Here is a 60,948-nt window from a genome sequence, read left to right as displayed (position 1 = left end):
AAGACCCCTTATCTGCTCTTCGCCTGCAGTGGTTCTGGTCATCTCTGAGATTTCTAATATCTGAATTGAGGGTGTTGCTGTAATTAACCTGTGGTCCTTCTTCTTCTCTTAATCTTGTCACATTCACATGAGGACAGGAACCTTTGAGCAGGTTGCTGCTCAGTGTTCTGCCGAGTGACCAGTAACCCTTGGTGGTATTGCTTCCAAACCAAACTCGGGTCCACTCACCTGTGTGCAGTAAAGCCAATCTACTGACCCTGGGTTGTGGTACAGCTTTCGTTGCAGGCGCCAAGCAAGGAGTCCAGGGCAGCTTATGCTTAAAAGGCCCAAACTCCCCTAAGGCTTTCTGCGAAAGGTTGTTAAAGACAGGGTGAGGGAGGGGGGTTGTGGGGTGTGTGGTCAGCTGATGGACACCCTTCTGATTGGCTGGTGGTGACTCAGCATCATCCACCTTCTGGTTCCGGCTGGTCTGGGGTCTACGTGCTTGTGGGCAGCATGCAGTTAACTTCTCCCACCTGGTGGGGGCTTCAGTATCTGCAAAACAGCTCGAAGGCCGTGGCTCAGAATATTATCTACAGCCCTTGAGGAGGAACTAGAGGTTCTTGGCTTTGTTTAATGGCTGAAGTATTATTATGTTGTCTTGTTTGGCTGTTTTCCCTCCTGCATTTTCTCATTTCTCTGACTAAATGTAGTCTTTGGAACTTGCGGAAGCCTGGGAGACTAAAGTTTTTCTACAGACAAGAGGCAGGCAGAGGACATGGGGGCAGGGGGCACTGTTCTGGGAAGGCTCCATAGGGTCCTGCTTGGTTACAGAATCATATTAATATCATAGCATACCATGTATCTAATCCATGGGGGTCACCACTGCCTGGGTCCCCCTGGACAAAGCTCAGGTGAGCACAGACTAGCTCCCCCTAAGAATGGTCCCCCATGTGCTCTGTGCGGGTACCATGATGGTCCCTAAGGTGGGGGACTATGTTTGGGCCTCCGACATTTGTGATGAAGGGGAGTCGAAATGGAATCTCAATTAACAAGAAATCATTTTTAAAATTTATTTTAAGCAGAATAACACACGTCACATACCCTTCACCATTTTAAGTGCACGTTTCTGAGGCATCAGATTTATTCACCTTCTTGTGGAGCCATCACCACCATCCCTAGAACTTTTCATCTTGCCAAACCAAATTCCACAACGTTCCACTCCCCACCCCTTCCGACAGCCCCGGCACCGACGTCCACTTTGGTCCATGAGTTGTCGACACCAGGGGCCCCATCTGAGTGGAATCCTGCAGTGTTCGCTGATGGGTCATTTTGGAAGAGCTGACTTTCAGTCTGAAGCTCTGCCTCTTTGCATCTGAAGAATCTGTATTTCGGGAGGCTGTATGAGGAAGGGGGTGTACGAGGGACAAGGGTGTCCGGGGTGCAGATGAGCCGGGACCTGACCAGCTGCCTGTTGGGCCCTCTGGTCCCATTTCTTGGGCTCTGCCTCATCTGCGTCATTGCTGTCCTGGGCTCCTGGGAGGGGCCTGCTTGCTGGGTGGTCGCTGCTCCTGTGGCAGGGAAGATCCTACAGGGCTGACCCACAGAGTGTGGGGTGTGGTCCCAAGAGCTTGGGGCCCACATAGGTCACAGCATTGGGGCCGTGACAGGTGCTCAGGCCGCCTCATCACTGACAGGGAATGTTGCCAAGATCCTGCTCGGGAGGGCACGCCGGGTGGCCTGGGACCCCCGAGGCCCCATTCCCATCTTGGAGCTTGGAGAGTACATCCCCCATGGGCTCCAGACTCACCCCATATCTCATCCATATCCCTCTGTCCTGTCTTTGAACACAGGAAAACGAACTCTCTTGTCCACAACATAGGCCTGGTCCTGTCGGTATTAGGATTCTTTAATTTAGGCGTCCTGGGATAGCAGCTCTTTTTAGGCCTAAAGGAGAAACAGCTCAGCAGTGTAAAACATTTTCAGATGAAACTAATATTCAACGACTATCTCTATACTACGTGGTTGTTGACTTCTATTAGTCATTATTCTCCTGGTTTTAGCGCTTATGTGGGGATTACAGAGGAGTCAACATTTAAATCTTCATAATCTGTGTATTTGTAGCTTCAGTATCATTACTGACCCATAGTTGTTTTTTTGTTTTGTTTTGTTTTGTTTTTGCGGTACGCGGGCCTCTCACTGTTGTGGCCTCTCCCATTGCGGACGCGCAGGCTCAGCGGTCATGGCTCAGGGGCCCAGCCGCTCCGCGGCATGTGGGATCTTCCTGGTCCGGGGCACGAACCCGTGTCCCCTGCATCGGCAGGCGGACTCTCAACCACTGCGCCACAAGGGAAGCCCTGACCCATAGTTTTTTATGGTTTGGGAAGAGTTATTGATTTCATGTATCATGTAAAGGATTCACAGTGATGATAGGGCAATTAAGATTACAATGATGGCTGGTAAATTGTGCAGCTTTTCTCTACCTGTGCATCTGTTGTACGTATATGGGTCAGTTTAGTTGTCAATATTAGTGAAATAATAGAGGACTAGAGAACTTATCCAAGAAAATGATTATTAATGCATAATCATGAAAATGTAAAAGTTCTTCCATAATCGGTGATGTTGCATCTTGAGACCCTAGATGAAATGGATATGCCTTAGTGATATATAAGATTTTAGCCTATGATTTAACTTTGACAAACTTACATCACTTTTTACTTTTATCTCCTTTATTGAGAAAGACGTAACGGTTATGGTGTTGGATTGAAACTGCTTGAAAAGGATTTGAGTCCATCCTTATTTTACATTTACATAGGTAGGATCTTCAAACAGGATATGGTGGAGGGCATCCGTGTAACCATGCTAGGTTAGGACTAGCAGTTTTCACTGCTGAGACTTCTTGTTTAGATGCAAATGCTTTTCAAAGTATGAAGATTACTAAGCACTACTGCTGTTACTGAGATGAATGAGCCTAAAGACAAAATATTTCATGTTGTGTGTGCAACAGGGTACTTGGAGTAACGTAGTGACATCCCTGAGAGGCCAAGAAAGTGCTGCAGGAAGTCATATTTACTACTACAAATATACTTGTGAATTTTTGCTCATGTTAAGTGTATAACCTGAGAATAGTGGAAATCAGTGTAGAAGCCGCCTGTAATAGTGAAGATGGCTCCCATGGACATTACGCCATGGAAGTGTGCTACTACATAGTATGTATCCTGGAAGACAGTGTCTGGGGATGAGTTGGCTGAGATGATTCCTGTCAAACCACCTACTGTAAAAAGAAAACTAAAGCTGAAAGCTCATAATATTAGTGAGAGGTCATGTAATATTACCTCCGTGAGGAGTTGCTAATCACCTACTTTTGCTCCTGCAGGGATGGAAGTAATTACGGTAGCTGATGCAAAGTATGCTCATGGGTCGACAGCTATCCCTATGGTAAACATATGATGGGCCCATAAGATAAATCCTAAAAAGCCAGTGGACATGACTCAAGCCATTCCCGAATAGCTGAAAGGCACTTTTTGTCCTAAATAGTATGTAATGATATGTGAGATTATAACAAACCCTGGTAGGCCATGAATACAGACTTGAGGGTGACCAAAGAACCAAAATAGGTGTTGGTATAGGATTCGATCTCCTCCTGCAGGGTCAAAGAAAGTAGTGTTTAAATTTCTATCTCTTAACAGTATGGCAATTCTGGCTGCTCGGACTGAGAGTGGTAATTATAGTAATATGGCTATAGTTGGGGAAGATTAAACAAATAATGGTGTTTGGTATTGGGATGTGACTGCTGATTTTGTATTAAAGGCTATAGTAATAAAAGTAATAGCACCAAGAATTGAAGAGACCCTGCTCGATGTAAAGGAGAAAATGGTTAGGTCGACAGAGGCTCCTGCGTGGGCCACACTGCTGGCTAGAGCTGAATGTACGGTTCCACTGGTACCAGAACCAGCTTCTACTACTGGTGATATGAGTAGGAGTAAGAATGATGGGGGGGAAGTAGTCAAAAGTTTACATGATTTATTCGGGGAAATGCTCTATCAGGTGCCCCAGTTATTAGTGGCACAAGTCAGCTTTTTTTTTTCATAGATCTTTATTGGAGTATAACTGCTTCACAATACTGTGTTAGATTCTGTTGTACACCAAAGTGAATCAGCCATATGCATACATATGTCTCCATATCCCCTCCCTCTTGAGCCTCCTTCCCATCCTCCCTATCCCACCCCTCTAGGTCATTGCAAAGCACCGAGCTGATCTCCCTGTGCTATGCAGCTGCTTCCCACTAGCTATCTATTTTACATTCGGTAGTGTATATATGTTGATGCTACTCTCACTTCACCCCAGCTTCGCCTTCCAACCCATGTCCTCAAGTCCATTTTCTATGTCTACCTCTTTATTCCTGCCCTGCAACTAGGTTCATCAGTACCATTTTTTTTTTAGATTAGCATATGGTATTTGTTTTTCTCTCTCTGACTTACTTCACTCTGTAGGGCAGACTCTTGGTCCATCCACCTCACTGCAAATAACTCAATTTTGTTTCTTTTTATGTCTAATATTCCATTGTATATATGTGCCACATCTTCTTTATCCATTCATCTGTCAGTGGACACTTAGGTTGCTTCCATGTCCTGGCTATTGTAAATAGTGCTGCAATGAACATTGTGGTACATGTCTCTTTTTGAGTTATGGTTTTCTCAGGGTATATGCCCAGTAGTGGGATTGCTGGGTCATATGGTAGTTCTCTTTTTAGTTTTTTAAGGAACCTCCATACTGTTTTCCATAGTGGTTGTATCACCTTACATTCCTACCAACAGTGCAGGAAGGTTCCCTTTTTACCACACCCTCTCCAGCATTTATTGTTTCTAAATTTTTTGATAATCGCCATTCTGACCAGTGTGAGGTGATATACCTCATTGTAGTTTTGATTTGCATTTCTCTAATAATTACTGACGTTGAGCATCTTTTCATATGCCTCTTTGCCATCTGTATGTCTTCCTTGGTGAAATGTCTATTTAGGTCTTCTGCCCCCCTTTTTTTTTTTTTCGCGGTACGCGGGCCTCCCACTGTTGTAGCCTCTCCCATTGTGGAGCACAGGCTCCAGATGCACAGGCTCAGCGGCCATGGCTCAGGGGCCTAGCTGCTCTGCGGCATGTGGGATCTTCCCGGACCAGGGCACGAACCCGTGTCCTCTGCATCGGCAGGCGGACTCTCAACCACTGCACCACCAGGGAAGCCCCCCATTTTTTAACTGGATTTTTGTTTTTTTGATATTGAGCTCCATGAGCTATTTGTGTATTTTGGAGATTAATCCTTTGTTGTTTCATTTGCAAATATTTTCTCCCATTCTGAGGGTTGTCTTTTTGTCTTCCTTATGTTTTCCTTTGCTGTGCAAAAGCTTTTAAGTTTAATTAAGTCCCATTTGTTTATTTTTGTTTTTATTTCTTTTACTCTAGAGGTGCGTCAAAAAAAGATCTTGCTGTGGTTTATGTCAAAGAGTGTTTTTCCTATGTTTTCCTCTAAGAGTTTTATAGTGTCTTGTCTTACATTTAAGTCTTTAATCCATCTGGAGTTTTTGTGTATGGTGTTAGGTAGTGTTCTAATTTCATTCTTTTACATGTAGCTGTCCAGTTTTCCCAGCACCACTTACTGAAGAGGCTGTCTTTTCTCCATTGTATATTCTTGCCTCCTTTGTCATAAATTAGTTGCCCATATATGTGTGGGTTTATCTCTGGGCTTTCTATCCTGTTCCATTGATCTATATTTCTGTTTTTGTGCCAGTACCATACTGTCTTGATTACTGCAGGTCTGTAGTGTAATTTGAAGTCGGGGAGCCTGATTCCTCCAGCTCCGTTTTTCTTTCTCAAGGTTGCTTTGGCTATTCGGGGTCTTCTCTTTCCATACGAATTGTAAAATTTTTTGTTCTCATTCTGTGAAGAATGCCATTGGTGGTTTGATAGGGTTTGCACTGAATCTGTAGATTGCTTTGGGTACTATAGTCATTTTCACAATATTGATTCTTCCAATCCAAGAACATGGTATATTTCTCCATCTGTTTATGTCATCTTTGATTTCTTTCATCAGTGTTTTATAGTTTTCTGACTACAACTCTTTCGCCTCCTTAGGCAGGTTTATTTCTAGATATTTTATTCTTTTTGTTGCAATGTTAAATGGGAGTGTTTTCTTAATTTCTTTCTGATTTTTCATTGTTGGTGTATAGGAATGCCAGAGATTTCTGTGCATTAATTTTGTATCCTGCAACTGTACCAAATTCATTGATTAGTTCTAGTAGTCTTCTGGTGGCATCTTTAGGATTTTCTATGTACAGTATCATGTCATCTGCAAGGAGTGACAGTTTTACTTCTTCTTTTCCAATTTGTATTCCTTTTCTTTTTTTTCTTTGATTGCCATGACTAGGACTTCCATAACTATGTTGAATAAGAGTGGCGAGACTGGACACCCTTGTCTTGTTCCTGATCTTAATGGAAATGCTTTCAGTTTTTCACCATTGAGTATGATGCTTGCTGTGGGTCACAAGTCATTTTTCAAACCCTGCAATCATAATGGGTACAACTATAAAGAAAATTATTACACGTGCAGGGACTGTATGACTACATTACAGATTTGGTCATCTCCAAGTAGCGCTCCAGATTAGCATAACTCAGACTGGATTAACAGATTGGAGGTGGTGCCTGCTACTCCAGCTCCAGCACCAAACAGTAAATATAAAGTGCCGACATCTTTGTGATTTGTAGCAGATAATCAGTTTATGAACAGAGGTAAAATGACTGAGCTAGCATTAGACTGCAAGTCTAAAGACAGAGATTGCGTCCTCTTTTTGGCAAACCCTGTGATAAATGAACACACTGAATTGCAAATTCAAAAAAGCAGTTCAACTCTGCTGATGCTTTTCCTGCCTTTTTTTTTTCCTTGAGGGCGGGAGTAGTAGATTGAAGCCAATTGACTAGAGGATTTACCTGTGAACTAACATTTCCTGGGGTGGAAGCTCATCAATCTCGTAAGGATTTGGCTTAATTAAAATCTTTGATTTGCATTCAGCTGATATAGGATGGAGTCCTGCAATCCTTATTTTTAGAAACTGGGGCTTCCCTGGTGGTGCAGTGGTTGAGAGTCCGCCTGCCAATGCAGGGGACACGGGTTCGTGCCCCGGTCCGGGAAGATCCCCCATGCTGCAGAGTGGCTGGGCCCGTAAGCCATGGCCGCTGAGCCTGCGCGTCCGGAGCCTGTGCTCCACAACGGGAGAGGCCACAACAGTGAGAGGCCCGCGCACCGCAAGAAAAAAAAAAAAAAAAAGAAATTAAGTTGTACTTGTTTAGGGTTTTGAAAGCTGTTGGTCTGAACTACCCTAAATTCCTAATGCAGCATGGATAGAATGGGTATTAAGGGTAGTAACTGAGTGGATATTACAATTAGTAATGATAGGAAGGTTATCTGTTTTGTATGTTCAAATTGTGTATTTTTGTGTTGTTTATTGAAGGGAATATAGTTAGTGATGTGGAGTACGTTAGCTGCAAGTAGAAATATATGCTGAGGACTGCTATGATGGCTATTAGTGTTGGTAGAATGATGTTATCATTTTTGTTATTTCTTGGATAATTATTCATCTGGGTAAAAACCCTGATAGTGGTGGGCTACCTCCTAACGATACTATAATGGTGAGGAAAAGGATTGTGATGGGAGGTGTTTTATCTCATGTGTGTGATAATGATACTGTTGTCGTACATCACCTGGGCATAAATAGTAAGAAGATAGTGTTGTTATGATATAAATTAGTATGTTTAGGATTGTTATAATTGGAATATACATTATAATAGCTGTTATGCATCCTATATGGGCAATTGATGAGGAAGCTATAATTTTTTCTAGGTGAGTATGGCTAAGTCTGCCTCAGCCTCCAATTATGATTCATAATATCACTATGATTAATAGTATGTTTAGGGTGATGGATGGTGACATGTGGTATAAAACCGAGAGGGGTGCAATTTTGTCACATTAATAGCATCAGGCCTGCTGTTCATGGAATGCCTTGTGTTACTTCAGGCACTCAGAAGTGAAACGGGCAAAGTCCTACTTTTGTTACAAGGGCTATTGTTATGATGGTGGATACTGCTGAATTAAAGATTTTTGTAATTCACTGTGTTCCTTGACCAGAGTATATTAGATTAATGATAACAGCCATTATAAGTAGTATTGACATGGTGGATTGTTTTAGAGAATAATTGTTGGATGCTTCTATAGCTTATGGGTTCATGTTTTTTATTAGAATGGGGATACCATTAACCAGCATGAGCTTGTTACTACAATTATGTTTCCTGAGATAATGGGCAGCAGAATGACAGTAAAAGCCATAGAGTTTATCAGTACAGGAAGGATATACGACAGTATTTTGGGGGTATGGGCCTGACAGCTTACTTAGAGAACCTTCCTGTATAGCATGTGGTGTAACGTGGTGGCACGGGGAACATAAAATTCTTAGGAGTAAGTTCACTTCCAGGAATAAGAGCATTTAAACCTCTGTCATTTTCTCTATCAAAGTAACTCTTTTGTCAGACATATTTCTTAAGTGTGTGGTGGGTTGCCTGGTATGATGACAAGTAGTGAAACCTCTCATATACATAGGACTAATGTTAGTAGTAAAAAAATTTTTATAAGAGGTGTAAGTTGATCATATCAAAATTATGCATAGGATGCTCGAATTCATAGAAAGTAGATTGTTAGATGTGTTTTAATGATGACTTGGGCTGTATATACTCCTGGCACATAGGCGTTGTGAAGTACTCCTAAAAACAGATTGGTGTGGAAATGTTTTTTATAATGAAATTGACATATTCTCTAGGAAGGACGGGGTGACTGGGCCTGCTGCGTTTTCTACGTTGGAGCCAAACACAGGTTTTGACTCTACTTCTGTTAAATCGCGTGGGGCTCCATTGGATTTCTGCTAGTACAGAGATAATCAAATTGAGGGTAGGGGTCAGGAGAAAATTAGTCATACTTGTTCTTGTGTAATAATTACTGTTGAAAGTGTAAATGATCCATTTATCAGTAGGACTGAGAAGAGAATAACTGCTAACGTTACTTTGTACTGCCTGTAGAGCTCCAATGAGTATTTTGAATCTGAAGCTCATCCAGATCAGAGGATGGAATAAATGGCTAGGCCTTATATGGCTAATGTAAATAGTATGCCTACATTTATATTAATTAGTGGATAAGATATGGGAAGAGGAATTCACGTTGTGAGAGCCAGGGTTATGGCTAGCATTGGGGCAATAATAGGTAAATTGATGACGCTGATGGTCATAGTGGTTCTTTAATAAATAATTTGACTGCCTCAGCAATAGTTTGTAATAATCCATAGTGGGTGGTGATTTTTGGCCCTTTCTGGATTTGTATATAGCCTAGGATTTTCCATTCAGTTAATGTAAGGAATGCTATAGCGAGCAAAATTGGGTAATTAGTGAAAGAATGTTGATGATAAACATATTCTTAGGGAGAGGGCTTACCTCTGCGGATAAAGTTTAAGTTCTATGCAGTTGCTGGGCTCTGCAAACCCTAACAAACCCTGACTACAGTAGGGTATGATAAATTAGTTCAATTGAGATTTTACTATCAATTAGTTTGAAGTCATCTTGTAAAATAGGTCTTATTTCCCTTGTCCATTCATACTGGGAGAAATTTATAATAGACAGAAACCAACCAGGATGACTCCAGTCTGAGCTCCGATCAGATAGGACTTTAATCGTTGAACAAACAGACCATTAATAGCAGTTATACCACTGAAATGTCCTGATCCATCAAGGTCATAAACCCTATTGTCTAGAACTCTAGAATACGATCACACTGTTATCCCTAGTATAACTTGTTCCGTTGATCAGTGTTTTAGAACAGGTGATAAAGCATTTTGACTAGTGGTTCTAAATTTTAATCACTGAGAGGTGGTTTTATTCTCCAGGGTCACCCCAACCAAAATTGTTAATCTATTAACAGCTATGTTATCCCTTAAGGTTCAGGCTTTTTTTTTTTTTTCTGGATTAATTAATTAATGCTCCATAGGATTTTCTCCTGTTACTCCCACCTCTTCCCGGAAAGGTCAGTTTCACTGATTAAAAGACACGGTAAAACTCACATGTGGCCATTCTTGCAAGTCTAAGTCCTTATTTAGAGAACAAATGACTATGCTACCTTTCCACACTCAGGATCCCATAGCAGTTAAAGCGATGTCACTGGGCAGCCAGTGTCTCTAATACTAGAAGTACTAGAGGTAATGTTTTTGGTAAACAGGCAGGAATTGTGATTGCCGAGTTCCATTTACTTTTTTAATCTTAAATGCATGCCTGTGCTGGGTTAACAATTGTTTTAATAAGTAAGTAGGTATTGGTTTAGTTTTACTTTACTGTTAACTGTCAGTGGGTTATAAATTCTGATATAAGCTTATGCAAGGAGAAATATTTCTTGTTACTCACATGAACAGTATTGCTTCTATTAATTGATTAGTCCAGTATTAAATTAGCAGTTGATTTATTATTGGTATTAAGGTGACTGTGTGGTTGACCTTGAATGCTTAATGCTTTCTTAACTGGTGGCTGCTTTTAAGCCAACCATGGTATTGTATATGCTAGTCTCTAGGGAAGGTTTTATTCTGTATCTAAAAAGCTGGACCATTTTTGAATAACATTTTAAATTACGTTAAAATCATGTGGGGTTTTTTGTTTTTTGGGTTTTTTTTTTTTTTGCAGTACGCGGGCCTCTCACTGTTGTGGCCTCTCCCGTTGCGGAGCACAGGCTCCGGACGCGCAGGCTCAGCGGCCATGGCTTACGGGCCCAGCTGCACCATGGCATGTGGGATCTTCCCGGACCGGGGCATGAACCCGTGTCCCCTGCATTGGCAGGCGGACTCTCAACCACTGCGCCACCAGGGAAGCCCAAAATTATGTTTCTTAATATTTAAAATTGAACTGAAGTTCTTTTCTGAACAATCATCACCAGGCTTATAAGGCTTATTAGCTCTACTCATAAATCTCCCTATTTTGCCATATGGATGGGTTTTTCTTATAAACTTTTCATAAGTAGCTCCTCTGGTTTCAGGGTATTTAACTTCTTTCATCATTCCCTTATAGAACTTTATCTATAGCACCAGATTTAAATTTCTACCTTCTTATACAGAGATGCTAAATGAGTCTTTACTTATGATAGCTGAATTTGCTGGGAGGTTTGGGCTAGTTGTAGTACGAAGTGTTCATGAGGTATAAAATCTCCTGGGTATAAACTAGGTGCTTTCCTTTAAGCTACACTTTGATTCATCCAAGCGCACTTTCCAGTATGCTCATCTTGTTAGGACTTGTCTCCTCTTATATATTTAGAACTTATTAATGGGTTATGAAGTTATTGATATTGGAGGGGATGACAGTGTGCATGCTTCATGGCCTGATTCAATTAAGTTCTCTATTCTTAATTTACTATCAAATTCTCCTTTGGTTTTTCATTTCATAAAAACTTTCATATAAATTATTTTATGTTCCTGAGGTACAAAATGTAGCCCACTTCTCCTCCTCCCATAGGCTACACCTTGGCCTAACGTTTTTATGTCTGCTAATTTTGCTTACTATTGTTCCTTACCAGGGTTTCCTGAGGATGGCGGTATATAGGGCTGGTGAGGTTTATCAGTTTGTTGATTATAGAACAGGCTACTCTAGAGGAGTATGAATCACCGTCAAGTTCTTTGACTTTTAGGCTGATGATAGTCATATTCTGGTGAATAACTTTTTTGTAATTATTTGAATTTAGGGATAAGCATAGTGGGACATCTTAGCTATCATGTACTCAGAAATGGTAGTCACTTTCACAGTTTATTTTTATTTTCGCTATGGCTTTTTACAGCTTAGCTAGGACTTTTAGGGTAATCTTTAACATACTTCACACTGGATTTCTATTAATATGGGTTAATCTTATAAGCAAGGTGGCTGACATGAAATGTACCAACCCTAAGTAGGTTAATATAACTTACTCAGACTTCCTTTTATGGCTCAACTTTTATCACTGCCGTTTCCCATGGCGATGGAGTTAAGCAAGGCATTGTGAGCTACTTTTTAGTGTGCTTGGTGCCTGCTCCTTTTAATATTTTATGATTTAGAGGGCATTCTCACTGGGGTGCAGATACTTGCATGTGTAATTTTATTAGAAATTAAAAGGCCAGGGCCACACCTATGTTTATGGGGTTAGTAAATTCATCTGGGCATTTACAGTGCTTCACCTTAATTAAGCTACAGCAACAGGCTGAGTAGGACTTCGTACATATAGGATTTATGTATTTAAGTGACATATTGGTATTAGGTGTAGTAGTTTGGGTTGTGTTAAAATTGGTATTGAAATATTTAATATTTTTTCTTTTGGACTGGGATTGACATATATACACTAGTGATACTATGTATAAAATAGATAACTAATGAGAACTACTGTATAGCTCAGGGAACTCTACTCAATGCGCTGTGGTGACCTAAATGGGAAGGAAGTCCAAAAGAGGGGATATATGTATATGTATAACTGATTCACATTGCTATAGAGTAGAAACTAACACAACATTGTAAAGCAGCTATACTCCAATGAAATTCTTTTTTATAAATTTTAAAAATGTACTTTATTTTTTATTTTGTTTGAGGTGCATGGCAGATCTAGGGTGTACATGGCAATCAATCTAAGTAATTGATTGGTATTACGAGGAGGCTAGTTTGTAGTTATACTAACTTTGGGTTTTTCAGGTAAGGGCAATATGTTTGTTAAATGAGTTCGTTGACTCACGCAGTTATACGCTTTGCCTTGTTTGGGGGGTCTGTCAGGGCGATCATAGTGTACAAAGTATGAGATTTAGTGGGAGGTGGGAGGGTTTGATTAAGGAAGCTGTTTACCTGAAATGCACGTGTGTATGTACGTGTGTAATTGCTCTATGTCCTGTGACCGTTGACTCAGGAACACATTACGGTTGATGATGTTGGCAAATAACATTCAATTTAAGCTCAGCTACAAGTTGCTTGACTGTGTTAAGGCCTCTGATGGCCACAGCTGAGTCACAGCAGCCCCCAGAATTAAAAAATACCAGATGTGGGCTTCCCTGGTGGCGCAGTGGTTGAGAGTCCGCCTGCCAATGCAGGGGACACGGGTTCGTGCCCCGGTCCGGGAAGATCCCACATGCCGCAGAGCGGCTGGGCCCGTGAGCCATGGCCGCTGAGCCTGCGCGTCCGGAGCCTGTGCTCTGCAACGGGAGAGGCCACAACAGTGAGAGGCCCGCGTACCGTGGGGAAAAAAAAAAAAATGCATAAAACCCGTTATGTGTGAGCATAAGCTGATTTGATAGTCCATCAAGATGTCTTTTCTTTCATCTTTTTATTGAAGTATAGTTGACTTACAGTGCTGTGCCAATCTCTGCTGTACAGGAGTGACTCAGTTATACAAATATAGATATCTATATCTATCTATATAGATATCTATATCTATCTATAGATATGTATAGATACACATTCTAAAATTTCCTGGGGTGGAAGCTCATCAGTCTAGTAAGGATTGGGCTTAAAATCTTTAATTTGCATTCAACTGATGTAGCACAGTCTTGCAATCCTTATTTTTAAGAATTACATAAATTACACTTGCTTACAGTTTTGAAAGCTCTTGGTGTAAACTACCCTAAGTTCCTAGTCCAGCACTGATAGAATGGGTGTTAAGGGTAGTAATTGTGTGGCTATTACGATTAGTAATGATAGGAGGGCTATTTGTTTTGTATGTTCCAACTGTCATTTTGTTTTTATGTTTTTTATTGATGGAAATATACTTAGTGATGTATGTTAGCTGCTAGTAGACATATATGCTGAGTAACTGCTATTAGTGTTTGTTGGTAGAATAATGTTATCATTTTTGTTACCTCTTGGATAATTATTCATTTGGGTAAAACCCCTGATAGTGGCGGGAGACCTCCCCATGATACTATGATGGTGAGGATAAGGGTTTTGATGAAAGGTGTTTTATGTCATGTGTGTGATAATGATAGTGTTGTGGTAGCTAGGCTGGGCATAAATAGGAAGAAGATAGTGTTATTATGATGTTGATAAAAGAAATTTTCACATGTTGAGGGACGGGGACATTCTGGCTTATGTATGACTTAAATCGGATGCTCACTAAAACAGCCCATTTGTAGCCTATCAAACATACATTGTACACTTGCTGTAAAAAGGAAAGGGCACACTGACCAGAAGTGAAGCATGACAATGATAAAAAAATAAAGGTTAAATGCCTCCTTTCCTGGGCTGCCAAAGCCGGTCCTCCTTCTATGGCACTCCCTTCCCAGATGCCCAGGCCACACTGACTAGCTGTATACATGTGTTTTTGGTTTTGTTCTTTTTTCTTGAAGTCTTGAAGGAATGTATCCCTGACCTGTTTAATGCTCTTTGTTCTGACAAGATATACAACTGTACTGAAAACCGTGCTTCTCTGGAGCAGTGTTTCAGAGCCGTCAGAGAGGCTGTCTCCCTGGCTTTGGTCCTCCGTCTGGCTCTACGAAAACTCTTTTCTGTTTCTATTCTAGATTGATGATCGTCACTGACAAAACTTGGCGCAGGGCTTCCCTGGTGGCGCAGTGGTTGGGAGTCCGCCTGCCGATGCAGGGGACGCGGGTTCATGCCCCGGTCCAGGAGGATCCCACATGCCGCGGAGCGGCTGGGCCCATGAGCCATGGCCGCTGAGCCTGCGTGTCCAGAGTCTGCGCTCCGCGACAGGAGAGGCCACAGCGGTGAGAGGCCCGCGTACCGCAAAAAAAAAAAAAAAAAAAACTTGGCGCAGCTGGCAGGATAGCAGATGAACCCACCTGAGGTCACCTGGAGTCTACTGTGGACCAGCGCTCGGGACCAAGCATGGGCCCTTGAGCCCTTCTGGCTTCGGGGCATCCTTCAGGTGATTCGGTGAGTTCTTCCTCATAATCAGATCTCCTTGTATTAAGTGATGCTCCACGCCTTTTATTTGAGCTGTTATCTTAAAGACTTGGAGTCTTAAAGGGTACCAGTACATTTCCTAGGTGAAGAGGTTCCTAGGCAGAGGATCCAGGGAATTTCTAAGCAGGAAGGCCTGGAAGGAATTTGAGTGAACTGGGTTGGCTGACTTTAAAATATATATATATATATATATATGGCTTAAAATTGGAAAATTAAATTTGTAATTTATAATAAAATGAAGCTAAAAGAGCAGGAAATTAGGGCTCCTAGAGCCTACCAGCTCCCACTGGCACTCGGCGGGCTTCTACAAATGGTATGGAGCTAGTACTTGCAAACACTTATCCAACACTGAAAGAGCCAGGATGGAACTTTTTTTGACATTAAAGCTGAAGTTTACATGCACAATTAAAGAAAGCTGGCTTAGTAAAACATCTTTTCAAAATTCTGACAGACACGGAGAGAAAAAAAGTACTCCTAGGAGAAAATTTGAAGCTGTACTCTTATCATGTCCTTGAAATGCAAACACAGCCCACATGGCCTGAGACTGCAGCCTTGGCTCAATTACTGGAATGTAAAACTGAAGGGGTAAAAAAGGCATTTTAAAACTCAAGCAGGAAAACTATGAGATCTCTTTGTCTATCTGGATGTAAGTATGCCTATGTGTATGTTATAATATGTTTCTTCCTCCAGATGATATTATCAAAATGAATTTGTGAAAGAGCTCTATTTTACTGAGTTAAGTATAAGCACTTAAAAATCAAATATTTCTAAATATAACAAAAAACCCAAATTTTAAAAGGATCATGTGATCTAGGATTAATCTTCAATAAATGAAAAGTTGTTGGTGACTAATGCAGACATGTCTTTAGAGTCATCAACATTAGGTATAATATTTTATTTGGTACCTAGGTTTACTAAATGTCAGTGAGTTCATGTTATCTCTGTTAGAAAATCTGTCAAGAAAATTAACTTGGTATGATGATATATTCATAACTGATGAAATAGAGATAAATACGATAAAAGTTCTCAGGTGAAGTCTTTAAAGATGATTGTTTTATGGTACCACTACCTAAAAATACCTAAAAATAGTTTCTCCAGATTTTTGGTAACTTGAAACTTTAGAGTTTTGCTAAATTAAATGATGGGAACTCACTGACTATCCAGATCATTTCCAATTAAGATAAAAATACACATTCATTGCTAAGCATGTCTAAATTTACCTAATTTGCATTATTGGAGAAAAACTAAAGATGTTTAGGTTTATTGGACACATGTCTTATACCACATTTAGAAAAGAAATCATGCTGTGAGAAAATGTATGCTTCTAGAGGTTGTGGAATATGTTTGTAAGCCTGCCAATCAGGAAATGCGAATGTGACAGACAGTTCACAATTGCTTGTTTCTTGGTTTTCATTATGGATTAAGGTTTTTAAGGGTTAAAACTTATAACATATACATAATTACATTTGTAGAAATAACTAGGTAAACATTTCATTCAAGGAAAATAAGAGGTGTGTTTTCAGTAAAAGGATTGAATAAAGGAAAAGTGATTGATACTGTACTGAAGTGTCTCAAAGAGAGAGATTTAATTATGCTTATTTGGTTTATTATTAAGTTTCAAGGAAAACACTGTCAAATAAATGTTCTAGAAATTATATGAAATTCCTGGAAATCTTATATGTCCTGACATAAAATGTTCTCTGACATCAAAATTGAGGCTCCCAGTAAAGGGACTGGACCCAAGTTTTAGGGAAATGCCCCTTCATGCCAAGGCAACAACAACAGGAAGATTATGGCACAAGTAGATAAAGGCCATTCTGCTTCTACAAAATATCAACCCCTCCTTGTCAGACTTTTGCCATCCTGATATCCCTGTAACATGGCGACAGTCTGCTCCTAAATCAGAAAAATTAAGATGGGTTAATAATAGCTGTGAATTAAACAGTCAGGGTTACGGGAAACCCAAGACAGCCGCTCAGTTCTTCCCGGCCCCCTGGCAAACCCCATTTTTATTCGCTGGGTTAAAGCCTTCCATTGCTGCCTCACAATAAAAAAGAAATGGTTATAAAATGTGCTTTCCACCTGCGTATACTTTCCACAATCTCCAGTAATCAAAGCACCCACTTCACTGCGCAAATCCTACAAGACTTTAACTTAATCTCTCAAACTTCTTAAAAGTATCACTGTCACCATCACCCTCAATCATCAGGCAAGGTCAACAAAACTAAAGGAAAAACTAGACTCAAGCAGAACAAAAATTAATTACATGGGATTCATGGGATTGAGTGAACTGATAAACATGATTATGGTTTTTATGCCTTTTAGTCTGAAATATTACTGGCTTTTAATCTTTGCTTTCCAGATAAAAGGGAACCTTTTCCCTTAAGCTAATTTTTTGGTAAATTATAACCTTTGTAAGGTTATAATTATAACCTTTGTAAATTATAACCTTTGTAAGAATCGAAGCATTTATCTTTTCTCCCTACCTGATTCCTCCTTAATTTGGAATCTCTTAGGTTCCTAGCAGACTTTCCAGGTGAATAAGGAAGGCCACTTTCTGTAAGAACCTCAAGATACTTTGGAAATTGAGAAGAGAGGAATCCACCTAAATCTGCAGGTATTGCAGGTTGAACCTAATGTCACGGCTTTCCTGGCCTTGAGAGGCCTTTTAAAAGTTCAAACTGAGATCCCTTAGGAAAAGTTCCAATAAATATAAATTTAGAAGAGCCTATACGATCAGTTACACCTATGCAAATAATGAGGCCAACTGTATTGAAACCAGACTTCTTTTGCAGAAAAATTAGTCTTGACTATGTTTGGTCAAAATGAGGATAATTTAGAGAGAAAAATTAAGTTTCAATAGTATACCTTTGCAGATATTGAGGTTTTATATATCCTGAGGTCTTGTGTTTACAACCTACATTCAAGGTGATGCTTTGTTATGTTATGTTATTGTAAAGTTTAATAAAATTATTAAAAGGATATTTGAAGCTTGTTTCTGAATCTGATTACTGTGATTTATCTTTGGATGAAGACCAGATGCTCCATGACCTGCACCTTGGAGATTGTGCAGACTGGTAAAAGACATCATCTGAAGGACTATTTCCAACCTAAATGGATGGACCCACCTTTATCAGGTACTCTTAACTAGCTCATGCACAGTGAAACTGAAGGGAATGAACTCTTGAACTCATTTCCCACCTAACAAGGGTCTCTGCATTGGACTGGTCTACAGAGGGGACTGCTCACCTCAAACTTACCTTAAAACAAACAACCATCGAGCCAGGACGAGAAGAGGAAGACAACAGTGATGATAGACAGTTGACCCAAGAATCGGTACCAGGCCTGTAAGATCCATCCTACTAGTTCAATTAAACTGTCTACCAAATGTTTGTCTCCCTATCCAAATTGAAAGTTACTGTTTTACTTCTAGCTATACTTTTGCCCCAATATTCAGGATGGAAAGAAAATTCTTTAGTAAAGCTGTCACAAAGCACAGCTACTGGGCTAGGCCCTCAAAATACCTATCCCTGACTTTTCAGATGTTGCTAATGTGACCACTCACCCAGACCAACCTCCCTCTGACCTAAACTTTCAAGTTTAAACTCTTCAACATATTAATATGTCCATCCCTTGTCTGATACTATCTTCGGTCCTTAGGGACTGAGCACAACTTACCCAAGGACCCCCTCCCTCTGTCCCTTAATTGACAAATAGCAGGTTTATGTTTAGTAGGACATTATGATACCCCATTGTCTATACCTCAGGAAATAGATGAACCTCCTTTCTCTCTTCTTTATGGAGTCAAGCAATCTATGTTAGCAAGATACCAAGATACCCCTGGCAAAATCTTTGGGGAATCTTGGTTCCTAATGCAGGAGTGTATGTGAACAAAGAGATGATCAGAAATTTACCAGCCACCGTTGGTCAAATAGCCAAAGAGATGGCAGCACTACAGACATCCCTAAATCTCTTAGTCCAATTAGTATCAGATAACCAGGTCGCCTTAGATTCTCTACTGGCTAAACAAGCAGGTGTTTGTGCTATTGCTCTTACTGCTTGTTGCGCTTTCATCAACACCTCTGGAGAAGTTGAGACACGCCTAGAAAGAATTTCCCAAGAGGCAAAATGGTTACAAGATGTAAGAAAAACTGACCCTTTAGATTACCTGTTTAAATTGGGAGATTGGGATTGACATATATACACTAATATGTATAAAATCGATAACTAATGAGAACCTGCTGTATAGCACAGGGAACTCCACTGTACAGTAGAAACTAACACAACATTGTAAAACAACTATACCCCAATAATAAAATAAATAAATAAAAACAATAAATAAATTACCTGTTTAGCTGGTACCCCTCAGAAAGAGACAGTTTTTTTCACTCTGCTTCACAGATGATTACTACTTCATAATATGTATTATCATTTCTTTCCTATCAAGCTACTCATGACATATGTCACTGCTTGCTTTAAGTCTAATGCTACCAGCATACGGACACTGTTTGTGTGACAATTCAATACGATTGATAATACATGTAGCCTACAGCATTCCTCCCTGTCAGCACATACCCATGTGTTTGTCCACTATATTTAATTCATTAACACCCAATGTGGACCGTTGTTCCTCAGAAGGATATTTAGCCCCAAGGTAAGACATAATCTATAAATGCTGTGGCTATTACCTTAAATAGGAGGATGATTCCAATGTTTCATATTTCTAGGAAGGTGTAAGATCCATAATGCAGGCCTTGACCTACATGGATAAACAAGCAAATAAAGAATATGGAAGTTCTGTTTGCATATAAACATCAGATAGTCAATCTGTAGTTTACATATTGATAGATATGTATTGCTAGGAATGAACCTGTTAAGATTTGTAAAATTTAACAGATGTCAAGCAGGGAACGAAAATTTCATCATGATGAGATATGTGATGGGGCTGGTAGATCAATAAATGCGTTACCAATTTTTAATAATGGGTGGGACTTTTGAATGTTGGTCATTACAGTGTTCCTACAGTTGAAATACAATAATTTTTCATGGCACTGGCTATGGTTACATTTTATGTGAGAATAATAATGACATACATTGCATTCATTTTAAGTACTATTTTTGTAGTTAGATTTGTTGTTAGCTTTTCTTCAAAACCTTCACAAATTTATGGTGGGCTTGGGTTGTGAGTGGTAGTGGTATAGTAATAAATTTTGGTGGATTGTTGTGCTTAATGGTTTTTAACATTTATTTAAGGGGAATGTTACTACTTTTCAGTTATATAACAACTATTTCTACTGAGCAGTATCCTGACGTTTGAGATTCTAATAAGATCCTCTTAGGTATATTTCTTTCATAGTATGACGGAAATGCAAATTAAAGCCACAATGTGACATTCATTCACATACAATAAACGGTTATAATCAAGAACAAACCAATAAAAATCATGGCAACAATGTAGAGAAGTTGGAACCCTTACACACTGCTTGTGGAAATGTAAAATGGTGCAGACCATATGTTAAATAGTGTGGCATTTCCTCAAAAAGATGAAAACACAACGAGATTTGGGTTTAAGACCTGCACTCCTAGATATATCCCACAAAGAACTGAAACAGGTGTTCAAACAAAAACTTGTACATGAATATTCATGGCGGCATTGTTGACACTGGCCCAATGGTAGAAACAATCTGAATAGCCATCAGTGGATGAATGGATAAGCAAAAGAGGGCAGATCTGCAAACTTCCATATTATTCTGCCATCTACAGAAATAGAGTAAAATGGTGCAGCAGCTGTGGAAAACAGTATGGCAGTCTGTCAAAATCTCAAACATAAATTAATGCACGATCCGTGAGTTCCACTTCAGGGAATATACATAAGAGGTTTGAAAGCAGGGGGTGAAACAGATACTTGTACACCCATATTCATAGCAGCATTACTCACACTGGCCAGAAGGTGGAAGCAACCCAAGTGTCCATGGATAGATGAATTATATTATTCAACCTTAAAAACTAAGGAAAATCAGACACATGCTACAACAAAAATAAGCTTTAAAGTCATTCTGCTAAGTGAAATAACCTGGTCACAAAAGAATAGATATATGATCCACTTCTATGAGGTATCCAGAGAAGTGAAATTTCAGAGACAGAAAGCAGAATGGGGTTGACAAGGGTTGAAGAGAGTTGGTGTTTAATGGATGCAGTTTCACTTGGAAAAATGAAAATATACAGGAGATAGATGGTGAGGATACTTGTACAACAATGTGAATGTGGTTAATGTCATAGAACTGTATGCTTAAAATCGTTTAGTCAGTATTATGTTCAATAGGTTTAATCACAATGGAAAATGTGAATGAAGTACTGATACATGTTACAACATGCATGAACACTGAAAACATCCCAAGGCAACAGAACCATACACAAAAGGCCACCCAGATCATACTTACCTTGTGTGCTTTAAATCCATCAAGGTTGTGAAAGTGAGGCAACTTCTTTAAGAACATTTTCATGCTTTGGGCCAGATGGTGAAAGTTGAACTGAGCCTGTGGATTGGATTAGAAGATGAAAACCGTAATGATTTTCATTTGGGGGCTATGTGGGTGTTCCCTGGAAGAGTGTCCCTTTTGGGATAAAACACACTGGAAGTTGTCATTTAAATTGGCATATGTGGAATATCAGTGATGCCTGGAGAATCTGAATTTACAGATTAAGAGTACATTTACTGCTACTACAAGTTTTCTGTATGTTTGAAATTACTGGAAGGTAAATAACTTTTCAAAACAACCATGTCAATACCATGCCAGAAAAGCAGAGAGGACATCAAATTTCATTATAGGGGACAAGCCCTACCCAGATCCAGTTCACCCAAAGTGGTGAAGCTAATTGCTGTTGTAAGAGTCCTCCTGTTATTAAGAGGCACCACAGGAAGATTATATTCAGAGCCACTATGTTTTGGGTGCTGCATATGACCTGGGATATAGTAGAAACAATGGGATCTTTGAATTACAATTTTCCACAACAAACCACCAAAAAAACTGTTACAGGTAATAAATGAATTTAGTAAAGTTGCATGACACAAAAGCAATCAGTTGAGTTTCTATACACTAATAAAAAAGTATCAGAAAGAAAAATTACGAAAATAATTCCATTTACAATTGCATCAAAAAGAACAAAATACCTAGATATAAATTTAACCAAAGACATGAAAGGCCTGCATGCTGACACTATAAGACACTGATACAGAAATTGAAGAAGAAACAAATAGAAAAATATTCCGTGGTCCAGCACTGGAAGAATATTGTTAAAACGTTACCTAGCCAAAGCAGTGTACACATTCAATTCAATCTCTAACAAAATTAAAGTGGCATTTTCCACAGAAACAGAACAATCCTATCATTTGTGTGGAACCAAAACAGACCCCAAGCAGCCAAAGTGATCCTAAGAAAGGAGAACAGGCTGGAGTCGTGTGGCTCCCTGACTTCAAACTACACGGCAAAGCTACAGGAACCAAAAACAGTGTGGAATTGGCACAGAAACAGGCAGATGCACCAATGAACAGGACAGAGAGCCCAGAAATAACCCACACATATGTGGTCAGTTAATTTACGACAGAGTTGCCGAGGACACACAGCGGGGAAAGTCTCCTCAATAAATGATGCCGAGAAAACTTGATACTGTCTGCACCGCACACAAAAACTACCTAAAACCCACACTTTACCACATCAAGCCCTTCCTCTGCTGGGTCCTCTGAAAATGGAACCCCCTCAGCAGTCAGCCACAAACAGGAAGCTTCTCCCCACTTTTTTTTTCACCTTCTACCCCCATGGTGGTACCTCCCAGACACTGGGTTCCTGTTGCGTGGATGAGGTCCAGTGTCTTCCAGAAGGTGAAGGTCCAGTATGTCCTGAGGAGATGGAACTTCTGTCTGTGTCGACTCAGCCAGGCATTGTCCACAAGCCAAAGCCCTGGCAAGACCTGAGAGGACCAGGCTCCTGTCAGCAGCAGCAGGAGCCACGTCTGAGCATGGAATCAAGTCCCCCAGCTGAGCACGCAGGAGCCTCAAAAGTGAGAGGCGAACTTGGCTCTGCCAGCTGGTATATGCAGGCCTTGTCACTTACAGTCCACTGGAGGCTCTGCTCCCAGCTGGCAGGCCTGATGAATCCACTAAATTTGAACATTCAAACTGAAATGGAGGCAAAAATCCCATGACAAGCCACAAACGGAAAGAAAAATATTTGCAAACTACTTATCTGATAAAGGATTTGTACTCAAATTATACCAAGAACTCTAGAACAAACAACCCCATTAAAAATGGGTGAATGTCTGAATGGAGACCTGGCCAAAGAAGAGGTACAGATAGTAAATAGGCATACAAAAATGTGCTCAACAACTTATACCCTTAGGGAATGACAACTTAAAACAACAATGAGATAGCATTAACCTGCTGACCTCCAAAGAAATGACACCACCGACTGATGGAGGATGAGGCGCAATGGAAACTGCCCTTCACTGCTGCTGAAATGACTGTACAGCAAAGCTAAACAAATCTCACCTGAGGAGCCCTCAGCCTGCCTCCAGCATTTAAGACAGCTGCTCTCAACAACTAGGTCCAAACAAAACAAGGATGCAATTAAGCACAGCACCTCTATTCATAATGGCTAACAACTTAAAGACATCACAGTATGTGTCCTTCAGTACATGAACGCATAAGCAAACTGCGGTACATCCACGTCAGGGGAGCAAACGATGCCACCCCAAAAATCTATCTGTTTGGCGTAAGGCTTACTTTGGCCTGATTGTTTAAAAAAAGAAGACACAATTTCTGAAAACCAAGTCAAGTTTTCCCTTTTGTGAGGGAAATTTACATTCATAAGGGAAATCTCCATTTAAAAGGCTGTCTCCCCTCTCTGTACCAGGAATAGAAGGATGACTAAATCTCAAGAAACTTATCAAAGGAGAAGGCCTGACTTAAGTCTGCAGAACAAATAAACACTTGTTTTCTTCTGTTTCTAAACGAAGATGTTACTTAAGGTGATGGCTTGGGCCATTTCAGGGACTTAACTTTCCCATGCATGTAGGAGGTATGAATGCTATTAAACTTCTCTGTTTTTCTCCTGATAATCTTTTATTACAAGGGGTAGGGGCTGTTTTCAACCAAGAACCTAGGAGAGTAGAGGGAAAATTATTTTTCCTCCTATACACGTGTTTCAGAATACTACTCAGAAATAGGAAGGAGTAAACAAACCATCAACCCATACAAAAAACATGGGTGAATCATACACATATATTGCTAAGTGAAAAAATCGAATCTGAGGAGGCTACGCACTGTATGACCCCATTTCCATGACATTCTGGAACTCGTAAAATAAACATGGGAAAAAGTTATGGGTGGGGGTTGAAATGTCCCATGTGATATTTTAGTGATGGAGACCTGCCCCTGTGTGTTTGTCTAAATACATAGATATTTACAACCCAACAAATACATCATAACATACTCAAATCTAGTTATTCAGGATGTGAGAGTGTCACAGGATGAATACAGAATGTGACAAAGAATCTGATTTAGAAATGTATGAAAAAAACTCACTGTTGGTGGTGGGACAAAATGGGATGGCCTAAGTAACTATGGAAAAGAACAGAACTGGAGAGCAAAGGCAAAATGTATCATCTGTAAATACTGGACTCTATTATAAGTTCTTTCCCATGGGGGTAGGAGCTAACAATACTGAAACTACCACATCTGTAATCTGGAATGGAGCAAGCAATGAATTCAGTATATGACAGAAGTGGAAGCCAGGTATCTTACATTTGGGGTCGGAAGGTACATATAAACAAAGGCAGAAGGTTACAATTTGCATGTAACAATGGATAGAGTAGACTTCCTCAATTTGAAAAACTTTTGTGCATCAAAAGGTGATATCCAGAGAGAGAAAACACAACCCACAGAATGGAAGAAGACATTTGCACATAACATATCTGACAAAAGCCTGTTTTTCAGAATACATCAAGAATGTTTACAAATCAGCATAAAGATAACCCAAATTTTAAAAAGGAAAAGGACTTGAATAGACCCTTCTCCAGACAACAAATACAAATAGTCAACAAACACGTGAAAATTTGGCAAACATCAGTATTCGTGATGGAAATGCAAATTAATACCATAATCCAGTACTCCTCACACACAATGGAATGGTTATAATCAAAAAACAGAAAATACCAAATGTTGGCAATGATGTAGAGAAACTGGAACCCTTAAACTTTGCTTGGGGAAATGGAAAATGGTGCAGCCTATGTTTACAATATTTTGGCATTTCCTCAAAAAGATAAAAAATACAATTATATGATTTGACAACTCCACTCCTGTTTGAACAGGTGTTCAAACAGAACACCACTCTGTTTGAACAGGTGTTCAAAGAGAAACTTGCATATGAATACTCACAGCAACACTACTCACATTGGCCAAAAGGTAGAAACAATTGAAACGGCCATCAAAGGGTGAATGGATAAACAAAATGGGTAGATCCATAAACTGTCCTGTTATCCTGCCATATACAGGAATAAAGTAATATGTTGGTGCTACTGTAGAAAAGCATAATGGTAATTCCTCAAAAATTTAAACAGAGTTAATGTATGATCTTCCAGTTCCACTTCAGTGTATGTACAGATATTTGTACAAACATATTCATAGCAACATTATTCACAATGCTGCCAAGAGGTAGAAGCAACCCACGTGTCCATTTGACAGATGAGTGAATAAATACAATGGATATGATTCAGCCTTTAAAGCTAAAGTAATTCTCACACATGCTACAATGTGGATGAACCTTGACATCACCATGCTAAGTGAAATAAGTCAATCACAGAAGGACGAATATTGTACGATTCCACTTACATAAGGTATCCACAGAAGTCAAATTCAGAGACAAAAAGAATGTCGTCGCCAGGAGCTGAGAGCAGTTAGTTAATGCATACAGTTTCCCTTGAGAAAAATGACAAGCTCTGGAGACGGACTGTGAGGATATTTGTACAACAATGTGAGGTAGTTAATGCCACAGAATTTTACACTTAAAATGTCTAAATGGTAAATGTCATGTTACATATTTTTAATCACAATGGAGAGAAATGAATGAAGTACTGATGTATGTTACAACATGGATGAATATTGACAGCATCCTTGGTGAAAAAAGCCATACAGAGGGCTTCCCTGGTGGCGCAGTGGTTGAGAGTCCGCCTGCCGATACAGGGGACACGGGTTCGTGCCCCAGTCCGGGAAGATCCCACATGCCGCGGGGCGGCTGGGCCTGTGAGCCATGGCCGCTGAGCCTGCACGTCCGGAGCCTGTGCTCCGCAACGGGAGAGGCCACAACAGTGAGAGGCCCGCGTACCGCAAAAAAAAAAAAAAAAAAAAAGCCATACAGAAAAGGCCACCCAGATCACATGCTCATCTTGTGCACCTTAAATCCATTAAGACTGTCAAAATAAGGGAAAATCTCAGTAATAGTTTCAGAAAAAGAAAGCTGGATCACAATGGAAAAAGTCCATTTCAAACAGCTGGGATAGCTGGTGAAAGCTGAAATGGGCTTGTGGATTAAATTGTAATGTGGGAACCATATAATTTCTTCATGTTGGGGGTTATGTGATGGTTCTCAGGGAGAGTATCCCTGTTTGGGGTAAAACACACTGAAGTATTTTGTGGGAAGTGGCAAATGTGAATACTTTTTACTGTTATGGAAAGTTTTCTGTAACTATGTCTATACCATGCCAGAAAAGCAGAAAAGACATCAAACTTTGTTATAAACGCCAAGACTTAGGCAGATCCAGTTCAACCAAAGCTGTGATGGTAACTGGCCTCTCAGGAGTCCACATGGTATTAAGAGACACAGGGAGAAGATTACATTAGGAGCCACCATGTCTTGGGTGCTGTGTATGACCTGGGATACAGCAGAAACAGAGGGATCTTAGAATTACAATTTCTTCACATCACACACACAAAAATTTGTCACAGTAAAATTCAGTAAAGTTGCAGAATAAAATATCAATATACAAAAATCAGCTGAGTTTCTATACACTAATATCAAACCACCAAAAGGGGAAATAAAACAATCCCATTTATAATTGCATCAAAAAGAACAAAATACCAAGGAACAAATTTAACCAAGGACATGAAAGACTTGTACTGGGAAAACTATAATGCACTGATAGAAAATCTGAAGACACAAATAAATGGAAAACTGTTCCATACTTACAGATTGGAAGAAGTACTATTATTAAAATGCCCATTCTACCCAAAGCCGTTTACAGATTCGATGCAATCCCAATCAAATTTCCAATGGCATTTTTCATAGAAACAGAAATAAAATTCCTAACATTTGTATGGAACCACAAAGGACCTTGAACAGCCAAAGCGATCCTGAGAAAGAAGAACATAGCTGGAGGCTTCTCCTCCCTGACTCCAGACTCTTATCACGGAGCTGTAGTGACCACAGCAGTGTGGAAACTGGCACAAACCCAGACACACAGACCAGAGCAACAGAACAGAGCCCACAAATAAACCCATGTGTGTATGGTTAGTTAATTCATGACAGTGGTGTTGCAGGAAGGGGGACCCCTACCAGGGCCCAAGAGTGGGCTCTTGTCTAACACTCAGAAATGAACTGTCCGAGGAGACACACGTGCTGACAAAGCAAGAGACGTTATTGGGAAGGGGCGCCCGGGCAGAGAGCAGCAGGGTAAGGGAACCCAGGAGGACTGCTCTCCACGTGGCTCACAGTCTCGAGTTTTATGGTCATGGGGTTAGTTTCCAAGTTGTCTCTGGCCAATCAGCTTGCCTGGCTCAATTTGGTCCAACTCAGGGTCCTTCCTGGTGGCACACTCATCTCAGCCAAGATGGATTCCAGCAAGGAGGATTCTGGGAGGTTGGCAGGATATATTATGGGCTGGTGTCCCCTCCCTCCTTTTGGCCCTCCCAAATTCTCCCAGTTAGTTTTCGATGGCAGCATCATGTTCCTTGTCAGGACCTTCTGTCGTGAGACAATCCATGCAAGTGGTTATCATGGTGTGTGGCCAAGGTGGGAGGTTTCGGTCAATGATTCCCTTTACAATGGGGCCAAGAACAGTCAACAGAGAAAGGACAGTCCCATCAGTTAAAGGTGCTGAGTAAACTAGACACCACCCTCCAAGTAATTAATTAGAAACCATATGGAGTGAAATGAATATAGACACAAACTTGACAACTTACACAAAAACTCACTCAGAATTGTCCATAGACAAACTTAAATTACAAACTATAAAAATTCTGGAAGAAAAACAAAACAAAATCTCTCAACACATGACCTTGGGCCTGGTGATGAATTTTAACACAACACCAAAAGCCAATCTATGAAAGAAAAAAAACAGTAATGTGGACTTCATAAAATTAAAAATTTCTACTCTGTGAAAGACCTTATTCAGAAAACCAAAAGACAAACGACAAATTGGGAGAAAAATATTTGCAAATCACATATGTAATAAAGCATCTGTACTCAAATTGTACCAAAAACTCTAGAACAAAAAACACCATTAAAAATGGGTAAAGATCGGAACAGACTCCTAGCCAAAGAAGACATACAGAGTGTAAATATGCATACAAAAAAATACTCAACATCATATACCATTAGGGGAACACAAATTAAAACAATGGGATAGCCCTGAACACCTATTCGAACTGCTAAACTACAAACAATGACAATATCAATTGTTGGAGGGGGAAGAACAGGAAGGTCTCCTTGGCTGGTAGAGTACAGGTACAGTCACTTTAGAAGACAGTTGGCAGGTTTTTTTTTCAAAAACTAAACAAGTCTCCCCATAGGATCCAACAATCAGACCTCAGTATTTAGCCAACTGCTCTGAAAAACTGTGCTCAGACAAAAACTAGCATAAAATTACGTACATCAGCTCTATTCGTAATGGCTAAAAGCTTAAAGATATTAGGATGTCCTGCAGATGAATGCATAAGTAAATTGAGGCACCCACATGTCAGGGGAGCAGAATATGGACCCTAAAATATGTTTGACATAAGGATTATTTGGGGCCAATTAATTTTTAAAACTTGCAAACACCAGAGAATACCTGTAAACCCATAAGAAGTTGCCTTTTCATTGTGTCCAAACAGGATCCACAGGAGTCAGACTCTGAATGTGGAGAAGCTTCAAGAAAATTTAACCCAATTTTTTGTTTTCATTTTTTAGGTATGTACAAAGAGATATACAATTTTACAAACTGTCACAAATGACTTAAAAAGCTCTGTCAATAAAAAATAAAATGCAAAGTGGTATAAAAAAAAAGAAGTTGCCTTTTTATGAGGGAAATTTACATTTATTAGGGAAATCTCCACTTGTAAGGGTGTCTCCTTCTCTGTACCAGTAACTGAAGGCTAAATAAATCTCAAGAAATTCTTGTCAGTGAAAAAGGCCTGACCTAAATCTGCACACCAGCCATAACCATGTTTACTGTGCTTTGCCTGATAACCCCCATTACTGGGCTACTTTCCTCCCTTGACATTTTCCTTTTGTTTTTAGCTGAAGAGGACATTTGAGGTGATGGCTTGGACCACTTCAGGGAGTTACTCAGTTTTCCTGGGTTTCTACTGTATATACCAGAGATATACAAGTTATTAAATTTCTGATTTTTTCTCCTGTTAATCTTCCTTTTATTACAGGGGGGACTCTCAACCAAGAACAAAGAAGAATAGAGGGAAAATTATTTTTCCTCTGATACAATTTGGCAATAGAAAGAAAGAAACCATTAACCCATGCTAAGACAAGAACATGTATATTGCTAAGCCTGTAAAATAAAATACGTGTCCTTAAAGAATCACAGGTTGTTTTAGGGTAGAGGTAAAATAAGTAGACAGACCGTCATGAATTAATTTATGGTAAGGTTCCATTTAGTAAATAGGTTGTCATGAGTTTCTGGAAGATGTTCTGTGTGACTTGATTCAACTAAAAAACATACAAACACAATGAACTCTAAACTAACGGAAATACAAGCAGGCCAATTAACATCCCAGGTCCCCTTCTCCCTGCTAATTGTCCTCATGCTGTTCTGGGCTTTCCCTCTCCCGGGACATAGAAGGAACAGGCACAGAGTCATTTGGCAGCTCCCCTTAGATCTGACCCCACCCGCTGTCTTCATCTCCCCCACACGCCCACCCAGTGAGGACACTGTACCAGAGGGAGTCTCAGGAATCATTGGTCCTGATGTGTCAGGACTTTTTTGATTACAAGGAACTAGACACACTTACTCAAGTAAAATAAATTAATATTTTAAATGGTGGAAATAAATTAATACTGGCAAGAGGCAAGTTTAAGGATGGGTTTGGACCTAACAGATCCAGGGACTCACACTCTTCCGATCTGACCTGGTCCCCTCTTCAACCCTCCATCCTACTGAGTGCCTTGGGATATGGCCCCAATTCACAGGCACAGTCTCTGTCACTATGCCCGGGGCTTCCAGCAACTCCATACTGACACCCACCCAATGTCCATTCTATCAATACCTGGAAGGGTTTCTCCCTCCCTAGGGCTCCATGAAAACCCATGGCTTGGGGTGCCTTTGGCTTAGCTTGGGTCACATTCCCATCCTTGAACCCATCACAGCAAGCCGAGGACAGAAAATGGGACTAGCTAGATGTGGATCATACAACCCATCTTTGAGGTGGGTGGAACGTGGGGTCAGCCTTCTGAAACTGTTTGGACTGGAAGCAAGTGAGAGGTAGTTCCCAAAGGGGAGCTGAGGTGCTGCACTTGGACATAAGGACAGATGCTGGCTCGGTGAAAGCACGAGATTCCACGTCACTGAGAGCCCGCGGCACAGCACAGAATCTGAAGCCCAAGGAAGGGATTCACGTAGGGTCAGCGGCTGCAGCCACCCATCCAGTGTTCTTGCTGTCCTCCTGGGACACCAAGCAGCTCTTCCACTTGCTGAAAAGCAAGATTGGTGGTGACGGTGGTAAACACCAGGCTCCTGCCTTGGGCACTGGGTCCTGGAATATCAGAGACCACCCAGAATAGCCTGTGTGCCCTCAGAAAACACACAGACCTCATTTGTGTCTCTGGGAAGTGGGAGCCCAGGAGTCACACCTGCCCCCTGGCCACATGAATCACCCATACTTGATGAACAAATGTGCTCATTTTCCAGTCTCTTCTCTCTCCTTCACGAAGAGCAGAACCAGATGCTAGGTTGGTAAGGAAATTCTTGCTCAATTAATTATCAGGAAGCTCAAGGATTATTCCATAGCATGGAATCCATAGTTGGCAGGCTTCCTCCAAAGGCCCCACAGATGCATGTGGCTCTCCAAGACCATGCAGCCTTGGTGTGAAACCGCCTATTGGGAGGCCCAGTTGCTTCCATATCATTGACTCTTAATAAGTATGAATGTCAAAACTTTGGTTACAACTGTGAGGCCAGAGGATTGCAGGGCCACGGTATGCTATCTGGTTTTCTGGTCAGGGCCATATGCAACATTTGGTGGGTTACTACCTCACTTGGCAGGTTAAGAGGCTGGAGCTGGAGGCCCTTTCCTCAACCACATGGATGTAGAGAACTGAAACATCCCAGGGGGCTGTCTGTGCTGCCCAGGTAGCTGTTCAACTGCCCAGCAGCAAGGTCACCTCAGTAATTGGTCATGGGGGCTTAACAGAGCCCAGGCTGGCCTGGGCTAGAGGAACAGAGATGCCTGACATATGGTCAGAGGTCATGGTCTGCACAATGTTCACTGCAGCTCTACTTACAACAGCCAAGACATGGAAGCAACCTAAGTGTCCATCGACAGATGAATGGATAAAGAAGATGTGGCACATATATACAATGGAATATTACTCAGCCATAAAAAGAAACGAAATTGAGTTATTTGTAGTGAGGTGGATGGACCTAGAATTTGTCACACAGAGTGAAGTCAGAAAGAGAAAAACAAATACCGTATGCTAACACATATATTTGGAATCTAAAAAAAAAAAAAAATGGTCATAAAGAACCTAGGGGCAAGACGGGAATAAAGACGCAGACCTACTAGAGAATGGACTTGATACGGGGAAGGGGAAGGGTGAGCTGGGACGAAGTGAGAGAGTGGCACGGACAAATATACACTACCAAACGTAAAATAGATAGCTAGTGGGAAGCAGCCACATAGCCCAGGGAGATCAGCTCGGTCCTTTGCGACCACCCAGAGGGTGGCATAGGGAGGGTGGGAGGGAGGGAGATGCAAGAGGGAAAAGACATGGGGACATATGTATAACTGATTCACTTTGTTATAAAGCAGAAACTAACACACCATTGTAAAGCAATTATACTCCAATAAAGATGTAAAAAAAAAAAAGTCAAGGTCTGTGCTGTCTGAGACTTGATTGTCTACTGATACCCACTCAGATGGGACAAATGATTCCTCCAGTCCCAGGAGGGTCCCACCAGCCCTCAAGAAGGTAGCCCCTGAGGGCTGGTTAGTTGCTGCATCCAGTCCTGTATAAGTCCACACATGTCTTCTGAGTGCCCTCCTGTCTGGGCTCTGCTGGATCCTGGGGCTGCCCAGGCAGAGTGGGACAGCACCATCCTTCCCAGGTGGGAAGGAGGGCAGAGAGAAACCCCCGTGACTTCTGACCGTCTCCACACCCTTGACTGAGGTTGAATTGGATTTGAAACAGTCTAAGACAGTACAGACATTTTATTCTTCTCTCAGAGCCCAGGACTGGTGGACAAAAAAAGTGGCCCAGCAAACACCCTGACTCACATGTGACCCTGGGAGAATCCTGTCCGTCTGGGAGCCTCAGAGAGATGGAGAGGGAGAAGGGGGATGAGGGAACGTTACCCTTAAACTAACTCTAAGCCTAACATGGTAACTTATAACCCTAACCTCTAACCCTAAACCTAACAACCCTAATCTGAGACACGGGACCCTCAACCCTGGCACCTTACCTCTAATCCCTGATCCTGACCCTTTAACCATGACCCTCTACCCTGACCCTCCAACCCCGACCATAACCCTAAACTGTGACCCTAAACCAACTCTGACCACAGATCTAAAACGTAGTGAATTGTATACCAAGGGATGACTGTATAAATTCTGAATAAACCTAGGGAATAAATCTTCATAACCTTGCATTTAGCAATGGTTTCTTAAATCTGACACCAAAGTAAAAGAAATGAAAGAAAAAAGAAATAAATTGGATTTCCTCAAATTTAAAAAACATTTGTACATTAAAAGATGCTATCTAGAAAGTTAAAGACAGCCCTCAGAATGGAAGAAAATATTTGCACATTATATATCTGATAAGAGTCTATTCCTCAGAAGGTATAAGAAATTTTACAGTTTATCCAAACAAGATAAAGAACCCAATTTTCAAAATGGACAAAGGACTTGCACAGACCATTCTCCAAACAAGACAAAAAAAACGGTCAACAATAAAAAATGAATAAAATAAAATTCAGAACAACAAAAAAGGGCTTCCCTGGTGGCACAGTGGTTGAGAACCCGCCTGCTGATGCAGGGGACACGGGTTCATGCCCCGGTCCGGGAAGATCCCACGTGCCGCGGAGCGGCTGGGCCCGTGAGCCATGGCCGCTGAGGCTGTGCGTCCGGAGCCTGTGCTCCGCAACGGGAGAGGCCACAACAGTGAGAGGCCCGCGTACCGCAAAAAAACAAAAACAAAACAACAACAACAACAAAAAATGGTCAACAAGCACATGAAAAGATGTCAAACATCAGCAGTCAGGATGGAAATGCAAATTAATACCATGATATGATAGCCCTTCAAACATACAAGAATGGTTATAATTTTTTAAAAAACAACTAAAAAACAACAGATACTGGCAAAAATACAGAGAAAAGGGAGCTTTTAAACAGGGCTTATGTAAACATAAAGTGGTGCATCCTATGTGTACAATACTTTGACATTTCCTCAAAAAATTAAATGTACAATACAATGTGGTTCAACAACTTCCTTCCTAGTTATAGACACGAAAGAACTGAAAACAGGTGTTCAAACAAAAGCTCGTATATGAATATTCATTGCAGCATTGTTCACAATAGCCAAAAGGTAGAAATAATTGAAATGTCCCATCAACAGGTGAGTAGACAAACAAAATGGGGTATATCCATAAAGTAAGATATTATTCTGCCATATAAACGAACAAAGTAAAATGGTGCAGCCACTGTGGAAAACAATATGGCAGCTCCTCAAAGAGTTAAGCATAGAGTTGACATGTGATCCATCGATTCCACTTCAGGGTATTTACTCAAAATATTTGAAAGCAGGGACTGAAACAAGTATTTGTACACTCCTATTGATAGCAGCATCATTAACAATAACAAAATGTGGAAGCAACCCAAGTGTCCATTGACAGATCAATGGATCAATAAAATGTGGTATATAATACACAAGGAATATTATTCAGCCTTGGAAACTAAGGAAATTCTGACACAAGCTATAATGTGGATGAACCTTGAAGTCACTATGCTAAGCGAAATAAGTCAGAGTAGGACAAATTATCTGATTCCACTTCCATAAGGTATCCAGAGAAGTCAAATTCAGAGACAGAAAGGATGTGGTTGTGAAGAGCTGAGAGGATTTATTGTGTAATGGATACAGTTTCACTTGGGGAAAAAGAAAAAGTTCTGGAGATGGAAGGTAGAAATGTAGAAACGGAAATGTAGTTAACACCCCTGAACTATATGCTTAAAGTGATTTAAATGGTAAAGGCTATGCTATGTATTATATTTTGATCACAATGAAAAATATGAAGTGCTGATATGTGTTACAACAAGGATGAACACTGACAACATATTAAGTGAAAGAAGCCATGCAGGAAAGGCCACCCAGATCATAAACTCATCTTGTGCACTTTAAACCCATCAATGTTTTGAATATGAGGAAAAATCTCAGTAATGCTTCCTGAAAAAGAAAACTGGATCAGAATGGAAAAAGACATTTCCGTAGTGTCAGGGCAGATGGTGAAAGTTGAAGTGGGCCTGTGGATTGGATTAGTATGTGGAAACTGTAATGATCCTCATTTGGGGGTTATGTGCTGGTTCCCTGGGAGAGTGTCGCTGTTCAGGGTAAAACACACGGGAGTATTTTGTGTGAAGTGCCAAATGTGTGTACTCTGTACTGCTATTTCAAGTTTTCTATACATTTGAAATTATTGGAAAATAAATTACTTTTCAAAACAACTGTGTCAATGACAGGACAGAAAAGTAGAAAAGACATCAAACTTTGTTACAGAGGCCACCCTACCCAGATCCTGCTAATCAAAAGTGATGATGCTAACCGCCCTTGCAGGATTTCACATGTTTCAAGGGGAACTGTGGGAAGATTGTAATAGTAGCCAGTATGTCCTGGGTGTTGTGCATGACCTGCTGTGGTAGAAACAGTGGGGTTTCTAATTCCAGTTTTCCGCATCAAACCACAAAAAAACTGTTAGAATTAATAAATGAATTCAGTAAAGCTGCAGGATACAAAATCAATACACTAAGATCACTTGTGTCTCCATACAATAAGGAACCATCTGAAAGAGAAATTGAGAAAACAATCCCATTTACAATAACATCAGAAAAACCAAATACCTAGGAATGAATTTAGCCCGAGACATGAAAGCCCTGCACACTGAAAATGTGAAGACATTGATGAAGAAATTGAAGACACAAATAAATGGAAAGACAGCCTGTGCTCATGGATGGAAAACATAAGCGGTGTTAAAATGTCCATTCTACCCAAAACAATATACACATTGAACGCAACTCCTACCAAAATTCCAGCAGCATTGTTCACAGAAACTGAACAAAGAATTCTAACATTTCTGTGGTCCACAAAGGACCCCGAACAGCCAAGGGGATCCTGAGAAAGGAGAGCAGCAGCTGGAGGAAACTCACTGCCTGACTTCAAACCATATTACAAAGATACATTAAGCAAACAGTGTAGAAATAGCACAGAGAGAGGCCCACGGACCAGAGGGGCAGAACAGAGCCCAGAAATAAGCCCACACACGTGGCCAGTTAACTGATGCCAAAGCTGCCAAGGACATACATCAGGGAAAGGACACTCCCCTCAATAAACTGCCTGGAAAATGGAACATCACAAGCCCAAGAGGGACACTGGACACCGTCTGCACCACACACAAAACTCACTGAAACCCACAATTTTCCATGCCAAGCCCTTCCTCCGCTGGGTCCTCTGAAGACTAACCAGCTCCACTCCAGCCCCCAGCAGTCAGCCACACACATGAAGCTTCTCCCTCATGTTTCCTCACCTCTTCTCCCCACAGCGGCACCTCCCAGCCGGGCCTGAGGAAACCGAGCTCGTCTCAATGTGGATGCAGGCCCGCAATGTCCTGAAGCCAAACCCCTGGCAGGTCCGGAGGAGACCAGGCTCCGGTCAGCTGTGCAGGGAGCCAAGTCTGATGAAAGAACAGGCAGGGGCTGCACTAGTAAGAGGGGCGGGCTTGTCGCCTTCTGCTGGCAACCTAGCAAATGCAGGCCTCACCCTCTCCAGTTCAGTGGAGGCAAGTCCTGAGCTGGCCATCCTGCTGCAGCCACTAAATTTTGAAAATTCAAAATGAAGGAGGCAAATATCCCATGACATCTCAATAGAGAGTTACAGAACAATAAGAAACCATATGCAATGAAATGAATGTAGACACAAACTTTACAACTTACACCAAATGTCATTCAAAATTGTCCACAGACAAGTTTAAAACAGAAAACTATAAATATTACAGAAAAAATATAGAAGAAAACCTACATGGCCATGAGTTTGGTCAGGTAGATCATGAGCTTTGACTTCTAACACACAACAGGAAAAGCCCACAAATAAAAGGAAAAATAATAACGTACTTTATAAAATTAAAAATTTCTACTCGGTGAACTACTGTATTCAGAAAACCAAAAGAGAAGCAACAACCTAGGAGAAAAAATATTTGCAAAACATATATCTGATAAAGAATTTGTACGCACATTATTACAACTATAAAGCAAACACTTTCATTACAAATGGGTAAAGATCTGAACAGACACCTGGCCAGAGAAGATAAACAGATAATAAGTGGACAAAAATATGATCAACATTGTACATCATTAGAGAATTACCAATTAAAACATAAAACAGCAAGACAGCTCTACACCCCATTAGAACTGCTAAGCTCCTACCACATGACAATACCGATCACTGGAGGGTGGGGTACATCAGTGACTCTTCATCACTGATGGGACGCGTTCCACATCTGTGGATCCCACCAACTCCAGACAGAAAATATTAGAAAAAAAATTACGGTAAGTTTCAAAAGGCAAAATTTGAATTTTCCATGTGCCAGCAACTATTTACATAGCATTTACACTGTATTTACAACATTTATGTAGCATTTACATTGTATTAGTTATAATAAGTAATCTAGAGATAATTTAAAGTGTACAGGAAGATGTGCCCAGGTTATATGCAAATACTATACTTTTTTTTTTTTTAACATCTTTATTGGAGTATAATTGCTTTACAATGGTGCTATACCCTTTTATACGAGACTTCAGCATCCGTGGATTTTGTTGTCCCTGGGTGTTCTGGAACCAATCCCCCACAGACATCAAGGGACTACTGTATAATCTCTTCAATAAAACATGGGAATTAATCTTCATAACCTTGGATTTAGCAATGGTGTCTTAGATCTGACACCAAAGCACAAGCAACAAAAGAAAAAACAGGTAAATCGGATTTCTTTAAAATTACAAACTTTTAGCATCAAAAGATGCAATCCAGAAAGTGAAAAGACAGCCCACAGAACGGAAGAAAATATTTACACATTATGTACTGATGAGTCTTTAACCAAATTACATCAAGAACTTTTACAACTCATCAACAAAAAGACAAATAACCCAATTTTAAAAATGGACAAAGGACCTGAATAGACCGTTCTCCACACAAGACATACAAATGGTCAACGAGCAGATGAAAAGATGTCAAACATCATTAGTCATGATTGAAATGCAAAGTAAAACCACAATGCAGTAACTCCTTCACACATTCTAAAACAGTTATAATCAAGAAAGCTAAAAATAACAAATCTTGGCAACAATGTAGAGAATTTAAAACCCTTAAATGTTACTTGTGTAAAGGTAAAATGGTGCAACTTATGTTTACAATATAAATATACAAATACCATATCGTTCAAAAACTCCACTTCTAGATATACATAGGCCAAAGAGTTGAAAACAGGTGCTCATACAGAAATCTGTACACATATATTGAAAGCAGCACTGTTCACAACAGCCAAATAGTAGAAATAAGGCAAATGTCCATCAATGGGTAAATATATAAAGAAAATGGGGCAGATCCATAAACTGCCATATTATTCCACCATAAAATTTATAAAGTATAATGGTGCAGCCTCTGTGGAAAACAGTATAGCAGTTCCTCAAAAAATTCAACACAGAATTAAGGTATGATCCATTAATTCCACATCAGAGTATATACTCAACAGATTGAAAGCAGAGACTGAAAGAGATATTTGTACACCCATATTCATAATAGCATTAACACAATAGCAAAAGGTGGAAGTGACCCAAGTGTCCCCTGATGAATGGATAAACTAACTGTATCGTACACAGGATGGAATATTATTTAGCCTTAAAAACTAAGGAAATTCTGACACACACTACGATGTACATGAACCCTGAAGTCATTCTGACAAGTGAAATAACCCTGTCACAAAAGGTCAAACATGATATGATTCCACTTATACGAGGTACCCAGGCAAGTCAAATTCAAAGGCAGAAAGTAGAATGCAGTTGCCAGGGGCTGAGGGGAATTAGTGTCTAATGGCTACAGAGTTTTGCTGGTGAAAATTGAAAAGTTCCGGAGATGGATGGTGAGGATATTTGTACAACGATGTAAATGGAGTTAATGTCATAAAACCGTATACTTAAAAACCATTTAAATGGAATATGTTATGTAATGTATATTTAATCACAACAACAACAACAAAAAATCCGTGAAGTACCAATACATGTTACCAGTACGGATGAACACTGAAAACACCCTTTGTTAAAAAATAAAAATAAAAAAGCCATATAGAAAAAGCCAACCAGATCACATACTCACCTTGTGCGCTTTAAATCCATCAAAGTTGTGAAAATCAGAGAAAGTATCAGGAATGGTTCCCAGAAAAGAAAACTGGATCAGTATGGGAAAAGACATTTCCGTTGACTTGGGGCAGCTGGTGGAAGTTGAAGTAGGCCTGTGGATTGGATTCTAATGTGGAAACCATGATAATAATTTCCTCATTTGGTGGTTACCTGCGAGTTGCCTGGAAGAGTGCCCTGGTGTGGGTAAAACACACTGAAGTACTTTGTGTGGAGTGGCTAATGCAGTGAAGCAAGGACGGCTGGGGAATCTGAGGGTGCAGATACACAGGACTTTGTTCTGCTATTGGAGTTTTCTGTATGTTTGAAATTACTGGAAAGTAAATAACTTATCAAAACCGCACCAGAAAAGCGGAGAAAACATCACACTTCCTAACAGAGGCCACGCCCTACCCAGATCCAGCTCAAAGTCGTCGACCTAATTGCCCTCCTAGGAGTCCACGTGTAATTTATAAGCACTGTGGGAAGATTCGATTAGAAGCCACTGTGTCTTGCGTGCTGTGGACGACCTGGCTGTGAAAAAAGCAGTGGGATTTCCAAGTTCCAATTTTCTACATCATTCCACAAAAAAACTAGTAGAACGAATCAACGAATTCAGTAAAGTTACAAAATCAATACACAAAAATCAACTGTATTTCTAAACACGAATCACAAACCATCAGAAAGAGAAAGAACCCAGTTTACAACTGCATCCCAAAGACTAAAATACCAAGGAATAGATTTAACCAATGACGTGAGAGACCTGCACACTGAAAACTTTAAGACCTTGATGAAGAAATTGAGGAAGACACAAATCAGTGGAAAGACACCCCGTGCTCATGGGGCGGAATACTGCTAAAATGTCCGTTCTGCCCAAAGCAGGTTGCGCCGTGAATGCAGGCCTTGCCTAACCTCCGATGGTGTTTGTCACAGAAACGGAGCAAATCCTCCTAATGTCTGTGTGGAGCCACAAAGGACCCCAAATGGCCAAGGCGACCCTGAGAAAGGAGAACAGGCTGGAGGCACCTCCCTCCATGACTTCACACTACATGGAGAAGCTACAGTCACCAAAACAGTGCGGAACTGGCTCAAAACAGGCGCACAGACCAGAGGGGCGGGACACAGAGCCCAGAATCCAACCCACACGGGCGGGGTTCGTTAATTTACGACAAGGGGGCCAAGGACACACCGAGGGGAAGGGCAGCCCCACGGTAAACGGTGCTGGGAAGACTGCACACCCCATAACCCACGCGGCTCCACCGCACACCAGCCTGACCAAAAACCCAGCTTTGCACACCAAGCCCTTCTGGGTAGCACGAAGACAGACCCCCCCCGCCGTCAGCCGTCAGTCGCCCCCAGGAAGCTTCTCCCCACTTTTCCCCAATTTTCCTCACCTTTTCCTCCCGGCGTCGCCTGCGACCTCAGGAAACCCAGCTCCCGTCAGCGTGGACACGGCCCCGTGTTGTCGTGAAGCCAAAACCCCAGCGAGTCCTGAGGAGACCAAGTTCCTGTCAGCAGAGACGCCGAGCTCAGCGTCCCAGACGCCACACTGCCGTCGACTGAGGAGACACAACCCCTCTCAGCGGCGCTCAGAGCCGAGTCCGCGGGGAACGCGCATGCGCTGTGGCTCAGAGAGGCGGGCTCGGCGCCACCCTGTGGTCCGTGCGGGAAGTGCAGGCCGCGCCTCCCTCACGGCTCAGAGTTCACGCCCTTCTCTTCCTGCACTACGTGGAAGACACTCTATAAATGGCAATACTGTAGCTGTCATGAGCTTCTGGCAGATGCTCCGGATGACTTCATCGAGTCAGAAGGTCAGATTCCATTCAGGCTGAGGTGTGGTAAGTCACACTTTCTAAATGACCTCCCAGCTCCATTCTAAAGAGCTCTCTTATAATCACCTATTCCGTTTTGATTCTGCCTTCACAAGTACAAGAATCCAAGCTCAAGAGCCTACACACTGTATGACCCCATTTGTATGACGTTCTGGAAAAGGCAAACTAAGAGATGGCAAACAGATCACGCCGTAAGTTCAGATACCTTAGCGATGGACCTCTGCCACGTGCATCTGTCTAAACCATAGATTTTTACGGTTCCACGAGTCAACTGAAACCTATTCAAATCAAGCAATCAAGGAAGTGGGAGTGTCACAGGGTAGAATACACGTAATCTAAAATGTATGAAAAAGCTCACTGTCAGTAACTTTAGAATTGAACAGAATGTCTAGACTAAAGGCAAAATGTGCTGTACATAAACAGCAGACTCTATTTTATAAAGTTCTTTCCCATGGGGGTAGGAGCTAAGAATATTGAAACGGCTGTATCTGTGATCTGGAATAGAACAAGCAATGAATTAAATAAACGGACTTGGGCATGAGAACAGATGCTTGAGGGATCATAGTTCTTACAACACAGTCATTCTCTGGGGCATTATTTCCGAATTCTGTAGTGTAGACATTGTGTATCTACAAATCTCCATAGATGTGTGACTTTTTGATTTGGTAAGAAGGCCTTTTGTATACACTTTAGTTGGAGTAGCCTGGTTCAGATGAAAACCTGCTAAAGTACTTTCTGAAGTATTCCTATATATTTATATGGAATTTCTAAAGTAAGTCTATATTGTTTACAGTATAAGATACTAGCTCTTATAGTATCTGGTTTATTGTGAGAATCTACCTTTATGACAGAAATTATCTTAGGAGACGTCAAGGAATCAAGTAATTCATGTACTTGTTCATGTTTAAATAGTACCTGAAGAGTCTGAGAAGCTTTTTTGTTTCTATATTATTTCAAAGAAGCAAATTGTTCTAAAATCGAACCTGTTACTGGTGTATAGATTTACCATTTTATTTAGACAATTTGGCATGTCCTAAAAAGTGTCATAGGTCAGTTCAACTTAACTTTTAGTAAGAAATTAGGTTCAATAGGCGTGTCTAGACTACTTATTTTAGTGAACACATATTTTTCCGTTATATGTTTAATTTAAAAGCAACCAAAGCAAGCGTAGTAAGTCAGATTCTGGTTTTGGAGTGTCCATAAATTCCGTTCTGAGCATGAACAATTCCTTAATTACAGATATACAGTCACATGATTTCCCTTTATGGGTGTTAGAGAATTATTGGATGAAAAGTGTTACATCACCATCAACAGATGAATGGATAAAGAAGATGTAGTATGTATATGCTATGGAATATTACTCAGCCATAAGAAAGAATGAAATCCTGCCATTTATGACAACGTGGATGGACCTAGAGGGTATTATGCTAAGGGAAATAAGTTGGACAGAGAAAGACAAATACTGTACGATTTTACTTATATGTGGAATCTGAAAAACACAACAAATGAACAAACATAACAAAACCAAAACAGACTCATAGATACAGAGAACAAACTGGTGGTCACCAGAGGGAATGGGGTGGGAAGATGGGTGAAATAGGTGAAGGGGATTATGAGATACAAACTTCCAGTTATAAAATAACTAAGTCACAGGGTTGTAACATAGAACACAGGGAATGTAGTCAATAATATTGTAACACCTTTGTATGGTGACAGATAGTAACCAGAATGACATGGTGATCAATTTGTAATGTATATAACATTGAATCACTATGTTGTATACTTGAAACTAATGTAATATTGTGTGTCAACTATATTTCAAATTTTTAAAAAAGGAAAAATGGAAAGCTGTATTGTTCATAAATAATTATAGGCCATTTCCCTTGAGAGTGTAGATGAAGAGCATGGAATTTCAGGATACAAGGTTTCCCTGTAAGCAGCACTACTGAACAGATTTTAGACAGTTTTCCTTGTGTTTCTTTTTTCTTGTTCTTTTTTTAACAGGGGAAAGCGCGAACGCAGTCCCCTACTATGACAAATTATGCAGTTGAGTTTCCTACATTTGGGGAAATCGCAGGGGTCAGCCCATCCAGAGTGCAATGGATAAGCCTCAACCTGGGAAAACCACCTTCGTGATCATGGTATCTCCCCTGCCAGGTAAGTATCCTTGCGTTTCTTAACCATTATGGGTCATTGGTTCCTTTAATGGCCTTCCTGTTCACAATATTTACACATATTCTTGTCTAGGGGCTCCCAATTAGAGCACAAAGTTTTGCTCTTTTTTTTTTCCTGTAGAGGAGTTATTTTGCCTAGAGAGCCAAAATTTTCTATCAATTATCAGCTTATTTTCTAAATCTTTCCAAAAATGTCCTTTCACACTTATTGGAATGAGGAGGTGATGGTTAAAGGGTTCACAGTTTCATTATGCAAGATAAATAAGTTCTGGAGATCTGCTATACAGCATAGTGCCTACACCTAAAACTGTGGTAGCACATATTTAAAATATGCTAAGAGGATAGGGCAGACCTTGTGTTACATGTTCTCATCACATCAAGCAGTAACAACAACAATAATAACAATAATATTATAGAAGGCAGAATGAAGCTTTGGGGGGTGATAGTATGTTTATGGCCTTGATATTGATGATGGTTTCGTGACCTTGGTATTAATGATAATTTAATGTCTATATACTAATCCCCAAACTCACTGAGTTGTATGCATTAAATATGTACAGCTTTTCTTTTGCACAGCAAAGGAAACCATAAACAAGATGAAAAGACAACCCTCAGAATGGGAGAAAATACTTGCAAACGAACCAGCTGACAAAGGATTAATCTCCAATATATACAAGCAGCTCATGCAGCTCAATATCAAAAAAACAAACAACCCAGTCCAAAAATGGGCAGAAGACCTAAAAAGACATTTCTCCAAAGAAGATATATGGACTGCCAACAAACACACGAAAGGACGCTCAACATCACTAATCATTAGAGAAATGCAAATCAAAACTACCATGAGATATCATCTCACACCAGTCAGAATGGCCATCATCAAAAAATCTAGAAACAATAAATGCTGGAGAGGGTGTGGAGAAAAGGGAGCCCTCTTGCACTGCTGGTGGGAATGTGAATTGATACAGCCACTATGGAGAACAGTATGGAGGTTCCTTAAAAAACTAAAAATAGAACCACCATATGACCCAGCAATCCCACTACTGGGCATATACCCTGAGAAAACCATAATTCAAAAAGAGTCATGTACCACACTGTTCATTGTAGCTCTATTTACAATAGCCAGGACGTGGAAGCAACCTAGGTGTCCATCGACACATGAATGGATAAAGAAGATGTGGCACATATATACAATGGAATATTAGTCAGCCATAAAAGGAAACGAAATTGAGTTATTTGTAGTGAGGTGGATGGACCTAGAGTCGGTCCTACAGAGTGAAGTAAGTCAGAAAGAGAAAAACAAATCCCGTATGCTAACACATATACATGGAATCTAAAAACAAAAAAGAAATGGTTCTGAAGAACCTAGGGGCGGGACAGGAATAAAGATGCAGACATAGAGAATGGACTTGAGGATGCGGGGAGGGGGAAGGGTGAGCTGGGACGAAGTAAGAGGGTGGCATGGACATATATACACTACCAAATGTAAAACAGATAGCTAGTGGGAAGCAGCCACATAGTACAAGGAGATCAGCTTGGTGCTTTGTGACCACCTAGAGGGGAGGGATAGTGATGGTGGGAGGGAAATACAAGAGGGAGGGGATATGGAGATATATGTATACGTACAGCTGATTCACTTTGTTATACAGCAGAAACTAAAACACCATTGTAAAGCAATTATACTCCAATAAAGAAGTTAAAAAAATGTCTCTTAGCTAAGTAAAAATTCTAAGAGGGCTTACCACTTAATCTTCTCTACTAAAAATAATGTAAACTCTTCCATGATAAGTTATCTCAAAAAATAAAAGTGACTTCTCCATGTTTAAAAAAAAATATGTACAGCTTTTTATAAGTCCATCTTACCTCAATAAAATGATTTTTTTTTAAAAAGAAGCTAGGCACAAAGGACCTCACACTGTATGATTTCATTCACATGAAATGCCCAGAGAAGGCAAATCTACAGATATAAAAAGTAGATTAGTGGTTGCCAAGGGCTGGGGAGGATAGGAGACCCAGAGGTGACAGCAAATGGATGCAGTTTCTTTTGGGGACAATGAAAATGTTCTAAAATTGTTTGTGAGACTAGATACACGATTCTGTGAACACATCAAAAACCATGGCATGACACTTTTAACGGGTGAATTTTATGGTATGTGAGTTATATCAAAATAAAGTTGTTAATAAAAAGAATTCTACTTTCATCTTACTTTATTTTAAATGAAACATAAAATTCACATTTTTTTCCTAAATTATAAAAATTGCTTTCAGGTAGCACCTTAAATTGTTATAGGTTTTAAAATTTACATCACATTTCTAGAGCCATCATGTCATTATATTTATATTCAAAATGCATGGTATTTCTAGATTAACTTGTTCTCAAAATAAAATAAATTCACTACCTGTTCCCAAAAATTCAAGGAAAAAATCATCAATTAGTTATAAAAAACTGTATTATAAATTTAATTATTTGACTGCAGTTAGAATTTTCATAATTAAAGATAGAATTGTATTACTGATTGTGCTAATATCAGAATATTAGCCATTAATGATTTTGTTTATTATGTTATTGATGAAATAAAAGCAAGCTCTCTGCTATTATATGTAAGCACTAAGAATCTTTGTATGCAAGCTCTAAGTCAAAAGACTGAAATATTTTCTGAAAGAAAACCACTGGAATTGGAAACAGTGTTACAAGGGAAGAACCAAATCTGACTACATGTTGGATCTGCTTCTTTTACTTTAACCTTTGCTTTCCGCTGCTTTTGTTCACTAAAAGGATACTGTCTATACATAATGGCCTGCCTCAGGGGACCCTGCCCCTCTGCCTGAATGTTAACCCAAAGTGCCTTTGTTCAGGGAAGCATCCTGACCCTGCCCACCTGCGGATGGCTGCAAGAAAGAAGAAATTAACACATACCCTCCCCGAGGCTGGCCATTCCAGGTGATACTTGCAAAATGTATGGCCTTTTTACTTTACTTCCCCAGCTCCCCCTCTCTGTGCTATAAAAGAAACTGGCATCCAAACCCCGAGAAGGTTATTTTGAGACTTTAGTCTGCCATCTTCTCAGTCTGCCGGCTTTCCCAATAAAGTCATATTCGTGCCTCAACATCTCGTCTCCAATTCATTGGCCTGTCGTGCGGCAAGCAGAGCAAGCTTGGACTCGGTAACAATAGCAGTCATCTTAGCTAAAATTGGTACATGTATTTAACGTCCACAGGTATATCATTATGATTTTTAAAATGCTGTTTCTTAATTAAATGAACTGTAAATTGTATTTCTTCCTATGTTTTTGACCACGTAATGCTTTCTAACTTTCACCTGAGTTAAACAGTTCTAGTCATACACAGCTTAGTTCCTAAGTTCCTAATCTAAATATGGAAATGCAGGAAATAAGCTAAATAAGGAAATGAAGGGGGGCGGGGGGGGGGAGAGCAGAAGCGGGGGTGGGGGGGCCAGGAAGTTCAGGAGCGTGGAGAGGCTTGTGATTTTGAGTTTGGTGTCAGAAAAAGGGGGTGCAACACCTCAGTGAGATATTAAGGAGGAGAGAAAGGACAGATCTCCCCCGGAGCAGCATTCCAGGCAATGGGGTTCAACGAGTCCAAAGAATCTGCGGTGAGAGTAAAGTCTGGGGACGCGGGGAAGCAAATCCCATAAAGCCTTACTTATCAGTTTATGCAGAGGCTTCCGCAGACCCAAATAATGCAGGGCCCTGTAAGAGATGTGCCGCCCTCTAGGACTGAACAGGAAGCCGGCCGGAATTTGAGCAGCTAAGTGACAAGGTGCGACTTAACCACAGGTGAGTTAAAAGCTTCTGTAGTAACCTAAGAGGAAGAGGGTGATGGCTTGGATACAGGTGAATCAGGGGAGGCAGTGATGTGTTTTGAAAGAAAACCCAACTGGATTGGTTATGGGGTCTGAGTAAAAGAGGGTAATCCAGGAAAACTCTTACACTTCTGACCAGAGCAACTAAGATTAGATTTGGCTGTAAACAGAAAAATCTGCAGGAGGTACAGAGGTGGGGTAGATAGTTTATTTTTTAATGTGTTGGGCTGAGATATCAATTAGACATGCGAGTGATTACTTGGAAAAAAAGTAGAAAAGCTTGCCTCAAGTTCTGCGGACATGATTAGTCCGGAAATAAGATTTGGGAAGCATTAGCATATCAATGGCATTTAAAGCTTTGGGGTAGGATGACATTGAGACCGAGAGAGGAGAGAGAAGGACCAAGGTCTGAGGACGGAGCTTTGGGGCACCTCAGTGTTTAGCAGATTGGGGATGAAAAAAAAACAAGTGCAAGAACCAGAGAAGGAGGGATCTTGTAGCGGGCACAACTGGAAGAGAGATTTCCTGGAATCAAAGTGAAAAAAAAAATTTAAATGGAGGAAATAGTCAAACACAGGCATGTACATGAAGATTCAAGGAAGGTGAGGATGGACAAGAGTCAGTTCAGTGGCGGCACCTGCTGGAGTCGATTCGGAGAAAAGAGGTTAAAGAATAATTGGAGGGCTTCCCTGGTGGCGCAGTGGTTGAGAGTCTGACTGCCGATGCAGGGGACAGGGGTTTGAGCCCCGGTCCGGGAAGATCGCACGTGCCGTGGAGCGGCTGGGCCCGTGAGCCATGGCCGCTGAGCCTGCGCGTCCGGAGCCTGCGCTCCGCAGCGGGAGAGGCCGCAACAGTGAGAGGCCCTTGAACCGCAAAAAAAAAAAAAAAAAAAAAAAAGAGTAATTGGAAACAGTGACAAGGACTCTTTCGGGAAGGGAAGAGAAAAGGGGTTTTAACAGACAGTCGTGGAATAGGACGCAGGTCCTGGGGCCTGGGGTCTGGTTGGTGTGCAGGTGCGGTAGCACGAGGTTGTGGGAATCTGTGTTTTCTCAGTGAATTGGGTGCCAAGTCCCTCAGAGTGAGGATGGAGTTGGAGGTTTCAGAGGTTTAAGAAGAGAGATGAAATAATTTTCCGTAAAACGAGAGAGCGAGAGGGCTGGCGGCTTGCAGTACAATTATAGGACAGCAATGAAGATTGATTCAAGGTTCGAGGTCCTGCATTTAGAGATCGTCAGCACATTTGTGTGTTTTGCTCTAATTATATTTGGCTGCATAAGTGTGGGCGTAGGCTGGGGGAGATTAAATTCTAAACACAGCTTTGGCTGGTGTGCATGAGAGAGAGAACCTGAGGCAGAGAGTGGAGGGCATAGGAGACACTTTGGGAATTTAAGCTGTTTATGGAGGACAATGACACTGAGCGAACAGAGAAAACTTGTTAGGATCGATGATTTGTAAATCCCAGTGGGCTCTACAGCTCACATAACCGAGCAGGACCCTACGAGGCCTTCCCAGAATAGACCCCTACCCATGTCCTCTGCCTGCCTTTTGTCTGTAGAAAAACTTTAGTCAAAGAATACATTTAATCAGAGAAGTGAGAAAATGCAGAAAGAAAGGAAAACAGTCAAACAAGACAAAATAATAATAGTTTAGCCATTGAACAGAGTCAAGGACTTTGGGTTCCTCCTCGAGGGCTGTAGATAATATTCTGAGCCATGGCCTTAAAGCTGTTTTGCAGATACTGAAGCCCCTACCAGGTGGGAGGAGTTAACTGCATGCTGCCTACAAGCAAGTAGACCCCAGACCAGCTGGAACCAGAAAGTGGATGATGCCAACTCCCCATGACCTCACCACCAGCCAATCAGAAGAGTGTCCACCAGCTGACCACGCCCTGCTCCTTGAACATCACTACCCCCTCCAGGGCGGGTCACACAGTCTTGACGTCATTAACCTGCTGTGGCCCCCTCTGCCTGGCGAAGCAGTAAAGCTATGATTTTCTAGTTCACCCAAAACTGTCTCCGAGACTGTCTCCGAGATTTAATCTGGCATGGATGTACCGAGGCCGAATTTCATAAATAAGTACGCAAATGTGAAGTAGTATGTGTAATTTCCATTTTTAGATGACAAAAATCGAGATTGAAATTTTAGGTGAGATCTCTGTGCAAACAGCTCATGTCAAAGACCAAACCGAAGACAGTTCTGACCCCGCATCACTGTTTTCCCACAAGGTTAAGCCTAATTCCTCTGCAATAACAATGAAAAATGTCTTCTGAAAATATCTGAATTTTAAAAGATTACCACTTTGACATTTTCCACAATGACAGACCCAAGCATTGTTTTAGCAAACAACCACTTTGAGCAGACATTGCTTCACTTGATAATCTCTCAGCTGAGTGTCTTTATACCCAGTTCTAAATGCCTGTTAATGTTTTACTTTAGTTCTAAAGCATGGTTGAACAATAACAGCTTTTACAAACGTGGCTCTGTTTGGCTGTTTCTTGACATATTGGCAATGCCTCATGGCAACTGAACCACCTTTCCTAACCTCGCAGTCACTTGAAAAAAGTAGAGTGATCACTGGTAAAGTGCAATACTGATCGACCGCTATACATGAGTATTTGTTAGGCTTATTATTTCCCCAATCCTGCAAACTCCAAACTGCTTCAGAGTTAGGACTTGGAAACTGGGACTTGTGAGCTGGAGTAGGATTAGCCCCTCATGCTCTACTTCTTGCCCAATGGCCAGAGACAGATTGGTCTAGAGGGGAAGGGACATGTATTCAGGGAAAGAATTAGAAAATAGAACAGAAGGAAAGGCAACACTGTAATGATTTAAAGTGGTTCTGCATAGTGGGTTTTGTTTAAAAAAAAAAAAGAATGAAACTGTTCCACCAGCCTCTCTGGGCATCAAGCCTGCAGGGGGCACAGAGCATCTGTGATTAACCCCAGGAAACTCCACTCAGCACGTCTCTGCGCAGTAATTTACATAGTGTTCATCAATTTATTACAACCGCAAGTCAACAACACTTTCCACGGGCATCTTTGTTTGCTATTGTGAAAAGCACGTAGAATCTGAGGTGCTACAGCTCAGTTCAAGTGTGGCTTTCCATTCAAAAGTTTCAATTCACTCATCTGTACAATAAACTTTTAATTATGGGTAGTGTGGGCCTACCTAGCTCACAAGATCGTTTTAAGAATCAAATGAGGTAATTTATACACAAGAGAATTTTAGGGAAACCATACATCCAAACAACTCCAGTTGTTGGTATTTTTCAGGAGGAAGTAATAAGCATACAATTGCAGATTTATATTTAAAGTTATGCTTGCATAATAGTTTAAAATAGTTTTTATTAAAATATAGCAATATGCATGCCTCCGAGCAGGAATCTGATGTAGTGGAATACTGTAGAGAGATAGCAAGAAACTATGTATATATCTAAACACACACACACACACACACACACACACACACTAATCAGATATTAATTGTGGCTTTTTCTCTGGGTAGTGGAATCATAGGAAATGTTTAAAATTTTCTGTTCACTTTGCAGTAAGTTATGAATTTTCCCCCACATGTGTATAACTTTTCTAATTAAAAAAGAGACTACTTGGGGCTTCCCTGGTGGCGCAGTGGTTGAGAGTCCGCCTGCCGATGCAGGGGACACGGGTTCGTGCCCTGGTCCGGGAAGATCCCACATGCCGTGGAGCGGCTGGGCCCGTGAGCCATGACCGCTGAGCCTGCGCGTCCAGAGCCTGTGCTCCACAACGGGAGAGGCCACAACAGTGAGAGGCCCGCGTACCGCAAAAAAAAAAAAAAAAAAGAGAGACTACTTGGAAACGAAATCAGTGTTTCATTGTAAAATGGCATTTACATAGCTCTCCCAAGAATTTCTGTTCTACAAAATTTCATTATTCAAGGCTTGGAATAGAACAGTAAGTACAAGGACATTTCCTAAGAGCTATTAGAAGAAAAGTATGTTTAGCAAAATTACTGCCATTCCAAGTAATCATACCAGCAAAAGAAAAGGATTTTTTTTTGGTTTCTCATCATCATAAGTTTAAATTAAATTCTCTCTTCTTTTCATTTCTTTGTTCTCATACCAGTTTTGTTTCTGTCTCTATGGGAACTCTAAGAAAATACAGAAAGAATTGGCGTAGTTGGAACAAACACAACAGCGAAATTCATTCCTTTAGTCCCTTTGTTGACTGTGATTGTCCAGCGCATCTCTATCTCTTCTGGTTCTTATGCTGAAATTCTTCACCTTCTCATTTTGTATTGCCTCTGCCACCTGAGACACAATGTCCTTTCAGGACCCTCATTGTGAGGAGGAAAGGATTTGCTCCCCTGCACAATAGCACCAGCAGGAAAGTGAGTTTCATCCCTGCCAACGTGTTTGGGAACCTGAGGTAAAGAAAATGATGGTTCTCTGTTGTTCAACTCCTTTGTTTACTCCTTTTCTTTCTCCTTGATTGAAGCTAATGCTCTATAAATGTTACTATGTTCTATACAGGCTACTTTAGCAAAAGGTTTTAGGCTTTCTTTTCTATTGAACCTCAAATGAGAGCCTTTAAAAGTGTAAATTCTCTCTGCAGGTAATGTAACAACAACGTATGTGTATGTATATATATGTGTGTGTGTGTGTGTGTGTGTGTATGATATATATGATATATCACACAGATACACACAAATACACACACATACTCTGCCCAGAGTGTGGACTTATAATAGCAAAAATCTCGATGAAATTATTCAATATGTACCATTTTCCAAAATATGCACTGTTGAAAATTAGTTGCATAGAAAGATGGTAGTTGAAAATATCCACTGACACATAATAGATAAACTATAAGGGATTTAAAAAATTATGCATATAAATTCAATATATAAAAAGAAAAACAGAATAAAACAATATAACAGCATCCTTATGAATCAACAAAAAATAAACAGAATAGCCAATACCATAATAAAGATGAAGACCCAGAGAGAAAAGGAGATGTGTATAAGAAGGCTGAATATTTGTACAAGATTAATTAGTAGAATTTATAATTCTACATAAAACAATAAGTAATAGCTTACTAATAAAATCAGTAATAGCTTCAATGAATCAAATTCATATCATGCAAACAATGACTATGGAGACAGTTCTTATATTCTGCACAATTCAGAGAAAAGACACTGCCTCTATTTCATACTAGTTTTTTCAAGGATTTTGTGCACAGTCTTAGAAGACAGAGACGTTGTCCCCCTCCAGTGCAGAGGTCAGGCACGCTTACTGTCCAGTAGGAAACACCGGGTTCCCTGAGTTCTGTGCTCTACTCCTGAAACACAGCCCCTGCCTGTGCAGAAGGCACCTGGACCTCCTTGAACTGCCCTGTGAGTTCTGGGGTTCGCAGAGCCCTGGGCCACAAGAGAACATGTGAGATACTCTGGCCTCTACTACTGCTCAGACTAACAACGTCCTTTGTTTCTGACCCAAGATTCTAATGTCTCAGCAACGCTGAAACTTCCACAGGCTGACTTGTGAGTTTGCAAGTAGTATAAAAATCTCAGACCCTTCTTAACTTTTGGCATGACTTTTACAGAAGAAAACAAAATGAAAGTCAGAGCCACATACATTATTATGAGCATATCTGTAAAAAACATTGTGGAGTGAAATAAGCAGTTAACACAATTTGTTTACATAATGTCTTAAAATGTGCAAAATGTACTATATATATTTTTTGAGTATATTCATATAAAATAAATGCATAAAATAACTCATACCTGTGATTGACACCCAAGGCTAGAAAGAGCTAGAACAGAAACAAAAAACAGTACCCAGGGGTTTCCCTGGTGGCGCAGTGATTGGGAGTCCGCCTGCCGATGCAGGGGACGCGGGTTCATGCCCCGGTCCGGGAAGATCCCACATGACGCGGAGCGGCTGGGCCCGTGGGCCATGGCCGCTGGGCCTGCGCGTCCGGAGCCTGTGCTCCGCAATGGGAGAGGCCGCAGCAGTGAGGGGCCCGCGTGCCGCAAAAAAAACAAAACAAAACAGTACCCAGGAAACTTGCAAACTTCCAATGCATTTGTAATTTTTCTAAATTAAAAAAATCCAGGGACCAGGGGATGGGGGGTGGGGAGGGGGAATGGGGAGTTAGTGTTTAATGGGGACAGAGTTTCCGTTTAGAAAGCTGAAAAATTCAGGAGATGGATGGTGGTGAGTTGCACAACAATGTGAATGTACTTAGTGCCACTGAGCTGTACAGTTAAATTAGTATGTTTTATATTATGTGACTTTTACCACAGTAAAAAATTTTTTTTTTAATCTAGAGGACTTGTTTTCTGATCTGACATGTAAAGAGATGGGAAGCTGTCACTCCTATCCTCACAACGAGAAAAAAGCTGAACAAACAGAACATCAACCCTCTTCTCAGACCTTTTAGAAGACCGAGGTCATTGGAAAAACTGTTGCCACAAAAACTGGAGAGACAGGTAAATAGAGAGAATCACAGTTTGTCTGGAACAGAATCCCCAAAGCAGAAGCCTGCCACTGGGGCCAGAAGAGACACTCAAACTATAACTGATAAATTGCTGAACGCTTCATGAGCTGGAGACGTAAAACCTGGGAAGGTGGGTCTCAGGGAGGAGGTGTTGGGAAGGGCTCAAAACCCATGAGAACTGCCCAGATCTGAAGCACTGACATCACCAAATGCTGCTGAGGATGTGGAGCAGCAGGAACTCCCATCACTGCTGGTGGGAATGCAAACTGGTCCAGCCACTCTTGAAGACAGTTTGGTGGTTTCTTACAAAAATAAACATACTCTTACCATAAATTCAGCAACTAGGCTCCTTGGTATATACCTAAAGGAGCTGAAAACTTATGTCCACACAAAAACCTGCCCAGGAATGTTTATAGCAGCTTTTATTCATAATTGCCAAAACTTGGAAACAATCAAGAGGCCCTTCAGTAGGTGATGGATAACTAATCTGTGGTGCATCCAGAAAATCGAAGATTATTCAGTGTTATAAAGAAATGAGCTATCAAGCCATGAAAACATATGGAGGAAGATTAAATGCATATCACTAAGTGAAAAAAGCCAATCTGAGAAGGCTACACGCTGTGTGATTCCAACTATGCGACATTCTGAAAAAGGAAAAACTAGGGAGACAGTAGAAAGATCAGTGGTTGCCAGGGGCTAAGGGGCAGGGGATGAATAGGTGGAACACAGAGGATTTTTAGGGTGGTGAAACTATTCTGTACAATAGTATAATGGTGGACACGTCATTAAATGTTTATTTGTCCAAACCTATAGGATATGCAACACCAAGAGCGAGCTCTAAGGTAAACTCTGGACTCTGGGTGATGATGATGTGTCAGTGGAGGTTTAATAATAGTAACAAATGTACCATCTGGTGGGGGAAGTTGATGGTGGGAGAGGCTGTGCATGCATGGGACAGGGGTGTACCGGAATCTGTACTTTCTGCTCAATTCTGCTGTGTACCTAAAATTGCTCTCAGTAATAAAATCTATTAAAAACAAACAGACTGAAGCTTTGGGAGGTGGATGGCTCTTTACAGTCTTAAATTAAAGCAAGGGAGTGTGTCCTTGAACATCTACACTGACAAGTAATGGACACAGACAGCTTTGGAGAAGCTGTCTTATTTGGGGCCAGGCAATGTCCTTCAACCACTGGTAACTTTAAGATTGGGGCTGAGTCATGAGCACAGCATTTCCAGCTGGGGTGTAAGTGCTTAGTTATATCTGAGAGGCACCCCAAAGCCACCATTAGAATATGTTTTCTTTATTTTAAAAGGTACTTTGGAATAATAGAATAAGGATCTTCAGCTTGCATTCAATATGAAAAACAAAGCTTGATACAAACATAATACTGTTGTTCATTCAACAAGCATTTATTGAGCATGATAAGCATTGTACTACACAATTTATGTTGAGATCAGTATTCACCAGGGGAATTACAAGTATTTTGGTTACAGTAAAACTTAATTGGGATAAAGTAGCTTTAAAGGGGAACTAAAACAGAGCTGAGGGAATCAGGCCCCGTGACTTTAGACTGTACTACAAAGCTACAGTAATCAAAATTGCATCGTACTGGCACAAAAACAGAAATATAGATCAATGGAACAGGATAGAAAGCCAGAAATAAACTCATGAACCGATGGTCAATTAATCTACAACAAAAGTGGCAAGAACATTCAATGGAGAAAAGACAGTCTCTTCAATAAGTGGTGCTGGGAAAACTGGACAGCTACATGTAAAAGAATGAAACTATAAAATTCTCTAACACCATACATAAAAATAAACTCAAAATGGATTAAAGACCTAAATGTAAGCCTGGTTACTATAAAAATCCTAGAGGAAAACATAGGCAGAACATTCTCTGACATAAATCGCAGCAATATCTTTTTGGATCTACCTCCTAGAGTAATGAAAATAAAAACAAAAATAAACAAATGGGACCTAGTTAAACTTAAAAGCTTTTTCACAGCAAAGGAAACCATAAACAAAACAAAAAGAGAACCCACAGAACGGGAGAAAATATTTGCAAATGATGCGATCAACAAGGGGTTAATGTCCAAAATATACAAACAATTCATGCAGCTCAACATCCAAAAAAAAAAAAAAACCCCAATCAAAAAAATGAGATAGGACTTCTCTGGTGGCGTGGTGGTTGGGGGTCCGCCTGCCGATGCAGGGGATGTGGGTTTGTGCCCCGGTCCGGGGGGATCCCGCGTGCTGCGGAGCAGCTGGGCCCATGAGCCATGGCCGCTGGGCTTGCGCGTCCGGAGCCTGAGCTCTGCTGCGGGGGAGGCCACAGCAGTGAGGGGCCCGCGTGGCGCAAAAAAAAAAAAAAAAAAGAGACAATCTAAATAGACATTTCTCCAAAGAAGACATAGAGATAGCCAACAGGCACGTGGAAAGATGTGCAACATCACTAATTATTAGAGAAATGCAAATCAAAACTACAGTGAGGTATCACTTCACACTGGTCAGAATGGCCATCATCAAAAAATCTATAAACAATAAATGCTGGTGAGGGTATAGAGAAAATGGAACCCTCCTACATTGTTGGTGGGAATGTATATTGGTACAACCATTATGGAGAACATTTTGGAGGTTCCTTAAAAACTAAAAATAGAGCTACCATATGACCCAGCAATCCCACTCCTGGGAATATATCTGGAGTAAACCAGAATTTGAAAAGATACATGCACCCCAATGTTTATTGCAGCAGTATTTATGATAGTAGAGACATGGAAGCAACCTAAATGTCCATCGACAGAGAAATGGAAAAAGAAGATGTGGTACATATGTACAGTGGAATGTTACTCAGCCATAAAGAAGAATGAAATGATTCCATTTGCAGCAACATGGATGGACCTAGAGATTAACATACTAAGTAAAGTAAGTCAGTTGGAGAAAGACAAATATCATATGACATCATTTATATGTGGAATCTAAAAAAATGATACAAATGAACTTATTTATGAAATAGGAAGAGACTCACAGACTTTGAAAACAAACTATGGTTACCAAAGGGGAAGGAGGGGGGAGGGATAATTGAGGAGTTTGGGATTAACATACACACTACTATATATAAAACAGATAATCAACAAGGACCTACTGTATAGCAGAGGGAACTCTACACAGTACTCTGTAATAACCTATATGGGAAAAGAATCCAAAAAAGAGTCAATATATGTATAACTGATTCACTTTGCTGTACACCTGAAACTAACACAACATTGTAAATCAACTGTAATATAAAAAAATTAAATTTAAAAAGATGAACTAAAAAAAATCCTGTATATACTTATGACATTTCTTTACTTAATATTTATGAAAGATGTGAAGACAATTGGCATTAGAATTTTTCTAGTGGTTTTATTAATCACTTTATAGCTTTATATTCATGTATTTTAATGGTAGTCATTTTATTTAAAAAGTCACATATTCTTTCTAATTAAACTTTTCCCTCATCTTTTTAATTTTGTTGCCCAAAGGGACACGTTGACCTTTCAGACTTTTATTCTTAACAGAAATGTGGGAAAGGCACTATTTGCAGCTCAGCTGGCCCGTCTTTGCTTCCAGGAATCAAAACTTGCTGTGGCAACAAATCCTTCCCATTTTACTGCACCTGAGACCTGACTGGATTTGTTCTCCACCTGGTTCTGAGACATGACGTCCTGCTGATTTTGATGCAGTTCCGGTTTCTTAAAAAGAGAGCAATCGTGTATTTAATCTCAGGGTGTTCAGCTGAGCACTTGACTGTGGTATGTCCATAGTCAAGCATACTTAAGGATATATTTTGGAGTCTTATATTTGGAAGTGTGAAAAGGCTTATTTAATGTTTTTATGCAACACTAACCATTTAGTTAGCCTTTCTGATGTCGCTCCGAATTTGCAATGATTCTGTTTCATTTGCCTGTGTTTGGTTTATTACGAAGTAATGCTGGAGTTGATAGAAACATACATTTCTTCAGTATTTCATGCAAACCCGTTGGTATTTTTATTCTGAAACTACCTCTCTTTAGGGATGAGGAAACTTTATTTTTAAGCACTCTGGTTCAAGTGATTGACCCTTTTAAAAATGGGATCTTAGTCTAGAAAGCAGAGGAAGTTGAGAGAGATTTCAGAATGTGACCGGAGACACTGTGTCTATAGTGACGAGCAAAATTCACTGTTCCTTTTGTCTACGTAGAGTGATGGGTGTAGCAGGAGGGATTTAGCTCTGGTCCAGCTCAGAGATTCACTCTTGGTACTCAATAATACTTAATAATACTTCATGTAAAGATCTTCAAACTTGATAGAAATACGTGTTAAAAAGGAAACCTCATGATACCTCCTCAGCCATCTTTAGGGTTATTCACTACTAAAAACTCAGTGTGTATCAGTATATACCATCTTATTATGCATAGAGTATACATGGCTGCACAGTATTTTATGATGTGTTTGTACCTTCCTTATTAGTTGTTTCATTCATTCATTCCATATTTATTTACTACTTTATACTCAGCACTGAATATATAGCAGGAAACAATCCAATACTCTTTCTGCCTTTGCAGAGTTTCTAATAAGGGGAGCTATATAACAAATAATTAATACAATATTTATTATGGACAAAAATTTTGTATTCAATTATTCTCTGTTACAAGCGACGCTACAATGAATAAAATTATCCATGTCATTTCCACATGTATGTAAATATCTGCGAGATAAATTCCTAGAAGAAGAATTGCTGGATCAAAAAGCACCTCAGGGCTTCCCTGGTGGTGCAGTGGTTGAGAGTCCGTCTGCCGATGCACGGGACACGGGTTCGTGCCCCGGTCCGGGAAGATCCCACATGCCGCGGAGCGGCTGGGCCTGTGAGCCATGGCCGCTGAGCCTGCGCGTCCGGAGCCTGTGCTCCGCAGCGGGAGAGGCCACAACAGTGAGAGGTACGCGTACCGCAAAAAAAAAAAAAAAAAAGCACCTCAAATTCAAAACAGTCCAAATTACCCTCTATAAATGTCCTCTGTAATTTTTTATGTTCACTAACATTTATGAATGTGGTCATTTTCCTATGCATTTTCTAATACTGAATGTTATAAAGTATTTCATTATTAGCCAATCTTATAGGTGACAAGCGGTATTCCATAAATGCTTTGATTTGACTTGTGAGTGACTTTTTTTTAGTAATGTTCGTAATTTTGTTTATTTTATGAATATACTTTGTCCTATTTTAACGTTGCGTTGTGGCCTTCTTATTGAGATTTAAAGACACAGAATTATACGGCTAGGCGTTCATTTATAGGCTGTGCCTTTCTCTGAAAGTCTTTCTCTATACTAAGATTTTAAAACATTAGAGTACTTCTGGATCCGGGCAAGATAGAGTAAATGCATTCCGCCCTACTCCTCCTGCTAATTATAACCAAATACCCTAGAGGACATACATAAAGCCACTATCAGAAGACTCAAAATCGGAGGGAAAAAAAGACAGACAGATCGGCTAGCGACCTTAGATTCACTGTAATGTCTGTCAGTTAAAATCCTAGATATTTTTGAAAGTGACAGGCTGCTTCTGAAATTTACATGGAAATGGAAAGGGCTAAGAATAGCCAAGACTTGAAGGAAAAGACTAAGAAAAGGAAGACTCCTTACTCTGTATAGTGTAGTTATACACCTGCAGGTAGGAAGGTAATGTGGTGTGAGTGGAAGGCAGTTGCTCAGACCTAGCTGGAGGAATGTGGGTTCAGGTCTCGGCTGCTCCAAAGGTCCAGATACGGCAGAGCCCACTGCTTATGCTGCAGGAATACACTGGCCAGAACTGGTTTGTAACAACGTCTCAAAATATACATTTGAGAGCTAAGATATTTTACAGACAACAAACAAATAACATCTTTGTTAATGCATTTTATACATTTTTTCAATAGTTTGTGCCTTTGGAGAGATTCTCTTGATTATAATTTGTTTAGTGACAACTGGTTTCTTGGAAGTATTTTTTCCCCACTGGGATAACAATTTAGTGAGAACACCTTTCATATTTTTAAATGGTAAATAAATATGAAAGAAAATGTAATACTTTTAAATAATTTTAATATAAGGGTTAATGATAAACACAGATTTTACATGATGTAAATTCATGTGGGTCACCTGGAAAAGGTGGTAGAAAGTAGTACATTTCAAAGATGACAATACTGTTAGATTTAGTAGCGTATATCCCTGATTTTTCTAGAGCAAAAAGCTCATCAGTAAGTTTACTCACAAGGATGATAAGATCTGGTTATAACATTTACTTATTCCTGAAATTTAAAATGTCCTCTTCTTAGATTGCAGTTTGAGATCTGAAGACTCAATTAAGGTAAAGCCAGTGGGTTAGCATTAACGCTTTGTGTTTTTTAGAGCATGGAAATGGATGACTATAAACAGATCTGTAATAATAAACTCTGAAGAAAGAATGACTGGTAATTTCCTATTGGCCACAGAGGGCGTGAGGAAAACATTATTATTCCCTCAATGCTTCCCCGTAGGCCTAAAACTCGAAGTTCTCTTTTCACTATAAGGTGTGGCTTTTATTCAGTGATGAGTTTCAATGAGGAGGCATCCCTTTGAACTACCCATGTAACATGTAATATGCAGATGTTTCTACTGTTTTGTAAATAACATCAATACCAGGTCATTTTCAGAATAGATTTTGATAAATGAGGAGAAATGAAAAACAGGAGAGTTGTAAATACTGAGGGTAAAGAGGAAGGTAAAAAGGAAGAAAAGTGATGATATAAAGAAAAACCTGGGGAGTTTTTATGATTTGAATATATCAGCCCTGATACAAGAAAAACAATCTAAATGTTGAACAGCACCATGGAAATCACCAAGATCCTGCCTGATTCCTCGCTGTCAGTTTATGTTGACTCACGAAGCCCTATGCTTCCAGTTTCCATCCAACTACGCAAATACTTGAGTAACTAGTTACCCCATAAGGCTGTTTATCACTATTCTGTCCCCTGTTCCCACCCTCCTCCAGTTCCCAAAACCCTCCCCACATTTTGTGCTTCTATTTTGTCATGGTTCTGTATCATATTTCTTAGCGTAAGATTATTCATTATGGAATTTTGATATATAGGCTCATTTTGTCAAAGATTTATTTTCATTTTTGCAATTTTTTGGTTTTGTAGTTAGCTGCCCTGGCTTTTATTCCCGCATTCCAACAAGAAACACTTGAGGCTCTTTCAGAGCTGTGCGCTGATCTCACTGAATAGACTAGAAGAGTCTCTCTGGTCTCTGGGCTGTACTTGCATCTTCTCCCCTGGGCTTCTTCCCCAACCGAGGGAGCCCTCTCAGTGCTCAAGGTTGAATACTGAGCACAACCCCAGTTTGTTTCTCATGGTCACTTTCTCTGCCTCACGGGAACTGAATTCACCACAATGTATGGAGTTTCCCAGGGTGGCCATATGCTTTATCTACTAAACTAGGCTGCTTTTTAGAAATGAATGAGGGCACTCTCAACTGTTTTTAAAAAGCAAGTGTAAAGGTAGACTGTGCCAGGGAAAC

General features: G+C 40.5%; 1 long non-coding RNA gene and 1 other non-coding gene across 2 annotated transcripts; both read right to left on the bottom strand.

Annotated features, from left to right (window-relative positions):
• Positions 1–380: 380 nt before the first annotated feature.
• LOC111185351 (uncharacterized) lies at positions 381–40,687 on the bottom strand. Its single transcript, XR_002647502.2, has 4 exons — positions 40,491–40,687; positions 21,410–21,505; positions 19,658–19,728; positions 381–1,926 (listed from the first exon to the last, which is right to left on the bottom strand). It is a non-coding gene; the product is annotated as an uncharacterized LOC111185351 (long non-coding RNA).
• A 2,242-nt stretch (positions 40,688–42,929) lies between these two features.
• LOC115803035 (U1 spliceosomal RNA) lies at positions 42,930–43,093 on the bottom strand. Its single transcript, XR_004023660.1, has one exon. It is a non-coding gene; the product is annotated as a U1 spliceosomal RNA (small nuclear RNA).
• Between the last annotated feature and the right edge of the window lie 17,855 nt (positions 43,094–60,948).

This window comes from Delphinapterus leucas, chromosome 6 (assembly GCF_059928025.1).
Source record: "Delphinapterus leucas isolate spDelLeu-1000000601 "Yukka" chromosome 6, BTC_Dleu_Yukka2, whole genome shotgun sequence".
Lineage (NCBI taxonomy): Eukaryota > Metazoa > Chordata > Mammalia > Artiodactyla > Monodontidae > Delphinapterus > Delphinapterus leucas.
The sequence above is the reverse complement of the archived record's forward strand: the minus strand, read 5'-3'. Positions and strand labels throughout refer to the sequence as shown.